At 37.9% G+C, this 64,915-nt stretch overlaps 4 protein-coding genes across 5 annotated transcripts; 1 reads left to right on the top strand and 3 right to left on the bottom strand.

The window, feature by feature from the left end:
- Nucleotides 1–6,662: 6,662 nt before the first annotated feature.
- Nucleotides 6,663–9,791, bottom strand: LOC122072003 (protein NCA1-like). Its single transcript, XM_042636502.1, has 4 exons — nt 9,701–9,791; nt 8,739–8,790; nt 7,048–7,326; nt 6,663–6,939 (listed from the first exon to the last, which is right to left on the bottom strand). The coding sequence occupies exons 3-4, from the start codon at nt 7,308–7,310 to the stop codon at nt 6,678–6,680; spliced, it is 525 nt and encodes a 174-aa protein (XP_042492436.1). The 5' UTR covers nt 7,311–7,326; nt 8,739–8,790; nt 9,701–9,791; the 3' UTR covers nt 6,663–6,677.
- Nucleotides 9,792–14,153: 4,362 nt separating this feature from the next.
- On the top strand, nt 14,154–34,926 carry LOC122067611 (phragmoplastin DRP1C-like). 2 transcript variants are annotated; one of them, XM_042631450.1, is made up of 18 exons: nt 14,154–14,291; nt 14,418–14,586; nt 14,696–14,759; nt 14,882–14,989; nt 16,687–16,788; nt 18,187–18,237; nt 18,332–18,393; nt 19,433–19,523; nt 19,676–19,740; nt 19,975–20,169; nt 20,262–20,381; nt 20,472–20,542; nt 25,931–26,156; nt 26,783–26,833; nt 32,977–33,051; nt 33,273–33,504; nt 33,632–33,771; nt 34,636–34,926. In XM_042631450.1, exons 2-18 carry the CDS (start codon nt 14,458–14,460, stop codon nt 34,765–34,767), a joined length of 1,914 nt encoding a protein of 637 aa, XP_042487384.1. In that variant the 5' UTR covers nt 14,154–14,291; nt 14,418–14,457; the 3' UTR covers nt 34,768–34,926. The 2 variants fall into 2 exon arrangements, with proteins under 2 accessions (XP_042487384.1, XP_042487393.1); XM_042631459.1 differs by lacking the exon at nt 32,977–33,051.
- A 6,293-nt stretch (nt 34,927–41,219) lies between these two features.
- Nucleotides 41,220–50,823, bottom strand: LOC122070551 (APO protein 1, chloroplastic). Its single transcript, XM_042634737.1, has 5 exons — nt 50,814–50,823; nt 50,595–50,684; nt 49,060–49,126; nt 42,924–43,286; nt 41,220–42,222 (listed from the first exon to the last, which is right to left on the bottom strand). Coding segments are annotated over exons 3-5 (1,203 nt in total). The 5' UTR covers nt 49,062–49,126; nt 50,595–50,684; nt 50,814–50,823; the 3' UTR covers nt 41,220–41,384.
- Nucleotides 50,824–52,959: 2,136 nt separating this feature from the next.
- LOC122072067 (geranylgeranyl transferase type-1 subunit beta) lies at nt 52,960–62,605 on the bottom strand (the record flags this gene model as incomplete). The annotated part of the gene is given in 10 exon segments (XM_042636608.1): nt 52,960–53,301; nt 55,500–55,587; nt 55,672–55,739; nt 59,460–59,584; nt 61,118–61,163; nt 61,280–61,356; nt 61,453–61,508; nt 62,085–62,224; nt 62,332–62,390; nt 62,530–62,605. Coding segments are annotated over 10 exon segments (885 nt in total), but the record flags the coding sequence as incomplete, so codon positions are not given.
- Between the last annotated feature and the right edge of the window lie 2,310 nt (nt 62,606–64,915).

Genomic DNA, 64,915 nt, shown 5'->3' on the forward strand with positions numbered 1-64,915 from the left:
TATCTCCCATCAAACTCCTTCAGATCGAGCTTGACCTTCTGTGAATCTCCAGAATACCTCTGCTGCACGGGACGCTCAGTCTCAAAATATCCTCTTACATGCTCTTCAAAAGTAGGTTGTGCTACCGGAACCCTCTGTGGTGCTCTCAGATTAGGGTTTGCTCTCCTATTAGCCAACTGAGTAACCACATTCATTGGAGTGTCCACTTCGGGTGTTGTACGTGAACTGCCAGTAGGCTGTTGGGGTGGGGTCTCTTCATTCAACAACCTGGCATCCAATTCAGCCTTCAACTCAGCCTTCAATTCAGTCCGTAAGGTTTGCTGTTCAGCCCTCATCTCAGTCCTCATAGTCTGTAGCATCTCCATAAGAGAAGCTAGGGTAGGGGTGTTGTTCCCAGCCATGCTCTGATACCACTTAATGTAGGACTAAGTTTGAAAACTCAAACTAATCCAACTGCAGGAACTTTTAATCAGAAGAACAACCAAGAACCCAATATACCAACAATAATAAATCAGCAAAAAACAATAATAAATCGGCAATCCATCGATCTCAGTGTTTCAGAATTTCTGAGATGGCTGAAGAAGAATAGTAACAATAAGAAGAAGAAAAAAAAACACTTGAAAAGAACCTCTTGGGCTTCACACCGCAAAGAGTCAATTGGATCAAACACCAATTCCTTCAGCCGTGATCAAACACAAGACAACTCTTCATAAAGAAGACAATAGCAACAGCCATTATTTTTTATCAAAATCATTCTAGGCTTTTAGGAGCCTCCTCTTCTTTATTTATAATGTTAATGGGGGAGGGAATTACAAAATAGAAGGTTCCTCAAAAAGGAAACTAAATATTCTCCTAATACAATAGTTACTAAAAGCTGAAATTGGAAACTAACTGAAATTAGAAACTAGTTGAAAAAGGAAACTAACTACTAATGACTTGACTCAATTAATAACTTGACTCCTAAGGAAACAAATATAACTCAAATCAAGCCCAACTAAAAAGGAAACTAATGAAAATGGAAACTAACTAGTAATCCCGTATTCAATCTTAGACCCTCCCTTTTAGACCCATAAAAGTGGCCTATTACACTCAAAACACATGGGATCAAAGGCCCAACATGTATGGAACCCAACCCTAAGCTTATTCCTAATAAAACAAGCCTATTTAGGAAACTAAACTGCATCACTCATCATTGGCTCTGTCTAGTCCTGGCTACATCACTTATGTAATTAGTTTAAATGTGTTAACAGTATGAATAGGGAGAATGCTTGTGTGTCTTTTAACTGATCACACAAGTCCTCTATTTATAATATAAAATCATGATAGAGTCATGATTGGAGTACAAAACAGAAAACATAAATTAATTATAAGAATACCCCCCATCCATCCATCCCAGTCTAAATAGGGTCGGTGGAGGGGGGAAAGCCCCAATGTGCCCCTGCGGCACACTTACTCCTATTCTAATACTCCCCCTCAAGTTGGTGCATTAATGCATAGATGTCACACATGCCCAACTTGAATAAACTAGGATGAAACAACTTTCCAACCAACCCTTTAGTGAGCAGATCAGCTAGTTGATCACCAGACTACTTCACAAAAGGAACACAAATCAAACAGCATCCAACTTCTCTTTGATGAAGTGTCTATCAATCTCCATGTGTTTGGTTCAATCATGTATTATGAGCAATACTGATAAAAGCCTTGTTATTATAGTAAAGCATCATAGGAAAACGAAAACCAATATCATCCAAAGTATACACAACCATAACAACTCACAAATCCCCTATGCCATGACATGAAATTCTACTTCAGTTCTAGATCTAGCCACCACATTCTGCTTCTTGCTGCGCCCAGTGACAAGATTCTCTCCTACTAAGGTACAATAACCAGATAAGGACTTTCTGTTAGGTGAACCAGCCCAATCAGCATCTATATAAGCTTCAACTCGGAGGTGATCATGAGGAGATAAGAGGATCCATTTCCCTGGAGCTGACTTCAAGTATCGCAAGATACGCATAACTGCTTCCATATGAGAGGAATAGGGATCATACATAAACTGACTAACCGAACTCACAACCACAGCAATATCAAGTCGTGTATGAGAGAGGTATATCAGTTTCCCTACCAACCGTTTGTAGCAGCCTATGTCAACTGGTTCACCCTCTTGTTCTTTGAGCCCGGTACTAGCTCCCATAAGAGTATTAGTAGAATAACAACCCAACATACCTGTGTCAGACAATAGATCAAGGACATACTTTCTTTGAAAGAGAAAGATGCCTTTTGAAGACTTCGCAACTTCAACCCCAAGAAAGTACCTTAACTTTCTAAGATCCTTCATCTCAAATTCTCTACCCAGAAAATCCTTGAGATGATCAATCTCAGTATTATCATTTACGGTTACCACAATGTCATCTATATAAACAATGAGCATAGTAACTTTTTTCACCAGACCTCTTTATGAACAATGTGTGGTCAGCATTACTCTGCTTATACCCACAGATATCATAGCCTTGTGAAATCTTCCAACCCACGCTTTAGCTGACTGCTTTAAACCATAGAGAGCATGCTTCAACTTACAGACCTTATCTTGAGTTCTTATGCTAGAAAACCTAGTAGAATATCCATATAAACTTCCTCATCGAGCTCTCCATGGAGAAAAGCATTCTTTACATCAATTTGTTGGAGTTCCCACCCTAGGTTCATAGCACATAAGAGTAACACCCGCATAGAGGTCAACTTGGCAACTGGTGCAAACGTCTCCTGGTAGTTAATTCCATATGTCTTAGTGAACTCTTTAGCCACAAGCCTTGCCTTGTATCTGTCAACAGATTTGTCGATCTTTAGTTTTACCACAAACACGCACTTACAACCAACATGTCTCTTCCTAGGTGTAAGTCACAAGTTCCCATGTAGCATTCCTTTTAAGGCATCCATTTCTTCCTCCATTGCGGCCTTCCATTTTTTTCAACAAAAGCTTCCTGCCAATTCTTAGGGACACAAGTAAATGAAAGAGAAGACACAAAACCACGATAGGAGGAGAAAGGGAATCATATGAAAATAACATAAGATATAAGGTGTTGAATACAGGTCCTAGTGCCTTTTCTGAGGGCAATAGGTTAGTCAGACGGAGAAATTATACTTGAAGTATAAGGCTCAATCGGTTCTGGATCCAGGGCTAGCGAAGGGACGTGTAAAAGATTTGTAGCAATGGTGATGGTCTGAAGTTGTTTATTTCTGGTATGTCCCCTATGATAAACTTGAAGAGTGGAGTCATCAATTTGTCTCTGGAATTCAACAATGGTTCTCTGAACTAGAGTCATCTCCCCCTGAGTTGGAACCATAGGAATCTCCCCCTAAGTTGGAACAATAGGCTCTGTCCCCTCACTATCTTGTAGAGCATGAGGATCTTGAGGTGAAGATGATGGATATGCTAGTGGAGCAAGCAGATTCAAAGTCATATCTTCTTCACTAGTAATATCAGACTCCCCCTGAAGTGGTGACGATGAGTAGTAACCAACAGATTCATGAAACACAACATCCATTGTTACTATAGTATGTCAGGTAGGAAGATGGTAATACTTGTATCCTTTGTGTAAGAGAGTAACCCAAAAAAATACACTTAGTACTTTGAGGTTCCAATTTTCCTGGTGAATGATGATCCCTAGCATAGCAGGCACACCCAAAAGTCTATGGAGGAACCAGGAAGGATATAGTCCCTTAAAGAACCTCAACAAGAGTTCAAGAGTTCAAGAGTTGAGGACACGAGTCGGCATGTGATTGATTAGGTAGGTTGTTGTGAGGACAGTATCACTCCAATCTTAAGATGGAACTTGTCTAACAAACATCATGGCTCGAGCAATATCCATCAAGTGTCTATTATTGCGTTCATCCACCCCATTCTGAGCAGGAGTATTAGCACAGCTTGTCTAATGAAGAATCTCATGATCAGCTAGGTATTTTTGAAACTGACCCTCTATGTACTCTTTTCCATTATCACTACAGAGAATTTTCAGAGTGACATTGAACTGAATCAGAAGCATTTTATGGAACTGCTAAAAACAACTGAACGCTTCATTTTTGTGCTACATCACGTAAATCCAAGTAGTTCAGAATGACACTCAATAAAGGACACAAACCATCTTTTTTCCAAAAAAAGATATCTAATAAGACGGACCCCATACATCAGAGTGAACCAAATGAAAAATAAAAGAGTTTCTTTTATTTAAAGGTAAACAGCTAGAACGAGTCTGTTTAGCCAGAGTATAAGCTTCACAAAAGAATTATCCCTAGTACATGATTTAACTAAATGCGGAAATAAAAGAGAAGGTCCCAATTGGTGGGTGTCCCAAACGACAACGCCGTTAATTCAATTTAGAAGAAGCAGAGTGATGAGGAGTAGTTGATATTGCAATCGTAGGGAGACAACCATCATCAAGCAAATAAAGGGATCCTCAATAAAACTACTAATGGATAGAAAATTAGTAGTAAAATTAGGGATATGTAAAACTGACGACAGAGGTATAGAAGAACACTTAATAGAACCCTTTCCGGAGACTGATTATGGGGTGACATATGCTACCACTGGTGAAATAAACTAGAGGAACCGATCATGTGATCAATGGCATTGGAGTCAATGATCCAGTGAGTGGAGACGACTGACGGACAATGACCACCAAATTGAATACTTGAGTGAGCAAAATTGGAACATAAAGGGAATGAATTGACAGGAGTTGAGGAATTAGAAGCCTTGAGTATACGTCTGAAAGTCTGAAGTTCTTCCCGGGAAAGTCTCATATCAATTGCAGGTGGAGCAGTTTCAACCTGATGGGCTTTAGTTTTGGATCGACCCCGAGCATGCTTTGCCTCGAAATCAGCAGGTTTTCCATAGAGCTTCCAGCGGTTTGCCTTGGTATGGTATGGCTTGTGGAAGTATTTATATTTAACAATCTTCTTGGTGGTATCACTAGTTCGATTTGCTCCCTCAGAGGTAGTAGTGGATTTAGTCTATAGGACTGATTTTTCAGTAGTGGAAATATGTAACATAGAGTTAAGACAACATTCCTCTATATAGACCAAGGCAAAGGACTGTTCCAGAGTAGAGAAGGGAGATTTGAGATTTGCTAAGCACCTGAACAAGAATCTGATGATATTCAACATTCAAACCAGCCAAAAAATCACACACCCTAATTTTATCCACATGTTTGGTGTAAGCAGTACAGTCAATAATGGGATGATAATCTGAAAGTGATCCAGTTAATACCACAGGTCCAAAGTTCAACATAATATTTGGAACAGAGAGTTCATGTTGGGTAGTGGTACGAAACTTCTTACGAAGATCAAATACATGAGCATCATTCTCTAGTTTCCCATAGGTTTCCTTGGCAACAGTCCAAATCTGAGAAGCAGTATCCAACAATAAAAATCCTCTAGAAATACATTGATGAATAGAACCAATCAAGAAAGTCATTACTAACCCATTTATCCTGAGGGGTACCCTCAGTAGAGGGTTTCTTTCATTTTCCTATAATGTGTCCGGTGAGACCTCTACTAGCAATGGTAAGATAGGTAGATCTGAACCGAGGTAATTAGTCCCTCCAATTTCACAGTGCTAGTCCCAAAACGCATGTAGTCATTGCGACTTTGTCTATCAAATCCAGAGGTCACAGTAGTTATTTCAGACATGATTGAACTTAGTAAAAATCAACAATGAGAGAGAAATACCAGATCTTCAAAACGAACTATCATAAAGTGTCTATACTTGGATCGAATTGCCCAATAAAGGTAGTGAGGCACTCCAAATTATATCTGATTATGATGAACTGTTGAGATAAGCAAATTAGGGTTCTGGAAAAAAACCCTAATTATCAAAGAAGATGAGAGATTTAATATAAAGACTTGGCAGATGGGACCACAAGTCTGGTCAATCTCCTCTCTAATGGTGATAATGATCTCCTCAAAAATCAGCCAGTTCTAAAGAGGGAGTCCCAAAAATCGATTTAGTCAAGGTTTTGGAAGAAAAACCTGTAAATCGATTAGTGTAGATCTTTAATCTTGCAGGTGGTGATGAGTCCTTTTAAGTAGCTGAACTTGATCTTCAAGAGGTAGAGGTGTGTTCTTTAAAGAGGAAGAAACCACACTCCCCAAAAGTAGAAGAATCAAAAATCATAGAGGGTGAAGAACCCTAATTTTTTTGCAAGGGTTTTGGGTTTTAGTTAATGAGGTAAGGTATATGACAGCCACTAGATTAGTAGGAATCACCTCATTAGATCTGCCCTATGGGAGGTTAATGGGACAAAGATGATGGAAAGAAAAGGGATGGAGGCTTGCGATTCTTGGAGGAAGAAGAAGGGGCTGGAAACTGGAAACTTAGTTCAGAAATTAGGCTCTAATACCATGTTAACAATATGAATAGAAAGAATGCTTGTGTGTCTTCAACTGATCATACAAGTCCTCTATCTATAATATAGAATCATGATAGTCCCATCATAAGAGTACAAAACAGAAAACATAAAGTAATTACAAGAATACTCCCAATCCAACCGCCCCACTCTAAATAGGGTCAATGGAAGGGGGAAAGCCCTAATGTGCCCCTGCGGCACACTTACTCCTATTCTAAAAAAATGGAAGGAAGTTGTTTCAATTATATTTCTATAAGAAGAATGAGAAATTCAAAATTTTTACACCATCAAGGTAAAATCCAAACTCACCCTCATAGCTTGTTGAACCAAGAAAGCACCCCTCTCCAAAGACACATCCTCATATATCACAGTTCTATTTTGATTTCCTTCATCTTCTGTATCTGTTTTCAACTGTGGCCTCTTAATTCTAGCATGACCATCAATGAAGCGATCAACAACATCTTGAAGATCCACGTCAGGCTCAATCTTCTCTATGTCAGCTCCACAGAGTGGACAGTCTCTAAAGCGTGATATACATGCTCTGTTGAAATAGAAAATAGGAGGGGTAAAAGATAAATAGCATAAATGTTCTGAAATGGTCAATGAACAAAATAAACCAAAATAGTAGATTCATTATCATACTGCTTACTTGCAATACTTATGAGAACAAGGAACACATTTGGTACTTTCAAAGAGAAGGGCTTGGCAAATAATGCAGCTGAGAGGGCCCAACTTAAATGTGTGAGAATCATATCCAAATGGGCACTTTGGAGACACAATGGTGGAATCATCAGACTCCTCCTTAACCATGCTTCCATGCTCTGTCTGGTTTCTGTTATGGCTTTCCCCAGAATTCCTTGGACAGGTATCACCTGGGCGTGCGGCTTTAGAGAATGGGCAAACAGAAGTCATCTTGACCAAGAAATTCCTGTTGAAGAACATTTCAGAAAATTTACTTTGAGGTTTTCAAAGAATATTCAAAATCCTTTTTAAGTGCCAAGGCATAAAAAAGAGGGGGGATTTAGAGCTTAAAACAGAGTCAGATACAAAAGAGGGGGGAGGGGAATGTTCATCTCAAACACTAGTAAATGCCTATAGAGACAGAATTTATCATCTCTCCCCAATCGCATAAGGTGATGCATTGTCCTTCGTCCAATTTTATCCAACTCTTAATATATTAAGGTTAACCCAATATGGTAAACAAAGATTGCAATCTTGAGAAGGGTTTCAATTAAGGAACAAAAGAGACAAGATTTTTTTAAGAGATAAAACAAACATATAGTTAAAAATCAATAAGAGAGTGCATCAAAGCCTACATGTGCAAGTTGCGCCCTAGGCCATCTGTCTGAGGGCATGCCTGCCTGGGCGTCACGCATCATGTTGCCCCACCTCCTTTCCCCTTATGGCGGTGGTGTGGAGCGAAGTTTTGATCACTGAAACATATTTTACATCTTCTTGCTAAGCTTTGTTCATCCTTCATCAGTTTTCTATGCTTAACTAATGGGTGAGACCCTACAGAGAACTCAAAATAATATCCTAGATTTTGGGTCTCATATCCCATAGTTATCAGTTTTGTTATCCATAATCTGTTCCTTATTCTGAATTTCACTTTTCTTTGCAGTTCCTATATCTGGATTCTATTTTGTTACTTCTTTATATTTCTGTCCGGCCAATCTGTTCATAACATATCATTAATTTATGATACCTATTCTCAGTTTAGGTATCACTTTGTTACCCATACACAAGTCCTACAATCAGTACTTCTGTATTAGAAAATCTAGTTCCTGGTTACTTGCAGCAGGTCCTATTCCCTATTCCTAAAATTAGATTTAGGGTATATTATCGGCAGAACTATTAGAGAAATATTTGATCACTGCCTTTCCACACCAAAAAAAAAAAAAAAAAAAATGCTAGTGGCTATGCCCCATGTTATATAGCAAAATGGTATTCCATAGAATGTTTCTTGACATTTCAAACTTAAGATGATCACCCAAATAACTTATCAATATTGAATTTGTAAATACTTTCAAAACAAAAAAAAAAACCAAATCCATTACGCGTTCAAGACTTTTTTATTGCATTTGATTGGTTTAGTTCAAGAGCATGAAGCTTTAACCAGTGATCTTACAGAGAATACACAATCCAACTAATAAACATTTTGCATTCATCACATAATTTAATAAGGTAAATCATTCAAATGTAGTTCAAAAATTACAAAAGACCTATTGTTCTCAAAATCAATTGAAACTGCATTGCGGTGCCACTCATTCATCATGAATGAAACGTAAAGGAGGAAATATAATCAAAATTTATAATTACATTGCAACTGCTACAATATACCTCAAAGTATAAGATGGTAAAAAGTTAGACAAATTTTCTCTTTTTTTTTTTTCTGGAAAAGAAACAAAAATTATGATCCTGGTTAGAAGTTATCAGTAGAAATTGCATCAACAGAAATTAGATCAAATACAAGTAGACCCAGATAAATAGAAAAAAATAGAAAATCAACAAAGTAATAATAAAAGGTTAAAGAGAGAAATCCTCGCTGTAAGATAATTCGAGCAATAAACACCACAAACTATTCCATCTTGTTGTGTCATCTCTCACCACACAGGGGAATCATTATGAGTCCAGTCCAAAAATTAGTCTGCCACATACCGTTGACATTTCTTTAAAATATGCAAGATTGGGTGCAAAGAGACTTGAAAGTTTCTTACACGGAAAAAATTCATTATCTTTCCAGCTTGGAAATTTAGTAGAGTTCTTCCCATCTAAAAATCCCAAGACCCAGCTCTTTCACCTGCCCTTCCCGACCTTGCCCCTTCTTTTTCCTTCAATTCGCATCACTTTCCGCGATTTGACTAGTACAACCCCAAGAAACCAGCACAACCGCAACTGAATAGATTTTCTCAGGGAGAAGCGATGGCTTCATGACATTACACGCCATGATTGGGACAAATTAAAAATCTGAATTGGTTTCAGCATATTGGGCATTTTGAGCAAAACAATAAAATCCCAGATTATATAAGCCCCACCCCCCACCCCCAACCCCCATTCTCATGCAAGGGCTAACAAGAGTAACAGTTTGAAATCTAACAGGCATTTTCTCTGTTTGATTCCCTTCTTGCCCAAACAACACCAAAGATTCACTTCCAAAAACATAATTGATAGTTTTTTATCATTCTTCTTAATGAGATTTCTGTTTCCTTTACTGCTGATAATTCAAAATTCTAGGCCTTTTCAAGAAATGTACAGAAATCAACCCACAGAGAGAGAGAGAGAGAGAGAGAGAGAGAGCACACCTTGTATCAGAGAATCGTCGCCGAAGCTATAACGAAGAGAAGTTGGTGAAATTGGAACTGACTCGAAGGTGGGAATGGGGCAATTAAGAGATCAAAGATTGAAGAGATTGGAATTAGGGTTGGTTTTCGCTTGGAAGGCCAAGGTGGATCGAGATATTTGCAGTGCTTGTGTAGCTTTCTTTGTGTTCGTCAGTTTTGCGCATGAATCTCATCATCTCATATTCTCATGGGTTTCCCTTTTTTTACGAAAAAAAGAAAAGATTTCCCTTTATTTTTGTCTTCATTTCTTCCTTATCCATTTCAACAAAGGAAGAAAATTATCTGAACGGTTGGGCCTATTTTGACCTTTTCTTGCCCCACAATCACACATTAAGGAAAAGGAGGGTTTGGGGCTCACCATTAATAAAGATTTTCTTCTATTATGAAATTACTAGAATAAGTGAGAATGTGAGATAGATCTGTTTTTGTGCAAAGACCCGCAAAAGGGGGGAATTTATTGAACATTTAAGGGAGAAAGTTGCATTACAAGATTTATAATATCCACAGGAAATGGGGACATCCAAAAACCCGATGGGGGTGACCAACTATCCATTTTGAAAAAGAGTGGGCAACAATATTCAAAGATCTACTAACATGAACAATAAATCAATACTCAAAACAAGTTTGTAAGACTTGAACATCTAAAATGATGGATGAAATCTCAATCGGAGAATGAAACTCAACCTCATTTTGGCTTCTAACAAGAACCATGCAATATGAGTGGCTCACAACAAGAATGTGAGATAAATAAACCAAGTTTCTTTTCACTTATGAATATCTTAACCATTTGATTAGCATGGGGAAGGATGTCTATAAACCCCTTTTGGGATGGAAGTTGATGATGACATAAGAGTCCAATCATAGGGTTATTGGTTTATGTCACTGGATTCTGCCTTCTAGACCCAGTGCGCCCAAAGCCCATCTATAAAAGCATAATTGTATTCTATCAAAAAAAGTATACTTAAATGCAAGATAAATTTGATGTATTAAGGGAATATACATATCACATATGTGTCCTATCATATGTGATTTTGTGTTAATTATTTGTTATTGATTAGATGCAGTTTGTTCTAGTGATATTTGAGGTCAAAATATTAATGTTCTCATACTAAATTTGCAGGTAAATGGCTTGTCCAAAATTTTTTTATTGTAAGCAAGATAATTTGGAGCATGAACATATTGTATGGCAAGAGTATAGGTTGACTTTAATGAAGTATTCAATATGAGGAAAATTTGGAGGCATCCCTAAGACTTTTACACAGCTTGTTGATTTTAATATTGCTATCCATGATTGTGAATTATTGAATTTCGTGATTTGGGTCCTAAATTTTCATGGTCATATAAATGTCGGGGGTCTGATTTAATCATGGCTCGATGGGTTCCTTGGTAGATTCATTCAATCTCTTTGGGCCATCGTTAGTCCTGTTGTCACTAGAGTTGTCCAGAGGTTTTTCTCTAATGGGCACCTGCTTAGGGCATTTAATAGAACTGACATTGTTCTTATTCCTAAGCATAATCAACATAAGGACATTAGCCAATTTAGGCCCATTAGTCTTTGCTCAATGTGTACAAGATTATTGCCAAGTGCTTAGTGAATCGTCTTAAGCCTCTTAATAGCATAATTTGCCTTTCCAGAGTGCTTTTCTTTATTTGTTATCATTTTTATTTCACATGAGTTCCTCCACAAAATAAGACATTGCAAGAGGAAATCCAGTCTAATGGCTCTCTAAGTTAGTTTTAAGTAAAAATTACGATACAATTGAGTGGTTTTTCTTGGAAGGGGTGATTAAGAAGAGATTTGATGGCATTGGATTAATTGGATAATGCAGTGTGTCTCAACTGTCGAATTTCATATCAAATTTAATTGGGGCGGGGGGTCATTTGTTATGTTAAACCTCAAAGAGGCTTTAGATATGGATGTCCAATTAGTCCCTAGTGGGTGAAAAAAAGGCCAAAGGTTAGAACAGACTCCAAACTCACATATTCTAAGACCTTGCATAGGTGAGACCAGCACTGGGAAATGGCCCTTTATTTTCTTACTCTATCTGTTGCAACATTGTATTCATTTGGATTCCTAATCATAATCATCAAGAAGTTGTTATTTAGTAAGTTGAGAAATACCCTTTTTACTAGAAAACATTATTGAAGAATTCATAGTCTATACAATATTTCCAATAGAGTCATGGTTTTGTAGCTGCCATGGCCAAGAGGAGTCATCAAAGTGCACAGTCCAAAACCAGGGAAACAATTGATGATAATTAAAATGGGAAATTATCTTGTACCACCCGTAATTTGAAACCTATGTCATATAATACTCTAATTTGCTTATAATATCGAGTACATCCCCTCTTTTGTAAACGAAATTACGCTTAAATCTATTATGTTATAGGAAAAAGCATTAAGCGATGACGTGATGTGGTTGTTATTTTCTAAATGACAAGTTTACCCTTTTCAAAGGTAAACTTGTTACTTTACCATTCCATGTAAAAAACCTCCAAATCAACCGATCACAACATTCGATCGAATGTTTAGGGTTTCTTTGTTCTACAAGGGAGTACCGTGGAGAGGAGAAATATTATGATTAATCTCCGATGATGATCACCTACGGATTGCGATTAACCGTTAGTGATGACACTGTTGACATCGATGATCACATGAGGTTTAGGGCTTCTCTATTTTGCAAGTTGCTAAAGTTGGAAACTCTCCTTGAATCTATGGTTTAAGGCTTCTCTATTATGCAAGATGCCTAATGCCATATATTGATTGATATTTTGAACAAATGTTTCAGGTGAGGAATCTGGAGAGGACTTACTTCAAACTGTGAAACATGTATGTATTGCTCAGGCAGACATTCCGAACCCTTCAAAGTTGGATCTTGCTCCTCTCTCATTAGTATTGATCATCCAGGTCGACCCATAGCTACCTAGACGAGCGCACATGTCCAGGTGATGATCCAACGCTTTAAGAGAGGAGCAGAGAATGAGGCATCAAGAACGAGAAGTCAAAAAACCTTTGGATCATCGCTTTGGACACGTGGCGATTGCCCAGCTAGCTATGGGCAAGACCCGGGCGGTCACTTCTCAGGAGAGGAGCCGAATCCTTCAAAGTTGTCGAGAATGATGCGGAGTTTCCATATGCCAAATGAGAATTGTTGGGGGGGTGAGGTGGGGTTGGACAAGATTGTAGATAAAGCAAGAGAAACATGTATTTAATATTTGTGATTGATTATCCAATTGATGCATTTGAGATGTGCTATACATGTTGTGGTTGGAGTTTCAATGGGTTTATGGCCCCTAGTAGAGTCAGATTGTAAAGCATGGGAGGCATCTTTGGTGAATGAAGTTGAGGAAATGGGAATATGTTTCTTGCTCTACACCTATTGCTTTACAATCTATTGACTAATGCATTTTCTGAATTTTTTTTTATTACATATCTACAACAACTTTTTTAATTTGCATTTCTAATGGTTATCAGAATGAAAATGGAGGCAAGAATAGTTCTGCATTGATGAGGAAGGCAAATGTAACCAAACTTAGGCTTTGAATGAACAAATTTACAAAATTACAATCATACTCAAATGTCTATAACAAAAGAATTCGATCCTAGATTACAGAGACAGATAAAGCATGTCTTCAATTAGTGGAAGGGGTGAAGGTGAGGAGTTGCTTGGACTGATGAATCCATGGCTTCACCTTCACAACAACAACATTGTAACTACACCCTGAGAAACAGAGATGGTGAGATAATACTTTAATCCCATAACCACCTGAGTCTATGCTTTCACCACTTCCTTGGCTGCTATGGGTGGCAGTAGCGGAAGTTATAAATAAACCTTCAATGACTGCTCCTTCCCATGACAAAGACCTTCAATGGATGCTCCTTCATTTGACAGAGATCCTAAATGGCAACTCCTTTCTTTGATCGACCCATTCAATGGCTACTCCTTCCTTCAACACTCAATGGCTACTTCTTCCTTCTAGCATTCAATAGTAAGATTTTTTAGGATTCATTTTACGAACACTAGGATAGCCTAGTAGTTGTAGCTTTGGCTTGTGGAGCCGGCACCCCGGGGAGGAGGTCGTGGGATTGAACTCTGTTGTACGCATTGTGTGAGTGTGTGTGTGTTTGCTTATTTATTCTGTATCCACCCATGGTCTAAGGTTCGATATAAATAAACATAACATAGTCAAAAGGGTATTTTTCAATTCTATACTAACGGAATTTATTTCAGGGATCCGATTGATATTATAAATAAACAAGGGTGTTATAAGACATAAGGTTTGAAATCAGGGGTTATACGGATACGAGATAATTTTCAAAAAATGTAAATGCAGCAAAACATGGGGCCTCCGAGTAAATAACATTATCTCGATATTCCCGTTATTGGTTAGAAAAAGACATGCGGGGGAGCTGCGAGGGACCCTGAAACTGTCACGTCTGACTTCAACCGTTTTTTTCGTTTTTGTTTTTGTTTTTGTTTTTTGCTTCGTTCCTTACCCTGTACCACTCTAAAGATCTGAATCTGTAGCAGTCGGAGGAGTACTTCGATCTCGTAAGTTTCTTTTGATACAATACAATGCCCATCTTTGATCTTTACTTTTTTTTTCATTCATGGTTTCTTAATCATGGTTCGATCTTAGTCTTACCTCAGTTTTCATTTTTGTTTCTATTGTGACAGTTGCAAAGACCTGAGATTTTTGGGAGAGTTTCGATCCGAAATGGCGACCATGGAGAGTTTGATTGGGTTGGTCAACAGAATCCAACAAGCTTGCACAGTTTTAGGTGATCATGGAGGAGAGGGATCTCTCTGGGAAGCTCTTCCTTCCGTGGCTGTCGTGGGAGGCCAGGTTCAATCTCTTCGTACATTATCTTCCTTTTTTTTTCATATTTCATTTTTGGGGTTTTCTTTTGAAATGCGTTTTTTTTTTATTCTTTTTTCTGGGGGTGGAATTTAAGAGTTCCGGTAAATCGTCCGTCTTGGAAAGCGTTGTAGGGAGAGATTTCCTTCCCCGAGGATCAGGTAAATGTTGATTATTTTCGTTTGAAAATTTTAAAATATTCTTTTGGTAATATCTAGAGTCTAATTCTGCATTTCTATCTTCCCCTGCTACTGTTTTTCTGTTTTTTGGGGAAATGGTTTAGGTATTGTGACGAGGAGGCCTTTGGTGCTGCAGCTTCACAAGACGGAAGATGGGAAACCGGAGTATGCTGAGTTTCTTCATGCTCCAAGGAAGAAATTTTCTGACTTTGGTATGTAAAAATAAGATGGAAATATCTTGATTAGCATTTTTTTTTAAATATTAAATTGCTCTTTCTTATTAGAGAATTCTTGGTATGCATTGGGGCTTTGTGAAAAGGAAAAACGAAGCACATATACTTTTATTAGTTAGTTCTATAGTTTGTTTATCAATGACTTCAAAACAGTTTAAGTTCCATTTTTTTTTTTTTCATTGTGAAGTTGGTCTTAGCATTTGAGGTGGAAAGTCTATTTACAATACTTTTATTTAGAAACTTAAGGATGGGAATCAACAATTTAGCATTGGTGTACCTCTTGGTGGTTGGAGTACAAAGCATCGTACTGAGGACATTCCTGGGCCCTGTTATTGGTGGTAGCAGGTTTGCCAAATTATGACGGGGAAGAATTTCTGGAACCATCTTAGCTATGAATCTTTTGATTCCACTTGAGTTTTGGAGGAGAGATTGCAACTGTCAACTACGTGATGATTCCAATTGATGAAAAGGCTTAATTTTGAAAATAAATACATAAATAAATCACATTTGAAGATCATTATATTTTGCTGAGAACTTCTATAAGCATCATGCATGGAGTTCCACTAACCTTTATGCATAAAGAAACTTTAATGACATAAAAGATAATGGAACTATGTGGGAACCAGCCCAGAGAGCCATTAGTTTCCTTGCTTTGTGGCTGAGGATATTCTTAAGACCTTTTTTTTTTTTTTTAAAATTATTATTATTATTTTTTTATATGAATGCAACACATTTAAGATACACATCCCAGGATTCAAATGCATTTCATTGGGCTTCTAAAAGCATCCTTGGAGAAAAAAAAGAAAAGACATGAGGACTCTACTAAATCCTTAGGTTAGATAAGGGTTTTACGTCCTTGGTTGTTTTTTTTCCGTAACTAGGAAAGCTTTGGGTACCATGAGTCTTTGCCCTTCTACATATTGTGAATTTGTGATGCACTTTTACAATTACCAAACTGTCTTCTTAAGGTTCAATGTATGCGAAGTATGGATGATGAAGTGTTCTCTAGGTGTTAAATGTGATTTTACTCCAACATTATAGATTGGCTTTAAGAAATATGACTATGTGATTTGGAACTGAAAATAATATTGGATTTCATCCCACGGCCCTATAATTTAGGCCATCAGTTTGAAATAGATCATGAAACTATGACCTTCACTGGCATGTGGAAGGCAATTCCTTGTCCTTGTCCACCATTTACAGTCATTTGAAAATGCAATTTTCAGTGTTACTTGAACAGACAGACCAGCAAGTAAGATATTGTGGAGGTTAGGGATTCTGATGCACAAAACTTCCAGAATTTTCTCCAATGGTATTGACACATCATCTTGTACACATCTATTAAATGTGATGAATTCATCAATCTCTGACACATATAAAGATTCTAAAGGGTGATGGTTTCCTTGGAAAAGCACCATCTTGTTCCCTCTTGTACATCAGAGTTGCATGGGCATTTTAATTAATAATTCCTTCCCTCCTTTTCTTCATTATTCTAATATGCTTTATTCTTGGGACATTTGATGTCATTACTTTTCGAGCTCTGTTTCTTAGAAAGTTTTCTGCTATTTCTTTTTGAGTTTATGGATCTAGAACGACCTTCACAATATCTTCACAGCAAAGATTGAGGATAAAAAAAAGTTTGTATTTTGCATTAAGTACTCATTTTTCTTTCGAAGCTGCTGTGCGTAAGGAGATTCAGGATGAAACTGATCGAATAACTGGGAAAACGAAGAGTATCTCCAACATTCCAATTCAGCTAAGCATCTACTCTCCAAATGGTTTGTATCTACGTGCCTTTGGCTGTGACTCTCTGTCTACTTGCTGTATTTTGATTGCCTCATTAAACATATATATGTAAATTTAAAGAATTAACTTTCTTTAAAATATTTGATGATGAAAGGAAGTTCTTCTTCTTATTGTGTAACATATTTTCTTACATAAAATTGTAAAGGCATAGACCCAATTGTCTTCCACATGACAAAATGGATGAACCCAAATTTTTTAGTATAGGTAGATCCTAAGGTCCCTAGTCTACATGTCAGGTTTCAGCCCAAATGGAGTTTGCCAAATGAAAAAATATATCTAGGGACTATAGGAGGGTGTATGGGCACATAGAGATAGATTTTAAAAAAATATGGATGCATACCAATACATGGGAGAATATTTGACTGAATTAGGTCCTGAAATTTGACATGTGGGCAAGGTTTAAAGTAGCGATATCGGGTATCATATTGGAAGGGTGATTTTAAGGCACGTATCGTTTCTTATCAGAGAGACACAAGATTTGCTTTGGAAATGTATGGATGTTCTTATGATACCATGCAAAAATTTTTTATTACGCAATATGCAAATATATTTCAGTTTGATTCAAGGATTTGAGTCATTTTTACCTAATCTCGTGGTGCAAAAAAAAAAAAAAAAAAAAGGAGAGAGAGAGAGAGAGAGAGAGAGAGAGAGATCTGCAACTTTATCTCTTTTTTCATCCAAATCTGTTTCGATCCATGATTTGAGCATTGTAAATCCCCGAAAATAATTGAAATGGTGAAGATTTAGTGATGTTTTTTGTGCTAGATGATTTCCCCTATTTCAGATTGACGAGAAAAACAAGTTTCCAAAGCCTCAATTGCTCTCAGTTCCGTATCTCACTCTAGTTATAAATGCTCCCTTACTGTCTCTATGTGTGTATATTTTAAATTGCAGAGAAATATTTGTTCATTTTGTTTCCATTTTAGGTAGAAGCTCAACCTAATCTCACATATGTGATTAAAATTTTCATAATGATATTGCACATAATATCATTTAATTGTTTTGGACAAGCGTTACTTAATTCTTCTGTCATTAAATGTTTATGATTGTACAATTAAATTGTAATGATGTAATGCTCAATCAACCTTACATTCGTTAGAGAGAGAAAACACAATATGGTGTTGCAAGTTGGACTCTTATGGTTCTTCCGGCAACTTGTTATATTGGTAGGTAAAATAAAACCTGTAAAACATAATTCATAAAAAAAAATCATTGTTAGGTGGTTATTTTGCTTCAATACTTTTAGTGTAAAGTGTTTAAGGTTAAAAAAAAAAAAAAAAAAAAAAAAAAAAATCCTATCATTTTTAATTTGGTCTTTTATGTACACTCTCTTAGTACATTTAATTAAAAGGATATTGTTTAATTGGCAGTTGTGAATTTAACACTCATTGATCTACCTGGGTTGACAAAAGTAGCTGTAGGTAAGTTTCTGGATCTTATTGCTTCCTTGCTATTTTATGTTGGCAGTATACTATTCTCTATTATGATTCATAATGTTATTTCTTTCCTTTGCAGAGGGACAACCAGACAGCATTGTTGAAGATATTGAAAACATGGTCCACTCCTATGTTGATAAAGTGAGAACCATATCTAAAAATCAAATTCTTGTCAATTTTTCTCTTTGCTAGCCTGAGCTTAGACTTCCAAAATAGAGATGTTCAGGGTCCCTTTTATGAATTTATGATATTGCACAAAAAGAAGATGTTCAAGATCCCTTTGTGAATTTTTTATACCTGGACCCTTGATCTTACTGAAGTATCTTCGTCAGATGTAAAATGGCATCAGTGTTAGTGTGATATATGCATATTCTCAGATTCTTACTTATATGCATTGTGCATTCAATATGTATCAATTAGTTGGACAAAAATTGAACATGAACTAGACCATTAAATACAGTTTGCCTGATTACTTGGACATTGCATATTATTCTTATGTATATTTGGTAGACTTATACAACTGGAATCCCAATGCCGTTGGGTTTTTTTTTTGGGGGGGGGGGGTTGGTTTGGTGGTGATGGGATTAAACTCCAGGATTTCTATCCTCACCGGACACCCTCAGGGGTCTATCTTACATGATTGTGAATTCCCAAACAAGAATTTGTTGACATGAACAGGATCGTAACAAAGTCTGGTAGATAGAGGTCCACCCAATGCTAGATGCAGAGGCGCAGAGTAGATCAATATGAACATCATCAGCCGTCCTGTAATAAAACCAGTTGTTGCTGATAACTTCTTCTCGGTTCCTTTTCCATAACCTGAGCTTGGAGAAGGAAGAGATAAGAGGGCTGTATGGAGAATGTAGTCAGAAACTAAGAATTCTTTTTTCTCTAAAACTGCTTCTTGTATTTTTCCACCGACTCTTTAAGAATGCAATGGAACCATGAACCATATATGTTCTTTCTGATTTTTAATTGCTTTTTCAGATCTATTGATGGCAGGTTCCGTCCACCTTGCATATACCTTATGTTTTCAATTTGCATGATAACAGGGCTTCATTATTTGTTGTTTTGAAACTGTCTGTGCTTCTTTTGAGGCCCTGATAATTATTGCAAAGATGCATTATCAAATCTTTTTCTTCCTTAATCAATCATATAGAAACTTGTTTTGGTTTTGTAGCCTAATTCCATCATATTGGCCATTTCTCCCGCAAATCAAGATATTGCCACTTCGGATGCCATAAAGCTCGCGAGAGAAGTTGATCCTTCTGGTATATTTAAATTAAATTTTAATTGATTTTTATTCCTCACTAAATTTGCGTTGCTTTATTTGAATGCTATAAGTCCAAAATGGACGTATTTGATTCACAGTTTTATGCATTTATTGTATTATATTTACTATTGTATTTTGTAATTTTGTTAGGTGAAAGAACATTTGGAGTGGTGACAAAGCTTGATCTGATGGACAAGGGTACCAATGCTTTGGATGTACGGGTTTAATTGTGGCTGTCTATATAACATATGAGGACCGTATATGTTATCAATGTTTGTACACAAGATTACATGGAGTTAACCTGGCTTTCTATAATATTTTTTTTTCCAATCATTGCATTATCCTAAATATACTCGACACTCTTGATATTATCACATTAATGTTTCACATAAACCTGGTGATCTGAATTTTTGAAAAAAATGATTTTCTGTTGCTTCTGAATGTGTAAGGTTCTTGAAGGAAGATCCTACAGACTGCAGCATCCCTGGGTTGGAATTGTGAACCGTTCACAAGCCGATATTAATAAGAATGTGGATATGATTGCTGCCCGTAGAAAGGAGATGGAATATTTCGAAACTAGCACTGATTATAGTCACTTGGCACATAAAATGGGATCAGAATATCTAGCAAAACTTCTATCTCAGGTGGATACCGACTGTTTTCTGGATGCTTTTTTCCACTTTTAAGGGCTACTAACTTAGAGTTGTCTTTTATCATGAATAAATTTTTTCATCAGCATTTGGAGACGGTAATCAGGCAACGCATACCAAGTATTATAGCTTTAATAAATAAGACAATTGATGAGCTTAATGCAGAGTTGGACCATCTTGGCAGGCCTATTGGATCTGAAGGGGGGGTAATAATTGAAAAACTCGATTCAATTGTCCTAAAATACATACAGATTGTTAGCCTGACTTTATTTTTCTTCATATTTTTGTTGTCACAGGCCCAGCTGTTTACAATTCTAGACATGTGTCGTGCGTTTGACCGTGTATTCAGGGAGCACCTGGATGGAGGGTAAATGGAAGGAACCTTTTTTTGCATTTATTAATAATCTGCAAGTTGCAAAAGATATAGTTGGTCTTACAGACTTATGCAGTTATGCTATATTCAATTGGTTGCTTACTTGCTTAATCCAGTAAAGAAAAATACATTACTTAATTGATTGTTTGGAGTGAATGTGCAATCCATAGTGATGGTAAAATATTGTAGTTCTAATGAAAATATCTTGAAGAGGGAAAGCATTCTACTTCTCTGTCAATACAGGGTGTCTATAGTGTACATTATTTAATGCTAATAGTCTCTTTTGATTCTGCAATGTTAGCACCACTTTTTGTATGCGAAAACTATGATTGAGGATTTGAAGGCCAGGGAACCATACCAGATTTTATGAGCATTACGTTATGTTGTTTTCCTTATGAGGGGACTACAGAAGGCCACAAAAATTTATATTGTTGGCATATTTGGTTTTGCCCAATACTCTATAAATGTGTAAATGTGTTTTGGTGATTATAAAACATAAACACCTAGGTGATGGTCTACCAAACTGGACACCTCGGTGATGACCTTATTGTCGTGGTGGTTTTGGAAATACTAACCCACAAAGCTCAAGAACAACCAATGAAGCTGCAAACATCAAGCCGGAGTTTCACCGGACATATCAAGCAAACATCGACTGAAGAGAGATGAAGAAGCCTACTATTACCACAAAAAGGTCTTTTAAGCCGCCGTTATTTAGGAATTGACGAATGTCAATGTCTTAGAAGATGCAATGTGCATCAAGGGATGCAGTGATCAAGACCAAGCTTCAAGTGTCCATAGAATTAGGTCTTCACTTGAGTATTTTTATATGTAATACCATGTAACTCTCCAGCCTACTAGAAGCCCTTTAAAATGTGTAATAAGTCATCCAAAAAGATAAGGGAGTCGAACAATCTCGTAGTTAATAAAGTCATTATTGTGACTTAACAGTGAAGCCAGTTGATTGGCGTCAAGATATGGTCAATCAGCAATGGCTGGCATGACTAGTCTAAGCAGACTGGTTCAGATGGACAATCATACAAATGTCCTATAATCTGGACAGATGACCGACTTACTAGATGGTCGACTGGACAGAATTTGATCTGATAGGAAAAACTTCTCAAGAGCAAGCTCTGGATTTTGAGTTGTATGTTGGTTGATCAGATGCCCATACGGTCGATCGGCCAATATATCTTTTAAGGCTAAAATAGGGCATAGAGCCGTTGGCTCTAACGACTACTCATGGTCCGATCAACCGGCTGAAGTTCAGCTACTATATATGACTACTTTTCTTACTAGAGTTTATTGCCTATATTATCTTATCATCTAGTAAAACATAATAGGTAGAGGGAGTTGCACTTTGTTGTAAGACTGTTCACCAGGATAAAAATAGTCTTAAATGGTTCACAAACTCCAAATCAGAAATTAAGTTCAGATTTTAATAGTATATGTAACTAATGAAATCTTAAAATTAGGGCTGAATAGAGAGAAATTTAGTTACTCACAAACCTAGGCTCAGACCAGCCTATTATGCTGGTCGAGAGGGGCTTGTATAGGTCTAGAATCCCAAAATTATGGCTTGGTATGACAGCAAACAGAGAAAACAACCCAAGGCAGAATTAGGGTTTCGACAACACCAATTGGGACAAAATTGTTGACAAACACAACAGGCCTCAAAAGGCCAAACCAGGCTGGTTGAGTGGACATTTGGATGATTGATCAGGCCCCTTCACTCTTGGATTAGCCTTCCCCACACTCCCACAGTGTCTATCATGCTCTGGTAATATGGTCCCTCAGTGGCATTTGTTGGGGTGCTGTGATAAAGAACCACTTCAAGATGGCATCACCCACTTTACCTTTCCAATCAACTAGACATGCCTTAGCTTTCTCTGTCTAGCATTCTGAGTCCTATATATGGCAGGATCCTGCTGAAGGACCTCAATATCATCATCTACTACTAGTGCTGGGGCTGTCATCACACTGTGGTCTCCGGAAAGGCAACTTTACCTGCTTCTGGTTCAGCTGCTCTAGAGCCAGAGGAACTATCTGCTTTCCCCATCTATGCAGTCCTAACCTGCTCCATTTGATTGGTCACTCGGCTCGCTGTCTGAGCCTGCTGTATATGTCTCCTCTCTGCCTCTATGTCCACATCAGTAGGCATGTAATCATTGTTAGATTCATTATAGTCAGCCCATTCTATTGGTGGGTGTCTCTCTAGCACTGCCCCATCAAATTCCTCCCTTGCCCTTTTGATGTAGATGAGCCTGTAAGAGAAGGGGCCTGCTGGTTCCTTCGAACCAGGTCCAATGTTGGACCAGCCAGCCCCTTCAAGCCAGAAACACTGTTCACGTGAACAGTAACCCTTGCAATTTTGTCTTATCATTAAGACTTCTGGAAGGCACTACAGCAGCCATCGTTTGAAGAGTGTCCAGCAGCTTCCAGAATTCCAGATTTCCTCTCCATTGACAGCTTGGAAGATTTTTTTTCTAATTTTATTGCCTTAATTTAGTTTCCTTTTTTAGACCCTCTTGTTAGCAAAGAATAAAATAGTCATTGAGTTTCTATCTTTACAGTTTCTTGGTTAACAAGTAGATTGTTATTAGGAATGTCAATTAGTTTCTATTCTTATGTTAGTTTCCTTTTCTTTGTAAGCAATGTAAGGGCTATTTAAGTCTTGTTAAAAATTGAGTTAAATTCATGGCTGAGATAGTTGAAAATTGGGAGGGTGAGATGCCTAAACTTGAGAGGTGAGATGCCTAAACCTGAGGGGTGAGATGCTCAAAACCTATCCCTTCTTTTTCCCCCCTTCTCAACCTTCCATCGATTCTCTTTTCTCTTTCGATTTCCTATTTGTTCCAGCTTGTGAGAGGGTGATCTGAGAGTGTTGAAGTACTAGGATCAGATACCAAATCTGATTGAAGACGAGCCAAGAAGACCAGAATCAATCTCAATCGTCAACGTTTTGGACCTAGATCGACTTCCTCAAGATCTCCCAAACTAACAGCCAAATTTGGATTCCTTTTAGGGCTTTGTTGTGGACACCTACGGAGCAACTCAACCAGGTTTTCAAACCCACCTGAGCAGGCCACAGTTTGCCGCAAGAATACTCCAATTCTGCCAAGGAACCATAATCTCTTGGTTGGGTTGAAACTTGCTGCTGTGTTACTACATCAATACCATCCTACCTCTTGTGATATTTGATGGTTCTATCGACCTGATACCAGCCTACTGTGGTCATAAGGGTATGCTTGGTCCAACGATAAGTTATGAATGTTGTGACCTGGTGATCAAGCGGTCGAAATAGCCTCTTGACATTCTTGGGGTAAGGCTGCATAGTTATCGCCCCCTCCGGACCTTGCACATGCGGGAGCCTTGTGCACCGGGTATGCCCTTATTTTTGTTTTTGAGCCATTGTTGTTTGAGTTCTCTATTTCCTCCTCAATTCAGCCAAATTTTTAGATCCTGTCTGGGGTTAGGTCCTATGTGATCAAGCCTTACATCACCTTTGCTTCCTCCCTTCATGAGGAAACTATGGCCTTGGCACCTCATTAGGGGCCCTAGTGCATTTTGCCACATCCCTATAGCCACCAGCTAGATGCCACTTTAGTCTAGTGGCCTCCCTGAATTGATCATCTTGCCATATCCTCTTTGTAAGCTACGCTCCCATGCTATCTCCTCCACTTCCACTATCAGCCATTGTGCAAACTTCTTTTTTCTTTAATTAAAAAATATATTTATCATTATTTACAAATAATAATACCCTAATTTACAAAAATAATCATGAAATGAGACATTTATCATCTTCAGTTGTAAATATAGCAACAATACTTTCATAAATTTTACAGAATTTTCAAACCAAAACAGAAAATTTTTTTTTCTTCTTTTTATATATATATATATATATATATATTTTTCAAAATATTTTTTAAAAGCTAAAAGTAAAAATAATTGATTTTTGGTCAGAAAAAGAAACAACTCTGTGACCGTAGATCGGCCAACCGCTAAGTGTAAATTTTTTTTTTTGAAAATTTGTTGCAAGAAAATAAATAATTTTTGTTTTAGAAAAAAAAATAATTTTAAAACAGAAATTTAAATTCTACTCCGTGAAGTCATAGACCAACTACAATGTCTACTAACATACGAAAAATCGAAGACCAAAACCCAACTATTTACCCTATTTTTTTGCATGAATTCATTTTTTAGGAAAATTGATATACCTTCAACTTTGAATCCTGCACAAATCTTCCACAAATGCAGCAAATTGTCACTTTCAATGCATTCCACTACTGCCCAACAACTTGTTCCACGCTTGTATGGGAATGATTTGGCAAAAAATTACAAAAAAATCTAGGTTTGCATAACCCTCAGAGTCAAAACCAATGAAGTGAATGATATGGGTCGAAATTGTGCCTTTTTATACTAAAGGAATGTATTGGTTCAGTTGAAGCAATACATATCGTCGAATAGTGAAATTTTGAACCAAAAACTGCATTTTTTGTATAGTGCATAAGGTTTTGTTTCGATATGTTGAAACCAAAATATTTCGTAAAATTTCGGCGAAACCTTGAACAATGATTTTATATAAGTAGTTAGGCTTGATTAGGATATATAAATCCAGATCTGTTTCTTTCCATGTTTTTAAAAATTTTATTGTGATAGGACACTCCAAATAGCTTGCAGCTAAGAGGAGTTAGAGTCAACTTCAGTTTCTTCATGTTAGTAGGTTGTTGGATAAAGATAGGAAACTTCCAACTCAGCTCACAAATGAGGGACGCTCCCTTTTTTTTGTTTTGGTTTCTTAGTTGAGTCTCCTGGGTCACTCCTGTTGCTGTCCACGCATGGGAATCTCCTATTTAATTCTGTCTTGTTTTTAGTTTTCTTTTTAGAGTCTGTTTGTCTTAAAAAACACTAGTCATAAATACATGTAAGAGAATATACCTCACCTATGGATTAGTTTTGGTTTGTTTTAGAATTAAGGTTATTGCCTCAGTCCTCTTGTCCCCTCTCCTACATACCCTTCTTTCCCTTCTTTATTTTGTCTCCCCAGCGTACAATTCTGGTTTGCCATATCTCTCTCTCCCAATCTGTTTCCTCTCCTCTCTCCTTCCCTAACAGATCAAGTTTTTTCTCTTCCATCAATCTGTACGCACCACCTGCAAATCCATGTACCAGATCTGCCATAATAATGTGTTCTAGGAAATTTTTATTTCAGTACAGCATGTTAGCTTATTGCATTCAATATGTTAGGACATCTGTAATAACATTGGCTTAAAGCAGTATCTAGAAATTAATTCTTGAATTACTACATCTTTTCTATTGCTATCAAGGCAATCTTTAATTCTCCCTCAAAGCCTGCATGGTTATTGAATACTTTGCTTCTTTCAGGCGACCTGGTGGAGATCGGATATATGGGGTTTTTGATAACCAATTACCAGCTGCTCTGAAGAAGCTTCCTTTTGATCGACATCTTTCTTTACAAAATGTTCGAAAAGTTGTTTCAGAAGCAGATGGTTATCAGCCCCATTTGATTGCTCCAGAACAGGGATACAGAAGGCTTATTGACAGTTCTCTTGGATACTTTAAGGGCCCAGCTGAAGCCTCAGTTGACGCTGTAATACTCTGATTTTAATTTAATTGTATACTGAAGATATTGTAACTTTGCAATGCTAAGCTGGTCCTGGGACCATGGTATACCCAGATGGTTCCTTATTGAACCCGAACTTAGGGCAAACACTAGAATACTATGTACAGCTTAGCAATTATAACATACAAGTTTGTCCATTAATAGGTTCCTGTTATAATATCAGTTGATGATATTCTTTTATTGGTTTTACTTCTCTTATTCCTCATTACCCCGAAGCCTAGTTAGTGCTCTTGTGATGTTATGTCCAGTCATGATTTTATATTATTTTGAAATTAATAAAATCATCACATGTACAATATTATATTTTGACTAAGAAAAGATATTTGAAAATCATAAATGACCAAAATAAATGATAAATGGTTTACATTGAGGAGAAACAGAAACTTTCCAAATCATGGTATTCTATGTGTTTGCACAATTGGAAGGTCACATTTGTGTGCATTGAATTCCAAAGACTCCAAATGGGTAAAGTTTGTTATTTTATCTGGACAAGTTAGTCTCAAGATGCTCCTTTAGACATAAAACTCAAACTCAACCATAGTCTTTATTAATGTAGATATTCTGTCTCATTGGTTAGGCTTATCTTGTTTCAGGTGCACTTGGTTTTGAAAGATCTTGTTCGAAAGTCTATAGGTGAGACAGAGGTGAGTAATGTGATTGGAGAAAACTGTTTGTGTGAGTGAATTATGTGAATATGACAGGAGCCAATGCTAGTTTTACACAATCATGTTCTTAATTTCTTAGATTGATTAAGCTCCATACTAGGTTGTAGAATAACTGTGATTTAAGCTTGATAAACTAGCAAAAAAAGAATTATTGGTTCTTCATTACTCATGTGACTCGGTGCTTACTTGAATTTGAATCCGTAGCTGATCTTTTGCAATCAATGGGGATCATTGGCATTAAAATTATGAATAACTCATATGGTACTTTCATCCAAGTTTCTAAATCACTTTTTAATACAATCTGAAAATCAAGATTATGGATCTCAGCTGCAAGCAGGCCCAATTATCAAATCTATGATAATATATGACATAAGAGAAGCAACTGCGTTGTTAAGGGAAGAAATCAGACTGGCGGAAGGAGAGGGAAAAGAGATGAAATAGATCTGATTGGGAGGAAGAAGAGAACAAAAGAGAAGAGAAGAAATCAGGTTGGGATTCTAATCCCATATGTCAAGTTCAACAGCTCTAAAACTCTTAAAAATACTCATGTTCTTTACTCAAATCATCTCTATTGATGGGGTGTATTAAATATTTTAAGACATTCTAAAATTCTTAATTTGACTAATAAAAAGACTTTTAACTGCACTCACAGTCACTAAAGTAAACAAACTCAAAATATAACTCTATATAGCTAATAAGTATTTTTATCTAACTCAGATACTTAATTACTAATCCTGTATACTAACTTTATCTCCACTTTTTTGGGAATATAAATTAGACCCATTACAATGAAACCCAAAACAATAAAAGGCCCAACCTTTAATATAACTATCCGAAGGTCAAATTCAGCCCATTGGACTGCCACCAGCACCTTATGGGCTTCTTAAACTTGAGAAAAAAGGCCCTATAGGGGATTAATGTCTAATGCAACTGCATCGACTCCCCCTCAGATAAAAAAAATTCTTTCTTGAGTTTTGTAGATTCAAGGAATGAGATTTGTATGATATAAATCCTACTTCAGCCCTTTTGTGCAACGATCAGTCATATCTAGATAGAGCGCAATCTTCGTAGATGGACTTCCAACTCTTGCTCTTTGATTAGATTTGGAAAGCCATCTACTTTGACGTTAGCTCCAAACTTAGCTACCTTAACCATAGATCGGTCACCGATATGCCAAGGAACAAGGTCACTGTTGTGTCTTGTGGTCTTCCATTATCTATTATCTCCCCCCCCCCCACTGATGCATACTTTCCGTGTTCCTTTCAGCCCTTGCCTTTTGTCTAGTTATTTGTGATCCCCCTTCCCTTGTATATTCTTTTCCTCTTTGGCAATGAATTTATTTATTCACTAAAAAAAAAACCCTCTAGTAGCTCATGGACGTCAAGAATATAGTCTTCAAGTTGTGAAGCTTTCTCTTTAAAATATTATAGCGGAATCACGAACTCGATGCGCTCAACCTCATTTTTTTTGCAAGGGGATCGAATAGATAAGGTTTTACCCACATCATGAACCACAATCTTCTTGTCTACATTTGCGGTTACATGCGGTTCTTCTTCTGGATGAATTGCTAATGCTGCCTCTTTTGGCTTTAGACAAACTTCGTCAACTAGTCTTCGAAGAGCACACCTCTGTTGTAGATGAGAAGGCATTAAGATACACAAAGTTTTGTTTGTGATCAATGACACTACTTTGTGCTACCAACCACTCTAATAATGCATTTGGAAGATTTAAATATCTCACAATAAGCACCATCGCAATATTGGGAAATTGATAATTCGACGAAGACATCTTTCTCAAACTTGTTGATGATTTTGTTAGTCAATGGTAACATCTCCACCATAGACCGCAAGATGAAATTGTCACCTTACTTGTCATCTATGAGTAAGATAACAGTTTTTCTGTTGAACAAACGAACACTGGTCTTGAAAACATAGGTATCCATTGCTAGGTTTGGCTTTGATACTAAATAATGCAATCTGAAAAATCCAGATTATGGATCTCAGTTGCAAGCAAACCCAATTATTAAATTTGTGATAAGATCTGAGATAAAAGAAGAAACTGCATTGTTAAGGGAAAAATCAGATTGATTGGGGGGGGGGGGGAGGAGATCAATTTGGTTGGGAGAAAGAAGACAAAATAAATAGAGGAGAAGAGAAGAAATCAAGGTGCGTCAGGTAGGCAGCCAGCACCATATATTTATATTCAGCCAATCACTTTTGCATGGATCTTTCTTTTTACTACTTATGTCTTGACTATTTAAAGTTTTTGTTTCCTTACTCATCTTTTATAGCATGTCTTGTGGTTCTAATCCCGTGGGTAAGCTCAGATTTAGATTTGCATCATGGAACATTGGATCTCTGACAGGTAAGAGTATGAAGTTGATAGATGTTATGCAGAAAAGAAGGATTAATGTTGCGTGTGTCTAGGAAACGAGATGGAAAGGTAGTAAAGCTAAGGGGTTGGATGACTTTAAGCTATGGTACTTGGGAAATGAAAGTGGGAGAGGGGGAGTTGGCATAATAGTTGACAAAGAACTTAAAGATGACGTGGAAGTTAAGAGACTCGGAGATAGGATTCTCGCCATCAAATTGGTGCTTGGCGATGAGGTTATCAACATAGTTTGCTCTTATGTGCCCCAAGCAGGACTTGATGACAGGGTTAAGGTACAATTCTGGGAGGATATGGATGACCTGATGCAGGGTCTTGGTCAGGGTCAGGGGGAGAAAATTGTTATTGGTGGGGACCTTAATGGCCATGTAGGCAAGGATAGTAGAGGATTTGAGGAGGTCCATGGAGGGTACGGACTTGGGGAGAAGAATGCAGAAGGGACCTTTATATTGGACTTTGCTATTGCATATGACCTCTGCCGCTCTGCATCGCAAATACCTTTTTTGAGTAGAGAAGAGCATTTGGTTACTTATAAGAGTGGATTGCATGCAAGCCAAATTGATTTCTTTCTGACCAGAAGATCCAATAGATTGCTTTGTAAAGATTGTAAGGTTATTCCAGGAGAGAGTGTAACGGCTCAACATCGACTACTGGCCCTGGATATACACCTTAGTATGATGCTACATAAGAAGGTGAAGCAAGTACGCCTGAAAATTAATTGGAAGTGACTACATGGAGTAGCCCTACAATCGTTTACAGATAAAGTGATCAAACTAGGCATGTGAGACTATGTAGAGACTACCAACGAGATGTGGACTGCAATGACGATTGGCATTAAGAATGTGGCTAAAGAGGTCCTAGGGTTATCTAATGGTAGGTGGCATACTCCTAAAGAGACTTGGTGGTGGAACAACGAGGTCTAGACCGCCATTAAGATTAAGAAGGATTGTTTTAAGACTCGGCAGAGAACTCACGAGGATGAGGATAGAGTGAGATATCACACAACTAGGAATGAGGCTAGGAAGATTGTGGGGAAAGATAGGGAAAAGAAATATGATGAATTGTATGAAAACCTTAATATAAGGGAGAGTGAAAAAGAGATTTATAGGATAGCTAAAATAAGAGAAAGGATGAGCAGGGATTTGTACCATGTCAGATGCATCAAAAGTGAGGATGGTAGTGTGCTTGTACGGAATGAGGACATTATAAGGAGATGGGGAGATTATTTTTGAAACCTATTAAATAGAGATACTATATCTGATAGGTTGGACCCAGAGGCAAAGGGGAGTAGACATGATTCCAACATACCTGATGGACATTTATTGCAGGTTGGTGAATACGAGGTTAAAGAGGCCATGCGACAGATGAAGGTCGGTAGAACTTCGGGACCAGATGAGATTCCAATTGAAGTGTGGAAGAGCCTAGGAGGACAAGGGGTGTCTTGGCTAACCAAGTTGTTCAACAAAATCCTTAGTACAAAAACTATGCCAGATGAGTGGAGGAGAAGCATTGTGGTCCCACCTAAGAGAGGAAACTAAGGTATCAGAGAATCAATTAGGTTTTATACCAGGGAGATCCACAACATAAGCTATTTTCCTACTAAAGAGGCTTATGGAAGTATTTAGAGCCCACAAAAAAGACCTCCATATGGTCTTTATTGACCTGGAAAAAGCCTATGATAGAGTACCAAGAGAGCAAATTTGGCAGGTCCTAGAGAAGAGAAGGGGTAGGGTTAACTATATAGATATAATTAAGGACATCTACGAGGGAGTGGTGACGAGTGTCAAAACAATGAAGGGTCAAAGTAACGAATTCCCAATCACAGTTGGGTTACACCAAGGTTCTGTTCTAAGTCCCTATTTGTTTGCACTCATTATGGATGATCTAACTAGGCACATCCACAACTCGGTTCCGTGGTGTATGCTATTCGCTGATGATATTGTTCTGATAGATGAAACTGTGGATGAGATTAATACTAAACTAGAGCTATGGAGAATAAGCCTAGAATCAAGAGGATTTAGGATAAGTAGGACGAAGACCGAATATATGATATGCCCCATTAGCCAATCTAGAGTAGGGGAGGGAGTGGTGAAACTTGAGGAACAAGAATTACCCCAGAGTGAATGTTTTAAATATCTAGGGTCCATCATTGCCAAAGAAGGAGACATAGATGATGATGTTGCCCATAGGATTAAAGTTAGGTGGATGAAATGGCGAGGTGCATCAGGAGTGCTATGTGACAAAATAGTACCTATTAAGCTCAAGGGAAAATTTTACAGGATAGTTATTCGATCATCTATGATGTATGGAGCGGAGTGTTGGGCAGTCAAGAAGAGTACTTTAAATAAACTGAGTGTAGCGGAGATGAGAATATTGAGAGGGCTGTGCGGGAAGACTAGGAGAGATAGGGTAAGGAATGACTGTATTAGAAACGATTTGGGGGTTGCATCAATCCAGGACAAACTCTGTGAGAGCCGGTTGAGGTGGTATGGCCATATTCAACGGAGACCTATGGATGCCCCAGTAAGGAAGACTGACCAAATTTATTTTGTGGGAGCCAGAAAATGTAGGTGTAGGCCTAAGGTCACTATTGACGAAGTGGTTCAGAAAGATATGTAAAGGATAAGACTCGATCCTGGTATGACTTCGGATAGAGTTTTGTGGAGGACAAAGACCTGTGTTCCCGACCCCTTATAGGGGATGTTCCCATGATGCGTCTTTCTCTACTTCTTTACCATCTTCTCTTATCTCAATTTTCCTCATTTTTAACCTATCTTTTGGGTTCTTTATTTTTTAATATCGGATCCATGTAGCCGACCCCATTTAGTTGGGATAAGGTTATGATTGTTGTTGTTGTTGTAAGAGAAGAAATCAGGTTTGGGATGTCAATCTTGTATGCCGAGCTCAACAGGTCCGAAACTCTTAAACAATTCATATTATTTAGTAAAATTATCTCTAATTGATGGGGTGGGCTTAAAGACCTAAAATTCCTAATTTGACTCATAAAAAGACTTAATTACACTCGCACACTTGATAAAGTAAAGAAACTCAAAACATAATTCTATACAGCTATTAAGTATTCTAATCTAATTGAAATACTTAACTACTAATCCCTTATGCTAACTTTACCCCCAACATCCCTTGTGCTAACTTTACCCCCAATTTATGGGATTATGTATATAAAAGGCCTAACCTATAATATAACTACCCAATGGTCAATTTCAGCCCATTGGACTACCACTAGTACTTTATGGACCTCCCAAGCTTGTGCAAAAGCCCCCATATGGAATTAATGTCTAATGCAACTGCGTCACTTGTATAGTGCATTTAGCTAAATACTGAAAATGCTGAAAAAGTCAAGGGAGTTATTTTAACTATGATAATTCCTTAATAGGAGTTGTATTGCAGAGTGAAACCACATTTAAAAAGTACGAGCCTTTTACAGAAAACTTAGCTTGATTTAATTGTCAGAAAGTGTTAGTGGAACAGTTGTAAAATTCATGAAGTAAGTCTTTTCCCTTCAAAGAATAAAGAAGAATGTATTGACATTTTCTTTTTGGGACTCTACATAACTGTGATGATTCTTCAGAAAAGGGATACATGTGTCGAGTAGTTACATATTTGAAGAATGTAAACCCCTCAAAAAATTTCTGATGCTTCATATGATTCTAGGAAATTTTATGGTCTTTAAAATTGTCACGCTCTAATTTCTTTCATGATGCCAACTTGTTCAGCTCATAATATTTTATGATTTGTTGATACCACAAATCTGTATTATCCCACTAAGTCACCTGCTTACCAATTGTAAGGTAAAAATCCATGAACTTATTGATTATTTCGATTCCATTTTGGTTTCTTTCTTTTTTTCCTTTTAATACAAATGCCAATTCTGTCTTTTCAAGCTTAGGCATCTAAACCAGCACACATCTAATATGGATGGAGCAGTCTGAGTATGAATGCTTTTGCTTCCTTTGAGTATATTTCTACGGGTGGTCTTTGCTTCCAGATGTTATTTTATGGTATTTTACAGGAATTGAAGCGGTTCCCATCACTACAAGCTGACATAGCAGCAGCAGCAGGAGAAGCCTTGGAAAGATTCCGTGAAGATAGCAGAAAAACAATTATACGAATGGTGGACATGGAATCTAGTTATCTGACAGTGGAATTCTTCCGGAAGCTACCTACGGAGCCAGAGAAGAGCTCAAGTGCTACACCTTCCTCTAATACGGAGCGATATTCAGACAGCCATTTCCGACGGATTGGTATGGCGGTTGCTCATTTTTATTCTAATACATGTATTTATGAATCCATCATACTCAAAGGAAATGATGTTTTGTGGAGTTTGAGTATGTCCCAATTTCTAACATTAAGGCCACGAATTGCTCGCAGGGTCCAATGTCTCAGCTTATGTAGGCATGGTATGTGATACGCTAAATAATTCCATACCCAAGGCTGTTGTTCATTGTCAAGTTAGAGAAGCAAAACGTTCACTGCTCAATCGTTTCTATGCCCAACTTGGAAGAAAGGAGGTAAATTATTATTGCATTCTCTACTTCAGTTTTATTATTCAAGGAGTAGCTGTTACAAATGCTGCAAGTGCAGAGTCCCCAGGTCCAGGCAAGGCCACTAGTCTAGCCTGACAGGTAGGGTTCAATTACATGCTCTCATCATTGTAGCTGGGAAAATAAAGCAAGTTTCACCAGCACTTGAGCTAGTAAGCACAGCTTTACTTAGATAGGGCTTTGGGATAGGTATTTCGGAGCCTTTTTTTCCGGCTAGTCTTGTAAGCTGCAGTACTTTCCCTATTTTTAGATTGGGAAGGTCACAGATTTTGGAAGGAGAGTAAAAGTTATTGATGTACGTCTTAATGTTCAATGAAGCTTTTCTGAGAAATTACAGAGACGTTTTTCTTTTCCAAAGCACTTTGTTGAGATCATTATCAGTTTATCACTGATACACATATTTTGGAAAATCTGCCAATGCCAATGGCCTGTATACTTCTATGTTGAACCCAAGTTAGTAAGCCCCAGAACTGGAGAAATGGTCTCTGCTCAACAAAGTAGACCACATAACTGGTTTTTCTAGTCATAACTCATAAGAAAGGGGAAGAAGTATTGTAGGAATTTGGTCACCTATGAAGATGGTGAATTATGGAGATCTTGGACCTTTTCTGCACATACAATTTGAGCAAAATCATCATGAATTTTACTGATTATCAAGCAGACTGGAACACGAAGCATTACCTAAGGATTCGTCCAAATGTTTCTAGTTGTAAATACAGGAAAATTAGACTGAGTATAGACACAAATAATCAAATAGTTAATTCTACTATGGGTGATCTTGTTGTGAAAAAAGGTGTTTAAGCTGATATTAAAAATTTGTTTTCTATGCAGAAGGAGCAGCTAGGGGCAATGCTAGATGAGGACCCAGGACTCATGGAGAAGAGGGAAGGTTTAGCTAAGAAGCTTGAGCTTTACAAGAAAGCTAGGGATGAAATCGACTCTGTAGCATGGAAAAGAGAATAAATGCGAATGGTCATGCTTGCAAATGCATTTGGTTGTTATACACATATGCATAGCCACAGACTACTATTCACACGACTTAATTGTTAATTTAATTATTCTTTTTGTACTCAACATAATAAAAACCCAGGTGTATAACATTTAACCAGTTTTTTTTTTTTTTTCACCCGGGGCATGATATGTACATTGATAAACAATTGTCATTGAATCTGTTTTCTTCAATTTGGAATTCAATCTAGTCATCTCTTGATTAAATGCTCTGGAGTATTAGACCTTGTGAATATTATTGCTAGTGAATTTTTAGTCTACATCTTGAGATTCTCCAATGGAATAGAGATATTCATCACACCAGAAGTTGTTTCAAAGGTGAACAGCAACAATACTGCTAATAATAATCAAGTACTTTTTATTTATTTATTTATTTATTTATTTTTTTAAATTATAGATAAAATATAGGAAAAGTGTAACGTAACATGTTGTGACTGGCTTATCGCAACATGTGCCTCATTTTCCAATCTGTTGGTTAGATTTATGTCCTATCAAATTTGTTGTCTATTTCAACAATATGGCTTACCATGTATGTAGTGGACCTTTTTCCTTTGTATTCTGAGTCCGGATTAGCTTCTCACGTAGAGACGAGTGTGGACTAATCTGGACCCTAATCTGTATTTTTCACCATCAAAACTATTTTGCCGCATAAAGAACTGTTTGTTGTGCTCTCTATGTTGTTGTTGTTGGGCCTCTCTCTTCAATTATTTTTTGTAAGTTTTGATTCATGTATTTAAGTTGGGTTTATTATTTTCTTTTCATATGCTGAAAATTTAATTAATCTTTCTTTCTATTGTCATCACCCTTAAGGCCCCTTTGATAACGTTTCTGCCGTTATGTGTCAAGAAATGGCAGAAACATAAATTTCCATTTTTGTTCCCAGAAACGGAATTTAAGGTGTTTGATAAACCCTGTTTTTGGAAACGTTTCCTATAGGCAGGTACCTTCCCCTGAAATTCAGCATCATAGAGGCCCAAATAAGGCACCAACACCCATAAATCATCCATAATCATCAGCAAGCAACACAGATTTGTGCAATCAAAAAAAAAAAAAAAAGCAACACAAATTTGGATTTCCTAAATTTAAGAGGAAATTGGGAAGAGAAAGAGTAGGACACCGTATCGAGTTTAATGCTGAAGCCGCGCTTGAAGTGGAAGACACAAGCAAATATATCAGATCAGAGGAAGAAAATGAAGCATATTCCTATGGAACCCCTTATTAGTATATGAAAATCACCTTATTTTAGGACTAAAATCATAAAAGGGTAAAAAATTTACTGTTCTTGTAACAAATAAAAGACAACACAGAATGCAAAGAAGCTTGATCTTCCAAATTGGTAGTCGAAGATGACGGAAATCACAGTCAATCGACCAAACTTGCAGAGTAGGTTCAAAAAACCAACAGGTTTATGGCTATTCGTGCACACATTAGCAACCGTGGAGAGCAACGAAGGTCGATCCTTTCATGAGATGTATTTTATGGTTCAATTGCTCTTGGGAAGAACAAAGGCATACCTTGCAAAGGATTGGAGAGCAGGGAAGGTGGAAACCGAAGCTTGATCTTGCAGAGTTGAAGTCGCAAATGAATTTCAAAGTTAGAGAGGGTTCACGGGAGTAGCACAGTTGGAGAGGGTTGTAGAAGTCGCAAGAGGGTTCACCGGGGTAGTAGAGTGTTCACGAGAGTTGCATAAGTCCTTCTGCTATTCATGGAGTTGCAGAGGAGTACCTCCATTGCTGAGCTTGAGAAGATGAGCGTGAGACACGGTTGGAACCTTTTTGGCAATTTTATCGGGCAACTGGGTGAAAAATGTGCCCTTCACTCATTTCTAGACACGCAGACAAAAAATGAGGCGTTTTTAGAACCATCAATTTTTATAAATTTCTATTTCTAATTATAAAAACAGGTGAAACGAAACACTTTTACTAAATGCATTTTACCCCGTTCTCCGTTTCTAGAAACAGAAAACGCAGAAACGCGTTTCTGGGAATGTTATCAAACGGTGCCTGAGATACACAAACATTTACCCTTTTATTTTTATGGTAGAAATAAAACAAAGATTAGATTAGAAAAGTTTCAAGGTCATCAAATACATCTTTGCTAAGTTTCTCAAATCTAGCTCAAACTGCTAACTTATGAGCTGCAAATATACGGTTTCTAATACAAACCATAGAAAAATAGCTTAATTACAACATGATACCCAATGATACTATGACTGTCTCCTAGACCCTGCGGTAGCAGGAGCCTCATGCAAGTGGATTGTTCTTTTTAGTACTATGAATGCCATAGCCATTTAAAATTGCAATGCTTCACCCATTTTGTCAATTTTTGGAAATGTCTACGATTGTGGCTCCCAATGGTCTTGCTTTTTGCAGGTTTTGGTGTATTCCCCTTTCTTCTGCTTCTTGAGCGCTCCTTGCATAACAAAAGTTCATAGAAATATTTTATTAAGAATAATGACCAGTGGCCATCTTGCTTCCTTGGATTCCATCATAAAACTCCCCATCACAAATGATAGATAAAAGAACAAGGTTGAGTTAGCTCAATGCAATCCGAAAGATATACAAGAGAGGCTAGAGTTGGATGACCAGTAGGATTAGAAATAAAAGAAAAGATATTAAGATCAGTTATCCACCAATGGATGTTATTCATAATTTTATGAGGGTTAGGCTGACAATGGGAGACAATACATAGATTCCTAGCATTCCATAAAAAAAAAAAAACATGTAATAGAGAAGATTGAGATAAAGAGAGACTTATCTTATTTTTCACTTGGGATGAATTAGAAACCATAAGATTGTTCATTAGATCATATAGAGATCTACCGTTCTATTAATTGTAATCTTCATTCACCTTTTGATGGGCATGTGTATGCAATGTGTGTGCCCGGGTAGTTTCAGCAATCAGATGTGCACCACACTGTGCCGTGCCACAGAGGAGCCAGATCCATCCTTTATATGCATGCCAAACTTACAGTTCATTCTTTTATATAATAGGAAAGCCTTTTTTTAGTATTTTTTTCTGGTAAGGAAAAAATGGTGCTCGTAGTGATCATAGTCTCCAGGCCAAAGCCCTTATACGGCAAGCAATGCTTCTATAGGACCAACAAACGATAGTGGAAAATGCTAACTCGAACCAACAACCAGCCAACTAGAGCGATGATGGGACAAGGATCTCCTTCCACTAGGCTACCAATCCTGTTGGCAACTAGAAAAGCATTACATATATGTAAGATTCAAACACACCATTGCTTTGAAGTAGACCAGCACACCCTATGTCTTCTTGCCACATGCACATTTTCTTTAATCCCCCCCTCCCTCTCTAGTGTGTGTGTGAGTAAAGTCCCTTTGGGCACTTTCCTAGTTGAAGATTTAATATATATATATATATATATATATACTCCACTCTAAGTTATCCATGTAATAATGGAAAGTGATGTTTCCGAAAATCACAAGATAAATTTAAGTCATCCATTTTTATAATTCTTTAATTCTAAAATCACCTGTTCCCACTTTGAGTTTGGAGAGTGCACAATAATGTTCAAAGTACATAAACATGTATGGACATATACGGGATTTATGCTATAATATAAAAGGAGGTATTTGATTGAATTAGACTTTGAAATTTGACATATTGCTAATCTAGGCAGTGTCCTCTCAATCCAATGATCAGAATGGAGATATCATCCATCCACATGATAGAAGAGATGCCTTTTGACATTTAAGAAAAATAACAGATCATTGCATTAATTCCACACTAGTCTGAAATAAAGAACCAAATATAGAACACTAGCATGAACTAACAAATGCTCAACCCAGCCCAGACAATATCATTTAAACCTTAGAACCTAAAACCTGTCTTATGATCTGATCTTCCAAAGCAAATTTACTAACATCATGAGGCAGAGCTTGAAAAGAACCTGAAACTCAAATTAGAAGTTTACAAGCCAAGGAATCAACTACACTGTTAACCTCTATGCTTATTTGACTGATCTCAGAAAATATACATTGTCTCAGATCATCAATCTCCCTGCTGCTACATGTCGCCACAGGCCTTATAATCTGTAAGCACAAAGCTTCCCCCACAGGTCCAATCTGTGTTAATTCGAAATAATCTTGAGAAGGAGCCTTCCACAAAACCAAAACTATCTTGCTAAAGAGAATCTTTTTCCCTTGCACCTGGATAGCTCCCAAAGATAAGAGCTGTAGTGCCGATTGACTTGTTCCGTGCCGTCGGCGACATTTCTTTCTGGGTTTTTAGTCTATTCCTTTGTTTTGGTGGTCAGCAGGGGTTATTCCCAAAACCAAACATTATGGTCCAATACCACCACAGGACCCGAACGAACATCAGCCACAATTAAATTAGGAAAGTAACGGTCAATCCCTGCACAGTGAGCCCTCCTCATCAAGGAAATCCTCCACAGATATTTGAAGAAGTGACTGAGACATCTGCATCACTACAAACTCCAGCATGTGTCCTTTAAACTCCTCATGCAGCTTTTAAGAAATTCATGTAAACAATCCACCAATAAGCCATCTACTATTAGATAGACAGCATCCAGGACACTAAATGTGCATTGCCACATCAAGTCACCCGGTCACTTTGGGACTTCAGACATATAAGGATTATGTAAGTACTTCTGTCTCATGAAAGAAAGCCCATAGACTGTCACCAGATACCAGTCCGAGAGAGCCTCATAGAAATTTTCCTGGACATTGAGCTTACAGGTAACTTCTTGAAACCATGTTCTCTTTCAACCCAGAAAGTAAAAAACAGCAAGCATTGACACAAGATGCTGCATAACTCGTTTAAGAATACCGTTAGTAGCCAACAGAAAAAATGGAATACCAGACAGGAGCTGTTAGACCAGAACCAATCTACCTACACCTACAAGCCAGACACATTGATGATTATTTTGATAACAGGAAGAACCATGAGCAATATCAATAAAATTGAAGGAGGTTTTAATGTCATAAAACGCAGACAAATTAATTAACATTTGCCTGAGGAGTTCCTATTTAAATACAAACTAGTGAGGAGTGCATGCATTGTACAGGAAACAGAAGAAGAAAATGAGAAACTAATATTTGACACCACAAGATGATGGTATTGTTTTCACTTTTCTCAAAAATGAAGATTTCATATTCATTTACTAAATGCAAAATATGTAGGTAAAAATGTTAAATTAAAATGCTCACAAAAGATACTATTAACGAAATGGCCTAAAAAATAATTAAGGGCAAAGGTTCACTAGATCAGTTTAGACAGTGGCACATTTTTTTCCCACTTATTCAGATAAAGAGAAAATGCCCCAGAGGTGGGGGGGGGGGGTGAATTGTGCTAAGACACATCAATTTATATTTATAAATAAGACATACAATTTCTATCCATTGCCATCAGCAAGTTAGGCACATCTTCACTCTTGGTAAGAGAAGAGAAAAGAAAAGGTTTGAGAAATGAGATCAGATAATAATAAATAATAGAAAATTTGACTTGAGGAGAGTCATTCATTCCAATCAAGACGTACCTAGTGCACGAGGCTCCGCCACTGTGGAGTCGTTATGCATCGTTTGATAACGTTTCTGCTGTTTCTGTGTCTAGAAATAGCAGAAACGGGTTTTCATGTTTCCAGAATCAAAAACGGATTTTTTGGTGTTTGATAAACCTGTTTCTTGAAACATACGTTTTTTGCAGACATAATGTCACTAAAAAACCTAATAGTATCATCGGATGCCCAAAAGGGAGAGAGGGTTCGGTTGTCTCTTTTCAGGTTTAAATAGTTGAGAGATTTATCGGGCACAACAACCTTTTTTTCTCTCAAATTCGTTTCTAGAAACGATGAAATAAGTCATTAAAGTCATTTTTAGAATTATAAATATGCATAAATTTTGATTTATATTTCTAGAAACGGGTGAAACAGAACAACTTTATCAAACGCTTTTTAGGCTGCTTCTCCATTACTGGGAACAAGAAAACGCAGAAACGAAAAAAATGAAACATTGTCAAACGGTGCTATAATATACACAACCTTACCCCTACTATGTGAACAGGCTGTTTCCTGAGGAGAGTCATTCATTCATTCTCCTTTATTTATTCCTACTTGTAAATGAAACAATGAGGGTACTACTAAGATGAAAAAATAACACTCAGCATCACAATTTAAGATGTGGTAAATACTTCTGCCACATGGTCACCATGAGTCTATACCAAATATCTTAACCACGTCACTCCACTTCCATTTCAATATTAAATTGGAAATTTTAATTAGATTGCTGTGGAGAGCATGTTCTCTCCACAGCAAGAGCACATAGCTTACATACATACAATTTGAAATTTCAACTAGTGCCCAAATTTGGTGCACCAGTGTATTCCACCCTCCCTTAATCATGTTCAGACAAAACCCACTGAACTTGTAAAATAGCCAACCCTTCTTCGCAGGCTGCACTTTTAAATGGCTTCTTTAAGGCTAAACAGAGAAAGGAAATTGAAAAAAGAAATGTATATAACTTTTGGGGCACTATACATATGTACATAATATGTTGTACAAGGAGCGTAAACTTCAACTATATTCGATTTCATGCGGCTAAACGAGCTTCATCACTGGCTGGAACCACAATGTCGAGCCTCATCATGGGCTTGTACTTATCTGGGACTTCTGCACCTGCCTGCATGCACATTTCCACAACAGCTGGAGCCTTACCATAGAATTGCTTCAGCACACCTATCAATGGGGGTCCCCTTGGATCCCGCACATGCCATACATAATTTGGTGGAACAACTTCATCTACAGTTGCATCCTGCCACCCATGTTTCCCATCTCTCCACTGATGCTTAAATGCACCACAAAGCTTTGCATTGTGCCCCCAAGGTCCAACATGGACCTCAGAGCAATACCCACATGCCTTAACTGAATATTTCCTCATCAACTTCCTCACACCCCACCTCACCTTCTCGTACGCATCGAGAGTCTCCTGTGCAATTTTTGAAATATCAGATGCTGCAGGAGGTTGAAAACGCAGATCATGGGTCCCATATGTATCAAGTTCCATGAGTGGGTAAGAATCACCAGTGTGACATGGTTTTGGCTCCTCAACAAATCCACCTCTGTCGATCACTTTCTTCCCTAACATTCTAATGGGTTTGGTTCTTCTGCGTGAAGGGTATCCTGGTAAATCTACCCCTGCTTGGATGCACAACTCCACAACAGCCGGAATCCTGTCATAGTTGAACCTAGTCTCATGCTTTATTCTCCGACCGAAAGGGTCATAAAGGTGGTATGATTCAACAGGGACAAGAACATCATTTATGGAACCTCTGACCCATGAGTGGAAACTTCTGCGTTGTTCACTGCCTGGGCCATGGCAGTCCTGGATATTATGACCGGTCTGACCCACATGGACTTCAGAGCATTCACTGCAAAGAAAAAAAATTTATACATCAGGAATGTGTAGGGCTGAAAACACATGGCCAGGCCTGCATTGGGTGGGAGTGGGTCCAGAGTATTCAGAGCAAACCTATCAAGCCTGGGTTAAACATGGTGAAAGCCTAGTGAAACCAGGGTTGGGCTTGGGCATCAGATATACAACCCTGGCCCTGCCCAACATTGACATATGAATAATATGGTACATGTAATACATACAAATACAATGATATTCAATGTTTAAGTGTATATAAAATATAAGATTTTTTTTACAAAGACAAGTGGTCTTGTTTTTAGTATGGCCTAATTTATTTTCTTTTAGGAAGAAAAGATATGTTCTTGTTTTTAGTACAGTTTAAGCCTTTTCACTTACTATATGAACAGGCTATCACACTGAGCCAAAGTTGATTTGCATCATAGAATGTTTGAATAAATACATAAAATATATCATCAATGAAGAAAACACCACAAGGGATCTGCCTGTCCTCTGGGTGACATAGGTCAGATGTGGGCATAAGGCCCACCTGTGCTATGTCCAGCCTCAGCCCAGCCTGATCAAACAAATTGACAACCCCCCCCCCCAGCCCCCAAAAAAAAAAGGTTTGTGGAATGAAGAGTTGACTAGCTAAATAATTATGGATATAGGAATTAGCTGAAACAATGAGGCAATTACTAAAAAACAAATACCAGTTACCTGCAACCATACACAGGAAAAACATGAAAAAGCTGCCCAAGGCCCTTTATCAGAATTTTCCAGGCCTCCAATACATCATAAGCAACTGGAATCAGATCGGGCACCAGTAGTCCATTCTTTGGAGGCTCAAGAGGCTTCTCTTTTCCCATCTCAGCAATTTTTTTGTCAGCCCTAGCTGCCTGCTGGATCTTCTTGAGTGGTATTGGATAAGGCTTTTTCTTGTTCTTTGGCAATATGGGTGGGAGATCCACATTCTGTGGATACACTTCCTGTTTCTTGACCACTGGATCTGGCCTGAGCCCCTCACTAACACAAAGGAAGGTTCTTGATGATGTGAGCCCATTGGGCTGAAACCATTGATGCCTACACTGGCAGCAAAGTAAAAAAAAAGCATGAATTAGATTCCAAAACACAAAACAGAGAAGCTCTAGAAGAAACATCACCCGACAATAAGGATTAAAGTATCAGTATCGGCCGCCGCATCGGTCGGCTAAATTTAAGATACATATCGGAAGGTATCTTGTCGTATCGGAGATGCCCTAAGATACATACATAAATGGACAGGAAACACATTTTTATAGACTTTTGCATAAAAAAACAGTAAAAAAAAAGTTATTTATAGCATGTATTATGCATAAACACTAAAATGGAGAACACCGTATTAAGAGACAAGTGTATTCAATTGAAATTGTTCAAAAAGATGAGGTTCTTACATGTAGTAATGGTCTATTATCGACTTTCTAAGAAATTTTAAAATCTACAAACAAATTAAAGCAATGTTTTAGTTTGTTTTACCTAAATCTACTCAATAAAAATAAAAAATAAAAATAAAAATAAAAATAAAAATAAAAATAAAAAGAAAAGAAAAGAAAAAAAGTAAAAAAAACTTAATTGTTTGATCTTGCCATCCAGCTTCTTATACAAAATACTATTATAACACAACAAAAGTGATGGCAGTAACTTAAGAGACAACATTCAATTTTGTTGAAAAATCAACACACTTAGCTTCAACATAGAGTTAGTGGACGGGGTCCAAAATAGAGCTGGGAATCACTGGACATTGAGTATTTTAAAGCTTACTCATAGGGCTAGAGTATTTTAGTTTTGAGCTTCAACCCAAATTTAGTGCAAGGGGTATAAAATAGAGCTTGAAATTGCTGGACATACAAAAACAATCTTCTGAGCAATTGTGCCACTTCAACTGTCCAGGTCACTTTACCCTGCCTCTCCAAGCTTAGCCCACCTCATCATACCAGCTCGCTGCTGTCAACTGTATCCAGCTCATACAATTGTTCACAACATGTGGATGACAATTCACTTTGCATTCGTTCACAATCAGAAGGTTGCCTGCTACCCAGTCGGCCGATTCCATCAACCGAATCCTTGACCTCTGCTCACTCAACTAGCCATAACTCTCTCTCCAAAGCTCCGATTCACTTGATTATTTTGCACATATAAACTAACTCAAAGGGATACAAGTATACAACATTTATGTTTACACCTCTGACTCAGGTTTAGTGTACAGGTCCCAAAACTGAGCTTGAATTTGATGCATGAGCAGAAACAACTTCCTAAAGCACACACGCCATGAATGATTATTAAGGCATAACTTCCAATTCCGATATTGGATTGATATGATTCTAGAATGGTCGGAAAGCTAACTCGGAGATACACCTTTCTCAGGCTTTGAGCTTCCACAAATTCCAAATGAAGGACAACTAAAAAAATCCGTGAAGTTACTGCACTAGAAAAAAACTTGCAGTCTTCCTCACATGATTGCATCCTTCAACTTCGACATTGTTACCTTATGCACTCTAGGACTTGCATATGCCTCATCATGCTAAAAACACTTGTTAACTGCCAACACATGATCAAGCCAACTGTACCAGCCCTATTACCAATCGTCAACCAACTCATCAGTTATGCCAACAGAGCCATCTCACTGGCACTGCCACTGCCACATGTAAACATAGGAAGCCCATGAAAATTTCTCTGATTTAGACATCTTAAGACCTTCATGTCTCGTCATAAGCTGACTGCCTTGGTACACCACAACTCAAATCAGCTTTGAAGATTTCTCACCATGCTAAGCCAACTGTTCAGCTGTAAAAGTTGTCATTACCTCTGCGAACTGTCCAGTCATGTCAGCCATGTCAACTCCCAAGCTCACTGCTCATTGTAGCCTTCAACTGACAATTGTCACTACTTACTGTAGACAACTAATACTTCCATAGGCTCCAGCTATGCTAACTCTGCTCGTCTTTAGATTGACCATCCATATGCCTACATCTTATCTCAGCTGAGCGAGTGTGTTGACCATAAGAAAATACCAATCACAAGCTCACTGCTCAATTGATCTTCCTGGCTGACTATGTTGACAACAACACAATACAAGCTGCGCCCAACACTTTTAACATGCTGCAAACCAGAATTCAAATCAAATAAAAACTTAACCACTCCTTAGCCAACTGAAATAAATCCCACTCCTTTGCGGCCTCCTTAAAATTGATATCCACAAGGCCTTCAACACTATAAGTTGGGATTGTATTTCTAAAGTCCTGCTCCACATGTCGTTTCCCCCTTCCTTTGTCCATTGGATCCATTGCTGCATATCCTCCCCCAGATTCTCTGTCCTGATCAATGGTAGCCCAGCTGGTTATTTCCCCTTTTCTCGGGGTATTCGGCAAGGCTGTCCCCTCTCCCTCTCCCTGGAAGTCTTATCCCACTCTATCCAATCCGTCATGGATCTGCATCTGATTACCCCTATCTCCAAATGCAAATCTCTCCATCTTACCCATTTCGCCTTTGCTGACGATATCATGATCTTCTCCAAGGCAGACCCCATCTCCATTTCCTCCATCATGTCCTCCCTCCGCTCCTTTGAATTACTCTCGGGTCTTAGTATCAATCTTCTCAAGTCTAATCTTTTTCTCTCGGGTGTCTTTGAAGAGACTCAAGATCTCCTCCTCCATATCAGTGGTTTCTCTCGTGGCTCCCTTCCAGTCAAATACCCTTGTCTTCCTCTCATCTCCTCTCGCCTCTCAGCTCACCACTGCTGCCCCTTGCTTGATCTTTTGAGGGAGAGGCTTCAACTTTGGAAAGCCAACCTTCTCTCCTACGTTGGTCGCATCACCCTCATTAGGTCTGTCCTCCAGTCCATGTACCTTTATTGGTCTGGTATCTATGCCAATCCCTCTTCTACCATTAAGGGCATTGAAATGCTTCTTTGCTCCTTCCTCTGGAAGGGATCGGACAACTCCAATTATCTCCATCCTCTTAGCTGGGACAAGGCCTGCCTTCCCAAATCCAAAGGTAGCCTAGGCATCAGGAAAATCAAAGAAGTTAATTTTGTGGGTATCCTCAAGGTCATATGGAAAATTGTGTCCAAACAACGGAGTATCTAGGTTGATTGGCTCCAGTCCTCTCTGCTTTTCAGTCACTCTCTTTGGACTGCCCCCATCCCTTTGGATGCCTCTTGGATTTGGAGGAATATTCTCAGTCTCAGGCCTCTGGCACTTACAGCCATCTCCTTCTCTATTGGTAATGGTCAATTGACTTCTCTTTGGTTGGATCTCTAGCACCCTTCTGGCATCCTTTCCTCCCTGGTCACTCCTAGAATTATTTATTCCTCGGGTCTTCCCAAGTCTACCCCTGTTTCCTCTATTCTCTCCCCCTTGGGTTGGTCTCCCCTCCTCTTGTTGACCTCTGGTCCTCCCTTCCCCCTCCCCCCAGGCAACGGGGAAAGGAAGATAATGTATTTAGCTTCCCTCTTCCGCTGGGATCTTTTCTTTTGCCTCTGCTTGGTCCTTTGTCAGATCCTCTAGGCCTGTTGTCTCTTGAAAAAAATCTGTTTGGTTTAAAGGCCACATTCCTTGCCATAGTTTCATGGTCTGGAGATGTCTCTCCAATTGTCTTCCTACACAATCTTTCCTCATTTACCACCACATCTCTGTCAACCCCTCCTGTTGTCTCTGCCCTCATGATCTTGAGGACTCTTCTCACATTTTCTTCTCTTGCCCCTTCTCTTCCTCTGTCTGGAAGAAAGTCCTCTCTAAGTGCTAGCCCTCTTATATGCCCATTCTCCCCCTTGATAGGGAAATGATTTGGATCGATATGACCTTTGGGGGTTCCACCATTTGTGATACCGTAGGCAAGCTTGACTTCTCTGCTACCATTAATCACCTTTGGATGGAGCGCAATATCCGAAGATGGTCATCCAACTCCCGCTCCCCGGACAAGATTTGGACTGCCATCCTCTTCGATGTTATCTCTAAAATCCGCTCCTTCCAGCCTAGGTCTATCCCCAGCTCCATTAGAAACAGCCATATCATTGCCTCATAGAACCTTCCTATGGGCCCTATCTATATTTTTTAAGGCGGTAAGGCGACGGAGGCGTTTGAGGGTCTTTCAGAGAGCCTTAGCGATAAGGCGGGCATAAAGCGTCGCCTTATTGACTAAAGCATTCCCGTGTAAATTTTTTATAAAATCAATCTATTTGGCTCAAATCCTAGTTGAATCCTATTACTCATATGTTAAATAAATATTAAAGGTTCATATTCATACCAATGTAAGATATTCATCAAGAAAACAAATCAATAAAGTGAATAAACTAAGTTCATCTTCATCAATCATCAATCATCAATCATCAATCATCAATCATCAATCATTAATCATCATAACATATTAACATATAATATAAATGCATAATTATGAAACAAAATTATAAATATAAAGAAAAGAAGACATAAAAAATACAAGTATTTATTATACTTATCTCTATGATGCCAAAATGAGTGCCTAAGTCCTAAGGTCATCCACTATATTTCTACTCCCGTCAAAAAAGAATGAAGCTTACCCTACCGGAGCAAAATGGTCGCTTGGATCAATGGTTCTTCCTTGTTCCTTGATTCCTTCTCAAAGCCCTTTCTTAAAACCCTTGACAAAATCCAAACCTTGTTTGTGAATAGTGTTTTTGTTTTGTTTGTTTTGGTTATTTTTGATGGAGTAAAGTTGATCCCATACATCTCAAGTGTTAACAAAACCATACACCTACCAATAAAAAACCTATATTTGGAATCTTCATCAAGTAATTTTAAAATGTGTTTGAACAAAAAAAAAAACCCATAAGGCACCATTTCACATAAGGCGGGGCACTGCCTTACCATCTCTAGACCGCATCAGCGCCAAGGCGTTGCCTTACCAGCGCCTTAAAAAAACTATGGCCCTATCCCCTCTTCTTGATGTCCCCCCCCTCTTTTTGATGTATCCCTTAGTTCTTTGGTTTGGTAGCAGACTATTTGCTATGCTGCTTTGGATGTAATTTTATTTATTGTTCTTTCTCCCCTGTGGTTAGTTTGGCAGTAGGCTATTTGCTTTGCTACTTTGTATGTAACTTTATTTCTTGTTCTTTCTCCCCTGTGGTTGGCTTTTCCTTGTTGGCTTAAGCCTCCCCTCCCCCCGCTCCCATTGTATATTCTTTCTCCCCCTTTTGGGTATTAATTATTTAATTATCCAAAAAAAAAAAAAACCTTAACCACCTAAAATTTTGCATGTAAGTAACTCCAAATCTGTACTAAGGGGCTGATATTCAATTCTTCCGACATGACTTTAGAAAACTATAATATCCTCCCAAAGGACCTTGCTTGAAGTTAAAAATCTTCTCATAGAGATCATAAACTCATAGCATGTTTTTTTCACTCTCCTTCAAATCATCATGGACTTCTTTAGCTGTAGTATGAACATCACATTGGCAGCACTAGAAGGATCCATACCATTCCACAACAGTAGTGTATCATTTTCACACATCCATTCATCATAATCTTTGGAATCAGTAGATGGCAGTTTTGAAGTTAAACACTTCAATTTTTCATTAGCATTAATATAAACTTTCACAGCTTGTACCCACAATAAATAATTAGATGCAGCATTCAGTTTGATAGCAGTAATACTAACAAATAAGGTCACAGTCATAAGGTAGACAATAAATAGTTACAATAGCCAGCCAAAAGTAGTAGCAATATTGAAACACTTCACAAAGTCAAATTCAAATCATAACCAGAAGTTACAGGGAAAGAGAAGACAAAATCGTAGAAACCAAGAAAAACCCAAATCATAGAAAGTGAAAAGAACAAATCACATGGGGCAGGAATTGTCTGATTGCCGTGAAATCGGGTTGAAATTCTCACTGTACGAGGAGAAAACACCTGCAAAATTTCAGAGTCATTTGAGAAATAGAAGTTGACTTCTGCAGCAAACCAGGTCTGATGATCCTAAAATTAAGATCAATCAACCAGAATAGATAGTAGAGAAAGTCTACAAAGTTTGGATATATTCCAACCAAGGGAGAATGCCTATTTAAAAATTTGATTATAAGGGTTCTTACAATCGATCCACTATAGCAGAAAACTGATCAAATCTTATCATAGAGAGGTTGAATGAAGACAAATACTCCTTCAAGCATGATCGCAACAGAGAAGACTTTGTCCACACAAGAAATCCCTCGTTTTGTATTTCACCGAACAAGGGAATACATCATGAACAATAGAAGTAGCAGCAGGTTGCTGCACACCACTTGACTGTTTAAGGGACTCTCAAAACAGAAGAGGAGTAAAGTGAATATAATGGTTAATGGTGCTCTGTTACCATGTGACAATTCAGAGTAAGAGTAACCAGTACTTGTGTCGATCAATGGAAGAAAAAGAAGGAAGAAGAAGAGAAGAGAAAATAAAGGGTGGTCGATGAGAATGTGTTAAGCCTAATCAACAGAATAAGGCATATTTATAAAACTTAATAATGCATAATTACATAAAATTCTTCACTATATAAGAGCAAGTACCCATATATCCCTGAAACATAAAGAGCATTACAAAAATACCCCTAGCGATAAAATTCTTTGTGGTATTAACTTTAACAATAAGATTAAGACAGATGCCTCTTTCATGCAGGAAAAGAAAAAATCTGGACTAGAATTTCTATCAGAGATTCTAGTTGATTATGTCTAACAGTACAAATCAAGCAATGTCTCTGCAATCCTGGCAAGTCCCCATTTATCAAATGAACAGGGAGCAACTCTGACCAACTTCAGATGCAGAGATGGAAGCTAAATGGACCATTTCTTAAACAGATGCAGAGGGCTGGTCAGCAAATCTCTTTCAATATTTTTCTATATGTATAGATTGTAGGTCAAATTTTGAAGAATTATACAGGAGGTATCTACACACTGTCTGCGTATATTGGCATCTCCCACGCCAAGCCAACAGGCACACAGCAGGAAATGCTTGACAATTTGTATACAGGGCCCAAATGATCAGAAAGAAGAGTGTTAGAAAGTGTTAGGGAGGAGATGGAGTATGATAGGGCGTGTACTACTGGCATTGTGTACATCATTTTCCATTTATTTATACTCCAAGAGCTAGGACTAGTTCTTGCTGTCGTAAATGGTTACAAAACTTCCCAAGATGTCTAGGAGAACTGGCTATGTATGGACATCATTGCAAATTAACAGTAACTGAGTAAGTAGTATTAGTATCCCAAAGAAAAAGACTGATCCTTCACTAATATATAGTGTGAATCCAACTACTGCTCTGAGCAAATTCAAGCACAATTGCAACCCCAAAAAAAACAAAAAATTAATAAATAAGAAAAATACTAGAATTATAAAACCAATCTAACCGTTGAACGTATCTGTTTCTTTGTTGTTGTTTGCTCTACTCCAAGCCTGGTGGTGAAAGGGAGAGAAAAAAAATGGGAGACAGAGACCATCTGCAATTGTAAGCACCATAGGTTTGAATATAAAATCCAATTCAACAGAAAAAAAGCATAGTTTAGTATTCAGAGATTCTTAAAAATAAAAGTGAGTAATAACAGTAGAACAATAATCTTGAGACATACCTGTAGCTGATTTGCCGGATATCGTGCGACTGCGAGAGAGAGAAATGGCGTTTCCAAATGGAATGATAACGGGGACAGAGGGTAGGGTTCGTAAGCAAAAGAGTGGAAGGGACGGAGATTAAGAACAGAAAAGCACGTGTGCGCCCTTTGTGAGGAAACAAATCCAGAGAGAGAGAGAGAGAGAGAGAGAGAGAGAGCTTACTCTTATTCTAAGGAAGTGTTGGAAATTAAATTGAGAAAATAGAACTTACCTCAACCGCTTAACCCTCGGATGAAGGAACTCTCAAAACGAAAAACCAATAGACCAAACTAAGAACTAAGAGAGAAAAGAAAAAAATATAAGAAAGGTAATAGAATAATTACAATCATTATTATAGTATCCAAGACATCCCCCATTTATATAGGAGAAATGCCTTTTGAAAAACGTAGTCAAAGAAACCAAAGGTAGAAAACCAGTTATTGATCTTCAAAACATTTTGGATGTGTTAGAAAAACTTCATTCAACGTCGAATGGTCGGAGTGTCGTATACTCGTATATTTTGCAAAGAATCAAATGTTTCATGTAAAGACAAAACATATTAATGTAAGATTTTTAAGATAAGGAGCTAGTGTTATAAGGTGGCTTTGCTTTTTGCTTTTTTTCTTTTTTTATTATTATAATAATTATAAGGTAACATTTACTTAAAAGAAAATTCATGCTAATAGCAATTCTACAAATATTCTTACCAAGCCAATCATAATGGAGAAGTCTGAGAACTATTTGGACTTCATCAATATTACTTCTTGTTAAAGGTGAAGAACGCATCAGATAAGTGTGAGATTGTACCTTTACGGAGGTATGGGGATGAAGACATCTATGTATGCCACGGATTATGTATATATAAAAGTGATTAAACTCAATATCATAGATTCATTACATATCACATATTAACAATAACTTTTAGGGTGAAAGTATCATTGGTTTACAGAGATAATTGCGCCATGTGGAATGATAATGTGACAAATCTATCAACTGAATACTACGGAAATGATTTGGACTCGCAATGTATAGAATTTCCATAGCATTCATTCATTCATCTGATCCAATTTACATCACAATTTAACTTTGAGTTTCAAACCTCGGAATTCCTCTAGGATGGAACATTAAGAATATGATGAATAGAACACTCTCTCAAATCCTTCTAGCCCCAAGACAACCACCTTGTAAACCCTAGTTGTTTTTTCTCTTTCCAAATTGCCAATAGACCTTGGAAAGAATCAAGTTCCATGCTTCCATATCATTTTGTTTTAACATGGGTTTAGCTAGGTAGAAAGGAGGAAAAGGAGAGAGTGCTTTTACTAACTATTTTATTTATTTTTCATATCAAAAGAAAACTTCAGATAAAAGAGTTACTTACATCACACGCATTATCATTAGTAATTTGAGTTAACAAAAAGAAATATTCTTGTATTTTATGTAAATATCCAAAAAAACCATTAGGGAATGCCATGGCCAGGCGACATTGATCGGGTGTAAAGTTGAAATAGTTCATTTGTTACGAACCATATTTCAAAAATATTCCATCCTAATTGAGAGGACGAGTTTAAACATTCCAAAATGCCAATAGCTTTTGTCTCCACAAACCGTTTACCCTGAGTGGTTCTGCTATCAAGGTAAAAAACAGTCACATCGATTGATCAGAACAGTTGAATCCATGGTTTTCAGTATTGACATTGGATTGAGCAATTCAACAAAGAAAATTAAGTTTTTTGCAACACTGATCCACCTTGAGTATCAATTGCAAATCTGTACCTAAATTGCCTACCTCCCCCCACGCCTCCCCAACTAAATGATATGCATTAAACGTCTATAAACTAGGCCCTTGTGGTTTTTTCGGTCAATTCGAATGAGAGTCACTGCAAAATGAAGAGAAATACTGGCAAGATGATGATCCAGAAAGAGAAGTAGAGGAAATCTAGGAAGAGAACCAATTTAAGCTATACTTTTAACCTACACCAAATACAGTGTCAATGAAGTGATCCTCTTGACCAATTTGTTCTGAAACTACAACCATTTTACGGTAGACAAATAAAACAGATCAATAAAGACCTAGATCAGTAGCCAAAACAAAAAAAAAAAAAAAAAAAAAAAACAAAACAAAAAGACTCAACTCAATATTGCTTTAATTTTGACATAATCAGACTCATCTTTATCTAAAAATTAGTACAACCAAATATAAAATATGATATAGAAAAAATAAATAAACAAATCAGTAATTCCACCAACTTTCTGGGCATGTGATACATGCACTAATCCATACAAGCTTGTATACATCTGGTTACAAGCACCCAGTTGGGCTCAGATTCCAAAAGCAGCAACATCTGTGATACCAAGTTCGATGCAGAGAGGTTTCAAGCCTGATTCTTCCAATGAACTGAAAGCAGATAAACCATAGTAGGAATGGTACAGATCCGGCAGTGTTCCTGGAAATTTACCAAACCCACCATACTGGTGCACAAGAACATAAAAAAATAACTGAAATCAGAAGCCTAAGAGTAACAGTGTCATGTCAGAAGCAAATCTAAGATATCTATTGACTGTCCCCCAGCTGCAACACTGGTTGACAGTCATATCTTCCTCTTGGATTATTCATACTTAACATGATCCTATCCAAGGATCATAATCATCCAATTCATAGTATTCTTTTTGCCTGGCGGAAAATCAAGGCTCTTATAAGTAGATGTAACATATTGTTTTGATTGGTCAGTTATTTTTAGCATGGATATGAGTATCTTGAGGAACAGATCAAATGAAGGGTGGGACTGCCTGCTAAGTACCTGGATTTCCTGCTTAATGGAATATTATCATACACTTAGAAAGCTTAAGATCGTTCTTATATGCTCCGTTTGTTCATATATAGATAAATTTCGGAAAAGTATTTAATGGGGTTCCAATATTTTCGGGTGCGTTTGAAATGAGGAATTTAGAATTCAGGAAAATATTTCTATTTGAGGGTTAAAACCCGTAAAACGACAACTGGAAAATGTACAGGAAATCAATTTCCGGATGAGAATCTGTTTTCATCCTTCACCGTTGGACCTTCTCTGCACTAGGTCATCAATGGTGCTCCCCCTTGTGAAGGTTCCAGGCCTCTAATCAAGCTCTGCATGTAGCAAACAAAACTTCACCAGATTCTGAAAATTTGTAGATTCTATTCTGGAGTCGGGCTGTGTCTTCTCCAAACCAGTTGTAATAGATATGTCTTGGTTGGATCTAATTCATAGTTAGAAATCTTGGTTGAAATCACATTAAATATTTTGGTTTTGACCTTCTGGGCGCGACTCAGTAGGAATACAAGGCTTCAACCGAAATTTTGGCATTACAGTCAAAACTTTGGTTTCAACTCGGTTTTAGTACAAAAAAGTACATATAAAAGCACTGTTTTGATCGAAATTTTGGTTTCAACTCGGTTTTGAGTGGTTTCACCTCTTAGAGGGAGAAAACTCAAAAAAATCTCAGATTTGCTATTTTTGGCCAAATCACCTACATTTACGAGTGAAATAAAGTGTTGGGGACTACACAACGCATCTACAGAGACTATCTGCCGCATTTAAGCAAGATTTGTGTAAGATTTAAAATTATAGAAGTACCCTTTTCCCCCTTAAGTTTTGAGCCTTCCTATACTTTATGTGGTACTGACATAGAATCCAAGAAACAGGTCCACAAGAGTGTTTTAACCTTGGTTGTACACTTGTACTTGACTACTTATAACATTCGTACTTGCACTAGTAACACTTTGACATTGTGTAATATTAAATGCTTTTTCTTCATTCCTAATGCATATTTTAGTTGTTTCATTGAATATTGTGTGTTCTAATACTAAATTTTGTGTATAATAGGCTATATTTGAGAAAGTATATAGCAGGGTCCTACATATACTACCAACCTATGGAACACAACCATACTACCATTTTGGATTTTTTTTATTTAAATATATATATCTAAAGGTTCCAATATGTTTAGAAATGCTTAATTAGGGTTCCCCTGAAGTTTAAGGCCAAATTATGACTATTTAACCACAACTAAAATGGCCAGCCAAAACATACCGAGTTTTGGTTGAAACCCGATTTTGACCAGGGACGAAACCAAGGTAGAAAATGAAATCTCAAACCTTGATCTAACTTTGTTTAAAATCCTGTGGCCAATGGTTCTGATTTGAGTTGAAATTGAAGATTTCCTGCAAGGTTTCTCTCCAAAACCAAATTTAAAGCTAGTCTCAAACTCCATCTCCATGTCTACTAGATCGTCTTTGACGAAATGGAACTGTACGACTGTACCTAAAAATTTCATGTCAATTGAAGATGATTTGATCTTATTAATTAGCCCTTGAATCTGGTTATCTTAGGTTTCGATGTTATTTAAACCTTAAAATCATAAGGTTGAAGAAAAAGATAAAGTTCTTTTTTACAAACAAGGAAAGTCTCTTTTTTCTTCTAAACAAGAACAGATTCTCCTCTTATTTTCTATGATTCATGCAAACACCAGGAAAAGAGAACTTAGGGGTGAAAATCTGAAAAAAAAATATCAGCACTGAATAATATTTTTCCCTGTATAATATTTTATGGTGAAACAAACGAAACAATAGGTTTATGAAATCCACCTATAATAATTAGACCAACTGAAGCAAAGAAGAGAAGTAAAATCACCTGGGACTGGCAGGTTAGCAAAAATCCATGTAGAGCTCCACTGTCAAGGAATTTGTGAGCCCCTAAGATCCTCAAAACCCCACCAACCCTGCACAACCATATGCACCAGTAAAACCAACAATAAAGCTGAATAGGAAGAACTTCCAGGGGCATTTGGGTATTATATGCTTACCAAAATGCATAACATGTGTCACTGGGCTTGTTGGGTCTGCCTTGAAATCCACCATCTACTGTTTGCCTCTGCAGGAGAAGAGGTAGGGGAATAAATTATGTTCCAATGAGGCACAAAATACATTAATAATCTATATTGAAGAGCTTGAGGCCCCACATAACATGTAACCTACAAAACCATAATGAAATATAAGGATCAATCACTTCAGAAATATGCTTTGAGGTGTCAGTATTTGGTTGTTATTACGATAATAAGTGCATAACTTTTTTCCTTTACTTTTTTGGTTGGGGATGGGAGGAGGGAAGTGATAAGGTTTGCTAGGCTGAAAAGACAAGACACTAGAAACCTACTGGAAACCAGAATTGCAGGGAACCAGAAAACTGAGAAATAGAGGCAGAAACTAAATCAAGTTAGAACTAACAAACCCTACATCCGATGGAAATGAAACTAATACAGAATGGAGACCCTAATGGGGTGAATACGTGGTTAAAATACCAAAAAAAAAACACTGATGGCTGCTCGGATGAACACCAAACTTGGATCGAATGTAGAGGGGTAGAGGGAAAGGAGCAGAATAACATGCTAAAATTTGGAAGCTATCTGAGTCCTAACTACTGGTTAGGGGGATATGCATCATGCATGTCTGAAGTTCTGTGCACAGAATGGACATAACAGAAAAATCAAGAGAGGGTAAACTTGATGAAATCCTGCAAAATGTTAGAAGAGAAGCAAGATCAACAATAGAACACAAAATAGATGTTAGAAATAACCAATATAGGAAACAGTTGACAGTATATGGTTGCTGGAATTTCTGCAGAAAAATGAAGAAAAAGAAGGAAAGAAGATGAAATAGAAGAAGAGAATAAGGGGATATGACCAAAACTTCACCACCCATGGCATGCAATTGGGCTTCACCACCTTCCAAGGATTCACCACCATGGGTTGCAGTTACTTCACCACAACTCCACAAGAGCTACTCTCAGCATCACCACCAAAGAGAAACATTCAATTGAACAATAGCCAAAATCTGCGGGCAGCATGCCCCCTCTATTTTTAGTAGTTGATAGCTACATCATAAAAATAAGAAACTCTTCTAAATAGAAAGAGATCCTTTACAAATTACAATATGGCAACTCTCAAAGATAAGCCTAAGAAAAAGGAAATAACTTAGGAGCCACACTACTTAGCCTAGAAGTAACTGCACAACAACTTAGAAACTATTACAAAATAGAAAAATAACTACTTAATCCAACATAGGCCTTAAATCCCTAATATTTGGGCTTATAGCTTATAGAATGGGCCCATTGCAATAGAAAACTCAAAATTACTCAGCATATGACCCATATAATCCATTGGAGACTCAAATTTGGGCCTTACTTGAACTGTGGGTTCAACTTGACCCAAAATACTGAACCAAAACCAAATCCGAAAATTCTTCTTCATGGGATATGAACTGCATCAACTCTCCCCGGTTTGAAAAAAACTCCAAGAGCTTCTAGATGTAAGCGATAATTAGACCAGAAGGCTCAATATTAGATTGTGGAAGACTTCAGCAACTGAACTATCGATATTCTCAGATCTGATTTAGTTGCAGGTCTGAAACTTGATTGCACACTCAAGATATAAGAAGGTTTTTGGATCTGGGTCAGGGAGATGAATCGCCTAAGGTAGAGGATATCTTCAAGCCCAATCTCAGGGTCAATTGATTGGGAATTCGACTTCAGCAAAGCTCTCTTTTTGATCTGATATTATCACCCTGAACAGATGCAAACGAAAATAGAGGAATAAAGGGAGAGAAGACAGAAGAATAAGGGAGAAAGAGAATCACACAAAAGGGGGGGGGGGGGGGGAGAGGTCACACAACCACTGTGAAGTAAGTACCAACCCGGCATAACCAACAACTCATTCAATCCATATTTCAAAATCATGCTTAACAAGCTGGGTTACATGCCTTTTTATACCAAACGGAAATTAAAACTTCCTAATTAAAGTTTAAAACTAGAATCAAATAAAATCTCCTAATATCTTCTAAACCCTAGAGTCCTAGACTAAAGATAAAAACACAATAAAACTTAAATTGGCAACTCCCTAATTAGCCTAATAACTATCAAAATAAAAAATTAAATAATTTCCCAAATAAAATAACTCAATCTTTCCCTAATTAAATAAATCCTAAAAAATCCTACTAACCAAAAACCAATTTAGACCTAGTTCGGCTCGGTTGAGATTGCCCGAAGGGTCAACATGGTTCAGCCTTGATTCTGCATCATGGTGGCTATGGCCACCAGAGAAGGGACGGGGAGGAGGTCAGGTCATCGCTCAGAGGGGGAGCGTGGCGGCATGATCCGGAAGCAAGGAGAGCAGAGGCCATTTTGTTTTTAGCCCTCCCAGAGACCCTCTTACTACTTTGATGAAAATCTCTTGCGAGGATATCTATCGCTTTCTCGCCCACTTTCTCCCTATTCACCTTTTGTAAAGATCCTGGAAAAGGCACTGCCAGAATGCGAGATTTATATTGCCTCATTCCTGTCCTGATAGTCACTGATACAATGTATATAGGGACAAAACCTTCAGCAATTCTGCACAAAATGAAGGTGGCCACCCTCAGATTCAAAACTGTCTTGTTGCAAGCAGCCCAAGTTTTTACTGGTGCACTGAGCGACAGCCCTCAGAGGCTCAGACCCTGCCCAGAGAATGTAAACTTAATTCACAACTATCCATCATACTCTTTGGCCTTTGGTAATCTGAACTTCAGTGGGCGTAATTCAGAGGCTCAAGTTGAATTGAACATCCAATCCAGGTGTTGGAGAGGAACCATCTAGATTACTGGTCGGTGATTTGGAGCACCACAAGCGATTATGTGAATGGACCCATCCTTGAAGCCAATGGCAGATTACAGTAATATATTAATTGCTAAGTGGAAAGTTAAATACCAAAAGAAGGGATTCATGTGGACTTTAATCCATTTTATTCCTTGAATAGCATTCAAAAGGGGATTTGTAATTCATTGGACAGATAATGGGATTTGGTGAACAACATCCTGGCAATGCTTTAGAGAAATGTGTATCACCAAATTTCTGGGATTGCTAAATTTTTCTCACTCACACAACTGCAAAACTGCCAACCACAAATTGGATTAAATCAGAAGAAGAGCTCAATTTCATTCAATGGATGAAATCAGTTAAGAGCTCTTTGATTCAATAGATAGATGTATTAATTGGGTTGGCCTACCAAGGGAAACTTATCTGGATGGCCTAAGGATATCCACCATGTGGTATGTTGGGTGGGCCCAAATTTTGTGGAGGGGGTAGAGCCCAAGGTCCACTGTCCACATTTCAAGTTTCATCTCAATCCAAGTTAATCAGGTGGCAAAACAAAGAGTTAAAAAACCCAGGATTACTAAAAGGATGCACAGGACTATTGAGGACGTGCATGGACATACATGGAGGGTATACTGAATTCAGGTCTGAGACTTGACACATGGCCAATCCAGACAATGGGTGGCGAAATGACCACCCTGCCCCACCCTTTTTGGATGCCTCGGTGCACGATCCTATTGGCCGGCCCCACACTGACGTAGGGGCCACGTGACCAGTTAGCGTTCTCTCTCCCATATTTTAATAATGGTTAAGGCCATTGTCAGAGTTTGACCAGTTGGGGTTACCTGTTTCAGCAAAGACAAATACTGGACCTACAATGTGAAAGGATAAAATTTCATCCATATGTCGATTTTAATTACCACAATCCATCTGCACTACTGCTTTATATGATCTGGCAAGAACACTCACTTGCAAGCTCCATTCCAGTAACAATGGCACATCAATAATTGAAGATGGTGTGCTTTTGGATAGAAGGTCATCCTCAATAAATCCCATCAATCTGAGAGCTGCAACCGCACAGTATGTTGCACCACCTGTGGCACTAAGACAAGCATTTTTCTTATGAATGCAATATAGTAAAGATAACAGTAAATTATATTCATCCATTAAGCAACAAAGTAACTGCGGAACACAGGTAGGCACACACACGAGAGAGAAAGCTTACATTTTATCCATGATATATGGATCTTTATAGAAAATATTCATTCACAATTGCAGTAAAACACCCATAGAACATTTTTTCATTGTGTAATTGGGAAATAACATGGAGTCACTTCCACCCGATGATAAACCAATACTATCGCCATGATATCGGGTAACGTCTCCCATGCATTAAGAGTTGAAATCCAAAACCCAGTTTCTTCCCCTTTTATTTATTTTGGGAGAGAAGGGAAGGGAGCTTAGTGAATAAAGAAGGGGAGGGTTCTCTGAGCAAGCGGCATACAGGAGCGCACCAATGAGGTGCAACATAACAGTTTCGTACATAGGAGAGCAGCAAGGTCTTTCATGTGAGGAGGAGAAAGACAAAGAGAAATTCGTCATTGAAAGACCCAGTTCTCATTGGCACCCCAGACCTATTTGCAACAGAAAATAAATTATAATATTTAAAGATGAAAAAAGGAAATAGTTATCTGTGCCGCTCCGTGGTGGGACCCTCGTGCACTGGGTACGCCCTTTTATTTATCATATCAATCATAGTTGTCTAGGTGACGCTTTGGCATAAAGGCGCCTTGGTTGCCTTGTTGGTTTTGCCTTGCTTCCAAGCCCCTTCCAACACCGTGGGTTGCCTCGACGCCATTTCAATAATGGTATCGGTACGTAACGTATTGATACCCACCTATACCAATAAGTATTGGCCAATACGATATAATACACTCCAATACTAAAAACCCTGACTATACCTTAACAAATGAAATAAATTCCACTTGTATGAAGCCCGAATTCAACTCACAACAGTTCAAAGTGGGTATACGCAGGACAAATTGTACCTTGGTGATGGAATAAATTCCACTAGCCAAATGCAGCCTGGGTTCAACAATATAAGCAGGTGGTATAAAATCAGCCAAGAAAGGACACATACCCAACACTACGAGATTCCTAGTACAGGGACTCCAAGAATATACAGAATGGACTCATACCTGGATTCTCACATTCACTCATGTATACAACCTTCATCAAAGGATCTACAGAGCTTACAAAATTCATCTCCATGAACAGGATCAAACTTGTCACATCATTCTTTATGATGTCGCCTTGCACCCAACGATTACACTCTTCTGTTCTACTTTCTTCTCCCCTTCCCCCCTTTCTCTAACTTAGCCTTAAAATATCAAGAAAACACAGACCACATCATTTTCTCTGTAACCCAAACTACAAAACTATTCTTCTTATACATTTCAAATCTAAGATGAGAATGAAATCTATCAAAATAATCAATTAATAACCAGAACACAGAAAACATAGAAAACTGCAGATGTGTCAGTAAAATGCTTGTACCAGCAATGCATTATGAAATCAATACTTGGACATGCTTCACATAATAGGACAAATTTGCAATATTTGCTTACCATGAGATTCTGAGCCAGGAACTAAACCAAAGCCACCATCATATGACTGCATGCAACAGAGGTAATGGTCAAGAACTATGCATCAGAACTCAATTCATTTAAATCTTTTATGAAAAGGATTTCCCCAGAGCACCATTCAAGAGGTGCACTAGCCTTTTAGACCTGGCAATTAAGTATGTAGTCCTTCGCCTTCTCTCTATCCATTCCGCTCCAATTCTTCAACATAAAACATATGGCAGCTGAAAAAATCAATGAGCTTTGATGATATTTCAAAAAGGTTCACCCAAAATTTAGAAACATAATAATTTATGCATATTATCACTAGTCTTTCTTACCAGCACAATATACAAATCGGAGGTCTGTCTCCGCTCCAATATGTATGGGCATAAAACTGCCAAATAAATAAGAGAAAAAAAAATGCTTTTAAGTTTATTTGGACCTCATAAATCACGAACCTATCGTATATGCAAGTAAAGAATGATAAGAGTTCAGCTTCTGTCAACATCAGGGAATCAAATTTCCACCAGGAAGTTATTCCTTGTCCAGTCTGCCACGACAGTTGGATCAGCACTCAAACATTGTGGATACTTTGTCCACATCATCTTCTACTAATGTGTTGAGTCGCAACCCAGCTGAACTCCACTGCGTCAGGGTTTTAAAAATGGTCAAGTCAAATGTTTGCAAAATATTTTTAGCAATGGAAGTGGGTCATACAGTTGAGATCTGGTCCTCAACTCTAGCATATGGCGAATTCAAAGGATATCACATCCATCCAACAGTCCACACAAAAAATGCATATAGATGATAGAGCTAGGTTTTAATATATATATATATATATATTTAAAACACACACTCACACAAGCATATGAACAACCGTCACCTCGCAAATTTATTCAAATCTCTAAGAATTCAGCATGTAAGATTAAAAGTAATGTATAAAACGAAAAATAAGTAAGGACAAGCATACCTCCCATTGGGCTGTTGAAGGTTTTTCATTGAGATCAACATTGATTCAGAGTCCATCCTTGACAAGTTGTAGCCAACAATCTTCAGTATGGCCAGGGCACAATAGGTACTTGCCAAATGACTACCATTATGATCCAAAGCCTAGTTAAGGATAAAATAAAAGGGAAAATATAAGAACAATTAATGGAAAATAGTATTACAGGATCTAACATTTGTTGGGTCTATGTTCAAAAAGTTTGCGTTCATACCTGGCTACCATCAGGTTGAAACTGAGATGTTCTGGAACCATTGAATCCATTGAATTGTCCTGGAGCAGATTGAAAATTAGTTAAATGTTTTTTTTGGATAAATAAAAATTCAGTGACAATTTTATTTTCCCACACATGGTTTTCAAAAACCAATCAAATGAGACTACATCAACATTTGCAAATAAGGGAAATTCGTACCATTATCCAGATCATCTCTACTTCTTGGATGTGATTGAAAGGATAAAACCCAACTGGCTACTTCCTCCTTGTCAACCTGGGTAATAAATAGAACTGAATCTCAGAATCATAAAAGGGATATATCAGAAAATAATCACACAACATCTTTTTAACGTGTGGGGTGAAATGACCTCCGTGCATATCCATCAAAACAAAACAGGAACAAAAAGAAGGAAAGAGAAGAAAGACCAAAAAATATGATGGGAGCTCGGCAGAATTTCCTTCCATCCCTCAAGATCATTACCCTATCAGTAGTCCCCCCACCAACCAATCGACCAAGCTGAATTTACGTGGGAGCTCAGCAATAAATCCGAGACAAGCAGGTATAAAAGTTATCCCTAAGAAACACCTTGAAGACATTGCCTTGGCTTTCTCAGGTCCAACTGGCACCACACAAAATCACAAATGAAGACCCTAAGTGTTGACTGCAACAAGACCCAGTTTGGCATGGTCCTGTAGGCTGTAAGTAAGTTGAAGGGGATTTAGCCTTGATGATCCAATGGATATCAAAAGAGAGAAATGCTCCAAAGAGATATTTAGATCTAATCAGGTATGCTGATTCTCATTTCCCGAATGGAATTATTCTTTCCAGTGGACTAGTATGGCAAATACATAGCCAGACAAGCTGGCAAGAGGGAGTTCTTCAAGGAATCATTCACACATAGGGCCTTCTCCAATCATTTAGTCGGATCACTTTGGGCTCATACATCTTCACACTATATCCTTCACAACTATGTTTATCCAAAAAAGCAATCATATTTCATTCTTATAGAAATTGCATACCAAAAAGGGGAAAAAAAATCTTTGCATAATATTTTGCATAGTATAGTCGCTTTAAGACTGCACTAAGACCAAAACAATGCTCCACAAAATCTGAACATTGGCTATCCTAAATATAGTGATGGTAATAGTCCAATTTCCCGTAATATGATGCTTCCAAACACCAAAAACCAATCCAAAACTCTGAAACATATCCAAACCATTTGTTGGGATGCTCCTGGATTAATAATGCTGGCCAAACCTATATTATCATAGTATTTCAGAAGTTGTGTTGAATTTTGATGAGTTTAGAAACAAATATGGCATGAAAACTGAGTTTTGAACTCTGAAGTTAGTCTGATCAACTGAAATCAAAATCCTACCTGGTGTTAGCTGTTGAATGTGGAATGTGGTGGCCATGTAATACTAAGAGCCTACAGCTGACCCTTAAAATCTAAGAATAAAAAAGAAGTGAAAATTGCAAGTTATTTTAAATTTTATTTTTCAAGATAGTTTCTGCAACTAAGAGTGCATTACAGCCAAAATGACGGGCATGTTTGAGCTTTTACTTGTCCAAGTTGCATGGTTAAGATATCATGTATTCATGTCCATTTTATTACTCTAAATTCTCTTTGCATTTGGATAGATGATATGGGTGCAACGGGGGTGCTTTTAGCTTGATGATTTTTGTTCTTATGAACCAATATCTATAGGAGAGAGTTGTTCATACCTGCCCTGTATCAATGATTTAATTTGAAGCTGTTCTTCATACCTGTCCAGTATCAGTGTTTCAACTCAAACTTTTACCCACACAATTTGAAATGTGAGATTCATAGTTTTTAAGGCGCTGGTGCGGTCCAGTAGGGGTAAGGCAATCAGCCGACTCAGGAGTAGTGTAAAAGGCGGCCGCCTTTTACACTAAGGCGCTGAAAGGCGTGTAAGGCGTCGCCTTACAGCGCCTTAGTGTGCAAGACGTCGCCTTACAGCGCCTTAGTGTGCAAGGCGTCGCCTTACAGCGCCTTAGTGTGCAAGGCGGTCGCCTTATATGCTGGATATTTAAAAAATTAAAATTAAAATTGTTTTTCTAAAGATTCCAAATCACATATTATTATTGGGACGTGTATAAAATCTGATGCACATGTGATGCATTGGATCAAAAATCATATAAAAACTAAAAACCCTTACCATAAAAAAAAAACCCAATCAAAAGTTCAAAACCGTGTGCCTCTCTCATTCTCTCTCTCTCTCTCATTCTCTCTGAGTCATTTGCCTCCAAAACTCAAAACCCCAAGCCCAACGTCCGACGAGGCGACGATCATCCTCCGGCGACTTCTCTTCTCCTCCGACAGACTTCGGCGACATCCGGCGGCATCTCCATCTTCTTCGACAGCCTTCGAAGCCTTCGGCGAGCCTTCGACAGACTTCGACAGCCATCGGTGGCATCTCCTTCTCCTTCGACGGCCTTCGACAACCTTCGGCGAGCCTTCGACAGCCTTCGGTGACATCCGGCGACACCTTCGACAGACTTCGGCGTCATCTCCTTCGCCGGCAGCATCTCCTTCGACAAACTTCACTTCGACAGCACTTT

The sequence above is a fragment of the Macadamia integrifolia genome, chromosome 2 (assembly GCF_013358625.1).
Source record: "Macadamia integrifolia cultivar HAES 741 chromosome 2, SCU_Mint_v3, whole genome shotgun sequence".
In the NCBI taxonomy this organism is placed as follows: Eukaryota; Viridiplantae; Streptophyta; class Magnoliopsida; order Proteales; family Proteaceae; genus Macadamia; species Macadamia integrifolia.

Coding starts and splice junctions, on each gene's coding strand:
- LOC122072003 (XM_042636502.1), bottom strand. CDS start 7,310: ATGACTTCTGTTTGCCCATTCTCTAAAGCCGCACGCCCAGGTGATACC. Junction 6,940..7,047: donor TGTTCTCATAAGTATTGCAA/GTAAGCAGTATG, acceptor CTATTTCAACAG/AGCATGTATATCACGCTTTA.
- LOC122067611 (XM_042631450.1), top strand. CDS start 14,458: ATGGCGACCATGGAGAGTTTGATTGGGTTGGTCAACAGAATCCAACAA. Junction 14,760..14,881: donor TTTCCTTCCCCGAGGATCAG/GTAAATGTTGAT, acceptor GAAATGGTTTAG/GTATTGTGACGAGGAGGCCT. Junction 33,505..33,631: donor CAGCCATTTCCGACGGATTG/GTATGGCGGTTG, acceptor AATTGCTCGCAG/GGTCCAATGTCTCAGCTTAT.
- LOC122070551 (XM_042634737.1), bottom strand. Junction 42,223..42,923: donor TTTCCTGTGTATGGTTGCAG/GTAACTGGTATT, acceptor TTTTCTTTGCAG/TGAATGCTCTGAAGTCCATG.